This window comes from Corylus avellana, chromosome 11, assembly GCF_965113065.1.
Source record: "Corylus avellana chromosome 11, dhCorAvel1.hap1.2, whole genome shotgun sequence".
NCBI lineage: Eukaryota > Viridiplantae > Streptophyta > Magnoliopsida > Fagales > Betulaceae > Corylus > Corylus avellana.
In genome coordinates this window covers 19,986,739-20,058,827 of record NC_142500.1, presented here as the reverse complement: position 1 = coordinate 20,058,827, position 72,089 = coordinate 19,986,739, and the positions used below count along the sequence as shown (strand labels likewise).

The 72,089-nt window shown below is 34.1% G+C and overlaps 2 protein-coding genes and 3 pseudogenes across 2 annotated transcripts; 1 reads left to right on the top strand and 4 right to left on the bottom strand.

The window, feature by feature from the left end:
* Window positions 1–216: 216 nt before the first annotated feature.
* Window positions 217–1,295, bottom strand: LOC148583208 (uncharacterized). The gene is made up of 2 exons (XM_088511612.1): window positions 1,242–1,295; window positions 217–714 (listed from the first exon to the last, which is right to left on the bottom strand). The coding sequence occupies exons 1-2, from the start codon at window positions 1,293–1,295 to the stop codon at window positions 217–219; spliced, it is 552 nt and encodes a 183-aa protein (XP_088367738.1).
* Window positions 1,296–11,647: 10,352 nt separating this feature from the next.
* Window positions 11,648–13,248, bottom strand: LOC148583207 (cytochrome P450 94A2 pseudogene; annotated as a pseudogene).
* A 27,703-nt stretch (window positions 13,249–40,951) lies between these two features.
* Window positions 40,952–42,938, bottom strand: LOC132166248 (cytochrome P450 94A1 pseudogene; annotated as a pseudogene).
* LOC148583206 (cytochrome P450 94A2 pseudogene) lies at window positions 42,278–42,883 on the bottom strand (annotated as a pseudogene).
* Window positions 42,939–60,721: 17,783 nt separating the features above from the next.
* Window positions 60,722–63,406, top strand: LOC132166088 (basic helix-loop-helix (bHLH) DNA-binding superfamily protein). The gene is made up of 2 exons (XM_059576843.2): window positions 60,722–60,870; window positions 61,045–63,406. Exon 2 carries the CDS (start codon window positions 61,439–61,441, stop codon window positions 62,957–62,959), a length of 1,521 nt encoding a protein of 506 aa, XP_059432826.2. The 5' UTR covers window positions 60,722–60,870; window positions 61,045–61,438; the 3' UTR covers window positions 62,960–63,406.
* The last annotated feature ends 8,683 nt before the right edge of the window (window positions 63,407–72,089 follow it).

Below are 72,089 nucleotides of genomic sequence, written 5' to 3'. Positions count from 1 at the left end.
CATTAAGATCGAAGTGACTTTAAATGTCCTTTATCTGTACGTGTCTCGAGATCTCCTTTTATGATCCTTGCAAATATTCTTCTATTTGGATTCTATAGGAAAACCTTAATTAAGGAATCAATATATATATATATTTTAATTTTTTTTTGAGATAATTTGGTGAATTTTATTGATATAAAATCGTATGCGGAGAATAAGAAAACCTCCCACAAACAATCATCGAGATAGAGCTAATTGCTCCATCAAAATAATATCACTAATACAATTAGGAATGGTATCCCTCCAAATTCTATCACTGATATCAGTTGTAGCCACTTTTGCCAACCTATGAGCCGCCTCATTTGCTTCACGAGGAACGAAAACGCAATTCCATCTTGATAGAGTGAGTAGTATCCGTCTTGTGTCTTCTATTAGATGCCCAAATCGACTCCATGTGCCCGTTTCATGTTGGATAGCCTCCACAATTTGCTTAGCATCTCCCTCCAGAATTACATTTTGTACTCCCATCTCTTTGCATAAGCACACTGCATGATAGGCAACGCATGCTTCCCCCATAAATGGCTCTAATATACCCATCCTCATTCTACACTGAGCAGCAATCACTTGCCCCTTCTCGCCCCTGAGTACAACTCCGATCCCCACTCTGTCGTGTACTTTATCAATAGCCACATCCCAGTTTGCCTTATGCCAACCTTGCTTAGGTGCTCTCCATACCTTCAAACAATATTTTAAAGTGCAATCTTTGTAATCTCTCTCGCTTCTAACCTTAATTAATGATGCGAGATCTCATGGTGCTCTTGTTAAAACCCTAATTAAGGAATCAATCGTTTTAAGTGCAAGATTTGTAGTCCTTTCTTCTTCTTCAAATATTATCAACCCAACGTGAATTCATTAACGTGGCGGAGTAAAAAAAAATCATTATTATGGGGCCGAACTAAAAATATATAAAAATAATAATTTAAAATAGAAATGAAGTAATTTATTACACAATATGTGTATTACAAAAAAAAAAAAAAATCTATAAAGTTTATAAATATATGCAACAATTGATATATTAGTAACGTAATATGTCAATCGGCACAAATACAAAAAGTGTTTAAAACTGGAATCTAAGCTCTTTTACACACAGAATAAATGTGAACCTCCCATTAAAATAAAAAAGTGAAAACAAAACATGTGTAGAGGCTATTTAACGACCGGTATAAAATCTTCTTTATAAATTAAAATTGTTTAAACACTACTTTGTAAAGGCCATGACCCATAAAGGCCTCTATGGGGCTCGCCACTAGTCCCATACTACTCAAAAACTATCAAAACAACACTCCTATGCTCATACAAACACGATCACACTTCATAACTTCAAATATTCCCACAATCGTAATTCTTCAAAACTCCATTCTTTTAACACTCTTTTACTCCTAAACTATTTGTTTAGCAACTTATCATCTTGACAACCATGGCACCATATGCCCCATTGATCAACTCCATGCAAGCCCGTACAAACTCAATAATAATTTACAAATTAAGATTAATTAGTATTATCATTAATCTTGACAAAACCCTAGTTTTCTACAGACTTCCAACATTAATACTTCCACAACATCAACAAAGTATCAAACTCAACTCCACAATAACAAGCTAAAAAGAGGTAATTAACTTCGATCGACCAGGTGCAATGTATCTTCCAAGGTATGAGGCAGTAACTATTGAGACATTTGTAGGTAAAATAGCTGTTTTGAATTAAATTAATATATTATTTACTCTCCTAATTCTCATATGTTACATATTTATTATGTAACTCTCATAATTCTCATATGTTACATATTTATTATTATGTAACTTTCATGATTCTCATAAGTTACATATTGATTATGTAACTCTCCTAATTCTCATAGATTACATATTGGTCATGTAACTCTTCTAATTCTCATAGGTTACACATTGATTAAGTACTTATTGTATTCTTGGCCCCATTCAACTATAAATATGCCATTTTATTGTATAATTTCAATCAAGTGAAAGAAAGATGTAACCAAGAAAAGGTTTTGACGTGTGGATATAGGGTATAGGCCGAACCATCTTAATCTGTATCCTTTTTTCTTGCTTTTTCTCTTTATATTTTTATATACTTTAATATGGTATCAGAGCCTCAGGCAACGATTTTTCTAAACTCAATTTTTCCTCAACCATTTTTATTCATTTGCTCATTTTGCAATGGCTGAAACATCATCTAATGCGATTTCTTTCATTTGAGAGCAATGATTCGCATGGGTCACTCAATGATCCTCATTATGTTCATCACTCGGATAGTCCAAGAATGGTGCTTGTTGCAACTCTTATGTCGGCCAAAGAAGCCGATGTTCATGTTCTGGCCATAGTAGCCAATGCCGGTCAGAGTTGGCAAAGTTCAAGTTTCGATCATAACAGCTGATGTTCTAATATAGGCCATAGTAGCCATTTTTTAGCCCCTTTGATGTTCAAGACCAAACCTCAACGTATGTGATCTACCGTTGGGTTTGTGGGGCCGTATTGAGATTTTTGAAGGTAAAATAACTATTTTGAATTAAATTAATGTATTATTTACTCTCCTAATTTTTATATGTTACATATTTATTATGTAACTCTCATAATTCTCATATGTTATATATTTATTATTATATAACTCTCATGATTCTCATAAGTTACATATTGATTATGTAACTCTCATAATTCTTATAGGTTACATATTGGTCATGTAACTCATAACCACCTTAATCTGTATCTTTCTTCCTTACTTTTTCTCTTTATATTTTTATGTACTTTAACAGTAACTTCTACCTAACAAGCTCCACATTTTTCAATAGACTAAAAAATAGTTATAATATGCTTTCACAAATCCTGATCCGTTGCATCATTGTCTTCATGAGTAGATAATATTCACAATAACTTAATCGATGTGCTTGCCATTTTAGCATGCCCCATTCCATATAATTCCTCGCTAGTCGCAAATGCTTGACCACAAACATCTTTTAAAGTTAAAAGTATTGCTTGGCTTTCACCAACTTTAGATAGCTGCTCTTAATTCTAGTAAAGTAATGTGGATAATTATTGTAGCATATAAGGCCAATAATATTATGCGCATATATGCTGGCAAAGACAAGAAAAGGTGAATCCCCCACCTTAGTTCTTGTCCCATGCATAACATATATATTTTGTAATCTCGCACTAGCAAGTTATTGTCGCGCGCACATCAACTACACTTCTGCGGCTCTATCAGATCAGATCATTGATTTGAAATATAACTCATTTATGGACTTCCAACTTTGTGTTTAATAGTTCCATAATTCTTATGGTTGGCAAGGGTAATGACAACGCTTAATTATATGGTTTACTACTAATTTAAACTTATAGCCTAAGTTGCCATGTTCCTATATATATGTTGGTATTAATTAATTATATCAGATTCTTAAATAGGTTATGTAAGAAACAAATAATCTTTGACACTAGCTACTAGCTTCTAATGCAAGAATAATACTGCATTTCTGCCTGAGGTTTGATGGTACGTAATTACGAGACAGTAACTAAAATGGCTGACAAGCTAACAACAATGTTAAGAAATAAGAAATAAAGACAACTCCTTACACATGAAACCAAAAAAAAAGAAAAAAGAAAAAAGAAAAAAAGATTGTATCGATCGAGGAGGGTTCCTAGCTATTCGATTAAGAAAAGGAAGGATATAGAAAAATAAAATAAAATAAATTATATGGGATTAGTTTTTATTTTTTTATTTTTATTGCTTTCGTTGAATTATGTAAGGCAAATGCGCATGGCAATCACAAGAAAAGTGAATGGATTCCACATACATTTCATATATATATATATAGGGCCGTCGTCCCCACTCACTACCTAACATGAACATCTATATATACGAACTTGACTAGGAAAGAATACGTCTCCAACTTGTTATGCTGAAGGAATGATCCTAGATTGACTTGGAAAATACATTATGATAACTAATATCTTAATATTAGATTCGATCACTAGCTTTTCAGTTTTTATTTTTTATATACTATTTTAGTGTTTCTTGAATTCTCTGATATAATTTGCAGTTAATTGATAATAATTAGTGTACTTTTTTTCTTTCTCTTTTGTCCACCAAAATATTTTTATTGAAAAATGGAAATGAAATTACTTTTCTTAACTTTGGTGCTCTTAAAGCGACAAATAAAGCACGTTAAGTTCTACAGCACACGAAAAGGCTTCAAATTAATTAAAATAAAACGAACCATTTGCAAAGAACTAAAATAACACGATTATAATTGAATGGAACGTACGGTTTATGAGGGTGGACACATTATTTTTGTTGATAAAAGGTATACGGCTTTCCATACGGCTGGGAATTTTTTTTTTTTTTTGTATTGTTTTGAAATTAATGGTGTAGAATACTGTAAGAGCATTTTCATTGAACAAAAAGAGTCATTTAACAAGTTATCTACTTTATTTCAAATTTAGTTTTAATCAACAAGACTCTCCAAATACTAGGGGTGTCAACCCGGTCCGGTTTTCCGGTTTTTGGCCAAAACCGGGAACCGGAACCGGGGTACCCCGGTTCTCGGTTTTGAGAAACCAGAACCGGAACCGGGACCCCGGTTAGGGGTCCCGGTTACCGGCCGGTTCCAGTTTTACCCGATCCGGTAACCGGTTTTTGAAGAAACCCACGGTCACCTTCTCTGGCAACTTTCTTGCCGGACCCAGCCACAAAAACTCTGCATCTCAGTCCATGAACATCATCTTCTCCAAACAAGAGCAATCTTGTTTTTCCACTGTTACAAACACTCAAGAAAACATCCGAACCAAAACTCAAACTCTTCTATGAAATCAAATCAACAAATTAACAACCCAAAACTCCACCATTCGGCCATGGCAGAGAACACCCCAACAAAACCCATAAAATTAACAACCCAAAACTCATCTCCCTCAGCAAAACCCAGCAACACTCAGAAAACCCACAACCCAAAACTCCTCTCCCTCGGCAAAACCCAACAAAACTCCTCTCCCTCAACAAAATCAATGCCAATACATATATGTATTATGTATGGACAAAAAGAGAGAGAGAGAGAGAGAGAGAGAGTGGCGGCTGGAAGCCAAGAAGAAAGAAGAGAGGCGTGGCTGGAAGCTTGGAAGAAAGAAGAGAAGCGTGAAAAAAGAACCCTAAGTGGTAAATGGCTAAAAACAAAAAAATATATATTAAATTATTAATATAAAATATTAAAATATATTATTTTATATATATAATTATATATGCACCCGGTTCCGGTTTCCCCGGTTTTTACCGGGTGCCAAAAACCGGGACCGGAACCGGGGTCCCGGTTTTTTTTTTTTTTGCAACCGGAACCGGAACCGGGTCCCCAGTTTCCCGGTTCCCCGGTTTCCCAGTTCCGGTTCCGGTTTCCTGGTAAATTTTGACAGCCCTACCAAATACCAAGTGTCAAAAAGTGAAAGTTATTTAGTTTTTTAATCTTATATATTCATTTTCCTTCTCTCTCTCGTCTACCATAAACCAAAAAAAGAATTAAAAAAATAAGAAAATAATAATATATAACTAAAGTAAAGAAAAATATAGAGAGTTTGATATTTGGTTAATTGGTTCATTTTAAAAGTGACTCTTCAAATTTATTAAAAAAAAAAAAAGGAAAGAGTTTTTCTCTTCAAATTTAACTTTAATTTTAAGGGCTCAATATGGATGTTCTAAGATTAGAGAGAGTTTCAGTTATTATTATTATTATTTTAAACAATTTTCACCAATAAATTTTATATTAAAAAAATCTTCAATTTAAAAAAAAAAAAAAAAAGTTATTGAAAAAACTATAATGACCCAAACATTTCTGCTTACAAAAAAAAAAAAAAGAAACATTTTTATTTACAATGAACAAAAGAAATGCTGCCACGGGCACGAGCTGGAAACGTACGTGTTGAAATGTCCTCCACATGTTCGCACTTTTAATTAATTAATCTGTGCGCACATTGTAAGCAATTTCAGAGTAATTTCCGTTTATTTTATTCTCCAACTTTAAGCACTTAATTTACTAAATTTTATTTCGTTGGGAATTAAGTACGTACGATCCTGAATGAAACTAGCATTCCATGGGCCACCATGGTATATATATATATATAATTTCCAAAGAAAATTGTTCTCATAATTAAGGTACAAGTTGCATGAATGTGACATTCCCGCAGGCCTGGATCGGCACCGACTTTGTGCTTATCAGGTCCCTTCTTAGATTGTACGCACTTTGTGGTTTTGTTTATTCAAAAAGTTAATCTTCTGCGAGATCATGGAAGATGGAAGGAAACTGTAAGCTGGGCGGAATTCGTAACTGCAGAGAAAATTCCTTGGAGCAATATAGCTTGCAATAGATTATGCAAGTTGATCATGGAAAAAGGAACTTTACAACTTTTCATGACAATATATCATAAGGGCTAAAATTAATGGATCTAGCTTACATGCTGTTATTAGCATGTATGCTGTAGTGTAAGCAATAGTTAAGATTGAATCTTAAAATTGACTTACTTTGAGAAACTTTTAATAAGAAAGAGAAAACAAATAAAGATTTTTAGAGATTTAATCTTGGCCGTTGCTTAAACTACAACATACATGTTGTTATTAAAATAACAGCATATAAGCTGGATCTAAAATTAATTATTATCTTCCATGGGCCATGGCCTCCATCGAGCCATCTGAAAAAAAAAAAAAAGAAAAAGAAAAAGAATAGGTGGTTTTAAAGATCTTGTAGCCTTTTCAAATGACGTTTTTAATTTGCTTATTATTAATTATGGTTGATAATCAAAATCATATTACATGTGTGTATAAAGAATGCTTGAATAAAGCTTCAATTATTGTTAACCCCACATGCTATATGTGTCCAAACTTGTCAATTAATGCATATTTGATTGAATTTATCAATGACTTCAACAATTAAGAGCGCCTAATTAAGTCTGTCAAATATTACTGCATCTCATAATGTCAAAATAATGTACTAGCTTGACTTGTTGCACAATATATATAAAGCTCACAACTGGGGATGGCAAATTTTGACATTCTGAGATTTTTGTCAACTACGTACTCAGACTTGTTGAATTGAAGGAAATGTAAAAGTTTTCTTTATGATGCTCAAAGTTTAGCATACTCGATCTACTAGCATTATTAATGTAATTAACTCGAACCACACGGCCAAGAAGCAAATTCACAAAAAACACCTATACATTTTTTATATTTATAATTTTTATGTACAAAATTAAAAAGAAATTTTATGCTAGATATACATTAATTAAAGGAAGATTTTCTTCTCTAGCTAAGAGAGGGGGAGGAAGTCAATAATATATGTTAATTTAATTAATTAGATTGGTTTTCCTCTTTCTGTGAAAAACGTAGTGTTGGTCCAGACGTGAGGGACAAGCCATCATGCGCTCATACGATAATCAAAGAACATGCCAAGAACTTGCATGCATATACATATATACCGCGGCTGTAAGTGCGTATTTGCAGAAGACAATCTCACACCGTCACGCCAGTTGTGGTGTATTTAGTCTTCACATTGCTACACTACTTCTTTCCCTTTCCCTTGACATTGGCCGGAAATTAAGTTTGATTAATGTGAACATTGCAAATATCACATGCATGAATACTTTCCTTTTTATCAAAATTAATTTAAATCGTGTAATTTATGTAGTTGCACCACCGTTTCCTTGAATCTTCGCAACAATTTCATCTTCAGTATATATATATAATCGGCTCTATCTTCACCCATACTATCCCTCAGAAAAAAATCTTATCTTCACCCATTTCTTCAACAAACTATCCCTCAGAAAAAATCTTTCTTTCTCGAAAATGTCCGCTAGGAGGAAAGCTCAGAATTCCATTAATGCTGCAAATATTGCGCTGATCATCCTTGTGCTGATCTTGATTTTTAGCATTAAGGGTACTCTAGGGGCAGCCAGGCCTTTGGGTGACAAGAAGACGACACTTGGTGGAAAAAAGGTGTTATTTCCAGACGATCGAGGACCAGTGCCACCTTCTGGCCCTGATCCTTGCACTTATATTCCCAAACCAGGTAATGGGCATTGCAACAAGTGAAGAAAATGGAGATCTAGGCTGATCTAGTTGTGTAATTGTAAGAATATAACCTTTTTTTTTTTTTTTTTTAACGAAAAGAAAAGGAAAATTTCCTTACCTCTGTATCTAAAAATCTTTATTTTGTATTACACTTCATGTATAATAATGTTGATTTTTAACAAGAAAATGAGTTATTTAATTATTTTCAGTTTCCATAGTTTGTCTCCGTGTTTCGTACGTGAATTCTACCAAGAAATGTCATCGAACAAAACATGCATGTTGCGAGAAGAGGGAGACAATTTTCTACGTAAGTCGCTTTTGTCCCACACCCTTAATTTGCATGGGATGGATAGGATAAGATGGGAAATGCTACTAAGCAATATTCTCATAGTATTGCTACTAAGCAAAATCTCTATGCATCACAAAATTCAGATGTATATGCAATTTCACCAAAAATAAAAGTAAAATAAAATAAAACGCATAATATGGTAATAGGTATATATCTTGATTAGTTATATTAATTTTGAACTTTAATTGCAATGGTAATCGAGCCAAACTCTTTAATTAATTTCATTCCTCGATTATTAATGTCTTTTATGCCCCCACTTTTCTTTCTTCGTTTCTTCTTTTACTTGTTTTATAGTCTTTGGGAACCCGAAGCAAGACAATATTAACCCAAGAGGTGAAGAATAGACCACGAAATCCTCCAACACCAATCAAGCCCAAAATCCATTTTCATCAACTTAACCGAATTCCAAATGGCAGCCCCTAAACCAAGTATATATATGATACTTTGGGATCCTAATTGATGATTAATTGCTTTGATTGGGTTAAGTAGAATGTGCTTTGCGATTAATTTGATTAATCAAGTTTAATAAAATATCAGAAAATTAGTAAATTAGTGTTTTTGTGCATTCGGCCTTGTGTGTCGCTGGACTGACTTGTGGAGAAGGAAGGCCCAATTGTGTTTAAATTGGGTTTCATGTGTAATTAGAGCTTTACAATCCATTGCAACTCCTGATCCCAAGCCGAATTTAATAGGAGTTTAACAAGCCCGTTTTCCATTAACAACTCTTGTTGCAGTAGATAAATCATTTAAGTTCTCTTTCCTAATTTTCTTCAAAGTTTATGAGAAAAATTAAATTTAGTCCCTAAGTTTTATTTTAATCTTTACGTTTTTTTTTTTTTTTTTAATTTTTTAATTTTTTAAATTTTGATTATTAGGTCATTAGATTTTTTTTTTTTAATTTTAAATAATCCCCATCAATCTACCAACCAATTAATTAATGTTACATGGCTCTCATTTGGTATGTCATTTACACGTGCTACGTGGCCGGAAAAGTAGTTATTTTAAATTACTAATATACCCCAAATAAAAAATTAAAATATTAAAAAACACCAGTTTTAAATGGGGATGACAACTCCTAATTACAACATGACTTATCAAATGAGAATTATGTATCATTAATTGATTGCTCTCGCGTTAATATAGTTAATTAATTTGACAAGAAATGGATAGGGTAACCTATTTAAAACTAGACAAAAATATAAAAACCTAATTGTGAAAATTGAAAATCTTACAACTAAATTAAAATTACATTCAACCTACAGCCTAAATTTAATTTAATTTTTTTTTTCTAAATCTATTACTCTTTTAATTAGCACGTTGGTTGTTACTCAGGATAAACAGTCAAAGACCAAGATTTGAAGCGTTAAATATATATGTCAATTTGAGAATTGCCAATTGGCTTAGGCATATGCTACTGCTTGAATCAATCCAAAAATGTACGCTATGTTTTTTGGCGTTATGGAGGGGCCTCAATAATCAAGGCACGAGTTGCAAGCAGCAGTATGAATAATTATAACACGACAACAACTGAAAAGGGAATCTAAAGTTCAACGAGGCCATATATATCGAAGTTGCCACTCTTGCAACTTTAAGATTATTTAAATAAATAAAAGATGAAACCCGATTTTTTTTTTTGGTAAGATAAAATAAAACCCGATTTTAACTCCAAAGTAATATTTCAAATTTACACAAAGTCCCATCAGCTAAAATTAAAAAGCCATTATCCAAACCAAAAACAAGCCGTATCTAGATACATATCACCGATTCAGTGGTTCACGCATCCTTAGGGCTGTTAAGTGAGCGAAGCGTCTCGCGAGCAAGCTCGGGCTCGGCTCGCATAAGATCGACTCGTGCTCGACTCGAATATTATATGAAGCACTTCGTGAACACAAATCCTAGCTCGAATATTAAACGAAACAAGCTCGGTTCGACTCGGCTAACTCGTGAGCAGCTCGTGAGCTCGGCTCGTATAAGGCTCGCCTCGCTTATTAAGCTCGGCTCGTATATTTTTTATTAAGTAACAAATAACAATATATAATCAACATTACTCATTTACTCAATAATAACAAATATATTATATACCTTTGTTTTTTTTTTTTTGTTATTTATGTATATGTGTGTATATATATTATATATATAATATATGTATATATTAATATAAAAACATATAAGAAATATATATATATATATATATATATATATATATATATGATATTGTCATTAATCATTTTATCATATGATATAATCATATAGTACAACCGCATAAGTTATTGTGTCATTTAATACAAATATTATAATTAGATAGTTTATACTTTGGAAATTGGAATCGTATATATCACATAATCATTAATCATTATATAATCATATGGTATATCTGCATAAGTTATTGTGTTATTTAATCAATACATTATAATTATATACTTTATTCTTATAAAACATATATGATGTATCACATGATCTTAGATCTAAGATAATATTAATATTAATTGTGAGATAATATGATCATAAAATTTAAGTATGAGTATACGACCATTAGATCATATGAATTTATTACTTAGAGTTTGAGTATTTCGGTTTTCTTGCTTCTGTTTTGTAATAAGGCTTGGCCACTCGATCTGCCTACTTGGATGTGAACTGAAGTCCTGAACTTTGATCCAGATCTTTTAGGTCGTAGATGTGAATTTTAGTCCAAACCTTCGAGTTGTGGACATGAACTTCATCCTGGCTTTTGGGTTGAAGAGGAATTTGCGCTACCTATGCATTGGATTGCGTCTGTCTTATGTTTGTTTAATGCTCTTTAACATTTTAGTTGATTTTGTATGGATGATTGTGATGTTGGGATTAATCTATTATATTTGTTTAATGTTCTTTAGCATTTTAGTTGATTTTGTTAGTTTTAATTGTAAGGTTGGCATTAATCTGATATGTTTGTTTAATATTCTTTAGTATTTTAAGGTGCAAATTATTCTGGATGATTTTTATAATCTAATACATCTAAATTACAAAAAAAAAAACAAACAAAGTCGAGCTCGAGCTCGAGCTCGAGCCTGGCTCGAGATCGAGCAAAATAGTCGAGCTCGAGTAGGGTACATAGCCTGTCGAGCCGAGCTCGAGCAACATAGTCGGGCTCGAGTTCGAGCTCGAGCCTGACTCCAAAATAAACGAGCCGAGCCTGGACAGCCAAAGCTCGCCCAAGCTCGGCTCGTTTACAGCCCTACATCCCTCTCCATAATCCTTACCGGGAACCCACCTTTCATTTTGGACGTCATGACCTGAACAAACTCCGGCTCCACACCTTCCCCCACTGCCGGCACCACCTTGAACCGCCTGACAACCCCCGCCACTACCCTCTTCATCTGCAAGAACGCCATCTCCTTCCCCAAGCAAATCCTCGGCCCCGCCTGGAACACTGGGTACGTGTACACGTCCCTCCCCACGAACTTCCACTGCCTATTCTCCGCTTCCTCCCTCTCCAGCCACCGCTCCGGCTTGAACTCCGCCCAGTCGGCCCCCCACAGCGTCTCTAATCTCCCCATCGCGTACGGTATGTACGTCACTCTCGTCCCCTTCTTCACCACCGTACCATCTGGCAGAACGTCGTCGTTCGTGGCCTCCTTCGAGTCCGCCGCGACAGGCGGATACAACCGCATGCTTTCACACAGAGAAGCGTGAGTGTACACCATGTCTTTCACTTCGTCATAGACAGGCGCTTCGGATTTCTCATTGATTTCCTTTAGAACCTCGGATTCGACATGCGGGTTCTTGGAGAGTAGCCAAAAATACCATGTCAAAGCCGCGGAGGTTGTGTCACGCCCAGCAAGTATGAAGCTTATCACTATGTCGACCACGAAGTTCTCATCCGAGTGGCCGGAGCTCAAGAACCTCGACAAGAGGTCAACGGAATTGAGCGACGCCTTCTCTCTGAGCTCGTGCTTCTTTTCTCTTATTATGTTCTTTGCAAATTCTCGAACTTCTGAGATTGCGATTCTCAGCCGCTTTTCAGACCCAATATTCAACAGCTTCTTGATTTTCCAAACGATTGGGAATGGGATTACCGCATTAAACCTCTCGCTGCTGATCGTGACACTTTCTTCAAAAGCTTGAGCGAAATCGGTCTGTGGAAGAGAGGGCAAGAGGTAGGCGGGGTCGAATCCGAAAGCGATTTTGCATATGTTATCAAAGGCGAACCTTTGAAGAATGCCCTGGAAGTCTAGGACTGTTCCAGTTCCGGCGGCGGAGGAGAGGATCGGGATGAGGCAGTCGGAGAGCTCGGTGTCCACGACGATCTCGACGAACTTGCGCAGAGACTTGGTGTTGAACTCGTGGCTGGCAACTTGTCTTTGGAACTTCCAGGGCTCGCCGTCGACGTTGAAGATGCCTTGGCCGAGGAAGTCTTTAAAAGTTCGGTGGAAATTGGCTCCCTCGCCGTAGTTGTGGAAGTGGGTTTTGAGGATGTGCTGGACGACGGCTGGGTTGGCGGTTAGGACCTGGTGCGTGGCGAAGTTTCGGTGGAGGACGTAGGTGGCGGAGGGTGAGAGTTGGACGATGTCTGAAAGCCATTGAAGACGGCGGTTGCTGTTAGCAAGCACGGCGAAGAATGAACCGATTATAGGGTAGGATCTTGGGAGGCAGATGGGAGATGGTTGCCTTTTGGGTTTTGAAGCTTTTTGGGTGAGGAAGAGGATGGAAAGGAAGGGAAGAAGGAGAAGGAAAAATGAGGCTAGGACTCGGAGGAACTCCATGACTGTCAGTTAACCATCATCGTGTGGTTGCCGTAACTCCAGCTGATAAGCTGATAAGGGGGAAGAAAAGGCAACAAAAAGTAAAAAGTAATAATGAGAAAGAGACAAAAAATGACAGCCAAATTATAACGAGAAAGAGGATTAAAAAAAAAAAAAAAATCTTTCGGCACTTGGGGCCAGATTATTATTATTATTTTTATTAGATCAGAGTTTGGGCCACTCCCAAGGGCCATGGCCCACCTCATGGCTGGTCATTAGGGTGGCTCTTAAGCTAACTTTATCTAAAATGGGGTAGTCCGATCACTCCCTTTAGCTAAGATGGGGTGGCTAGTCACCCCCAAGGGCCATGGGCCACCCCATAGCCGGTTATTGGAGTGGCTCTCAAGCTAACCCCATCTAAAATGGGGTAATTCGGTTACCCCCTTTGGTCAAGATGAGATGGCTAGTCACCCCTTATTCTTTTATTAATTTAAAATATTTTTATTATTATTATTATTTTTTTCTAGTGGAATAGGTGTCCTATTTGTGGCATTCAAATTTCTAAAAACAAAATCTCAGCCATGAATTTAATATTCTGCTGTCATAAGAGAGGATCCTATTCCGGAAATTATAATGTTGGGCGATAATTTGAAAAAATTTGGGAAAATTTCACTTTGGCCTCCTAAACTTCCACTCGATTTTACAAACTCTCTGAACTTTCAAATCTCTCATTTTGGACTTCTAAACTTTCAATTACTTTTAATGTGAACTCTCCCTCAGATTTTAAACATTACATGACGTTTATACTCATGACTTTTATATAAAATTTCAACTTCCACAACATTTTTTTATTTTAAAAAAAATGAAAATTAAGGATATTTTGGTTTTTTTTTTTTTTTTTTTGTATTTTTAATGGCTAAAATTAACAGAAGGGTTCTAATTGAGAGTAATTGAAAGTTTAGAGGTTCAAAATAAGAAATTTAAAAATTGAAAAAGAGTTTATAAAATCGAATGAAAGTTTAGAGGGTCAAAGTGAAGTTTTCACAAAAGTATTTAAATAGCACAATTAAAGCGAGCCAGTGGTCTCTAGTGGCCCTCGTATTTTCTTTTATTTTTAAATAAGAGAATACTATTTGTAGAATAAAAAACACTTTTAATGTCTAAAATCTGGCCATGTCAACCAAATTAACGTCAACGTTAGCCTTTAGGCCCTTTACGGCTTCTCTGCTCCGACAACGGCATCTCTCCTTCTCTCTCGCTCGACTCTTCTCTTAGTCTTGCACGTTGAAGAAAAAAAACCAAAAATCTGGCCAAAAGTTCTCTTCATTTTCAATTTCATTTTCCACCAACTGGTACCATGCATCCCCATATCTCTCCATCGATCATTCAGTAAACAGTCATAGTCATGACACGTACACCTACACAAAAGACATATATGCATATATTGATAGAATTTGCAGTAAAAAACCAATTTTGTATTGTCAGAGACACTTACTTCTCCCCATATATCTCCTCACAACTTTAATTAGCGAAGAAAAATGCTATGCTCTACACGTGTGTAAACCTTGATTCAGAAACGTGGATTAATACATATTATCCCATGCACCTCGTGGATTTTATTACGTAATCCATGAAACTTAACTTGCTGTCTATCTCGTTACAATTTAAAGTTTATTCATTTGTATTATAAATTCTCTGTAAAGGATACTAAGCGAGAATGAATTTTGGGGGATAGTGGAGAAGAAAATAAAATAAGAAAAAGATAGGCACGAAACTTGAGCAGGGGAATATGACTAATCCAATAAGCTACATATATAGTGGTAGCTTTTACCTGTGTTATGTTAAAGGAAAGATCTCAATGATTACGACAACACTGGTTAATTTACTTTTGGTGATCACCTATGAGTGAAGTGTTAATTAATGGCCGGGTTAAGGTGGGAAAATAAAATATTGGTGATTATACAGATCACCAAATCACAAAAGAGCCAAGACTAGTATTTCTGCCAATCTGATCAATGTTTTCTTAGTTTGTAACAGTTGGATTTGAATTAGAGATCTTCTTCAATATAATCAGGAGTGGAACCAAATCCAAATTTACATATATACTTGGTCCTTTTATTTAGATATTAAGATTATAGGTAGGAAGATTACATGAAAAAGAGACAAACAAACATACTTACAAGTTCATTGCTTAATAAGTGAAGTCTGAGCCAAATCTAGCTGATCGAATCGAGATTAGGCTGTAAAGACTTGACGTCACAAGCATTATCAAGTGATCATTGAGATAGCAGAATTGAAAAAGTTGTGCTATTTTAATTTCCCGAAAATACTAATTTAATTAAGGTGAGTGGGTTTTTAAAAAAATAATCTGCGTTTTTAAACCAAATCGTAATTTTGGAGTGTTTGAGATTGCGATTTTAAAAATGCAAATTTTAAAATTGTGAAAAAATCTGCGATTTCTATAAGCTGACTAAGCTAGGGGGTGCTTATTTGAAAAAGTGCGAATTTAAACAAAAATCATGATTTCGCTTAAAATAATATTTGGTGCAAAATTTACCTATTTGGCTATGAAACCGCCATTATATGCTAATATTATCCAAACACTCAATTGATAAAAATAAGTACTTCTTAATATATTTTACCAAACATTTATGCGATTTTAAAAACGTAATTTTTAAAATCGTACTTATTAAAATCGCACTCTCAAACGGGCACTTAATTAATCCATTGACAGCATAACAACGCTTTCCTCGGAGTTTATGCTCTATTAAAAACGTGCGAAGAAATTACATGTTATTAGAATACATGTCCGTCTACTAAACTATATATATATATTAAGAAAAAAAGAAAAAAGAAAAAGAAAAACTCTAACTCAATTTAAACAAAATCTTTATGGAGAGATTCGAGAGGGTGCTAGGTCGAATATTCGAATTTAAGATGCGTGTTAATGTTTTGAAATCTAATTTAATACGTTTTAATTCCCTTTCCCACTAATTTAGGAAGAATATAAACCTAGCTTCACTGTAACTAACTAACTATAGAGAGAGAGAGAGAGAGAGGTCCTTTAGTGGGTTTGGAGATTTGCTTTGTTTAATTTGAAGATCTAGATTCTAGATCCCTCAGCCGCCAAGTGCATGCGCAATGACTATATATATATATATATATATATATATATATATATATATATATATATTGTAATGTCGATCACTTGACTTGCATATAGTCATGTACAATAAAATTTTACCCATTTAATCTTTCTTTTATTATTATTATTATTATAATTGTTATTGTCGGAGAAATGTGTATGTATAGATTGAGAAGTTCTTAATTAGTTGCTTAATTAGCCACCCCCCCCCCCCTTTTTTTCTTTTTTACTTATTTTTCATTTGTTACAGGCTCAAGCCCCACCGTGCTGGATGTGCTGTCTATCATTTTTGCCGTGTCTTTTTTTGGAGTGCTGGGGTTCTTGGATCGGACTTTTCAAAGCTCGATTTACGTCCTTCTGTCAGACCCACCTCTACACGCACCACTCCACCGCGCGCACCAGCCCCGCCCACTTCCAACAGCACCTGTCACTTCTGATTCCGGCAACCCCATGACGGATCGTGACTCGCACACGCCTGCGCTTGGTTTTTTCACTTTCTGGCTAGAATCATCCGGCAACCTTCCTCCGGTGGTGTTTTGTGGGCTTTTGTGCTTTTTATTTATTTATATTTTTTCCTGTTTTTCCATTTTTCCTGTATTTTGTGGTCCTGGCTTGTTGGGTTGATGATGTGAATAATTTTCTGGCTTGCGAGTCAAGGAGAATGAGTTTCGGCAGGAGGATATTGCTACCTATGTATCAGATTGAGTATGTTTGGAGTAGACATGTTGTTACAACTGAAGATTATTCATGGGTTAACGGATTTTGATGTTACAGATAGGTCTTAAATTTTAGATTATTATGTATGTATCTATGACTTGTAACCTTGTAGCTTCTGCTATGATTTTCTCAGAACTTTTGCTATGTGATGTAAGAGCTTTATACTCGTGATCCTTCGTCAATTAATGAGACTAGAATGATTTTTCCTTCAAAAAAAATAATCACGAATCTGAAAAACTTAATAAATTAAACCATGTATATATTTAGATACAATAAAATAAAATATTAAATATAAAATGAATCATCTCCATTTCAAGAATTCAATTTTGGATTGGGCTTATGTAGTTTTTTGAGGGTTCATATATATTGTATTTCACTTTCTCTCTCTTTCTCATGGAACACTTAAAATTCAATTTGAATCATTGAAAAAACAATAGCATAGGTGTTGTTGTTTTTTTTAGAGCACGACGTCGACCTAAGCCCTTTCCTTCTATTCCAATACTAAGGGGGGACCACTCATAATCTTTAGTTATTGCTTATAATTCTTGCAACTCTTGTAGATTCCAATAACACACATTTAGGGATGTAAATGATCATATTATATGGGCGGATAATACTCTTATTCCCCCATAACTGCACTTGTGTGGGTGAAATTTTTTGTAGGACAACTTGGTATTTTGGGCTTTTTTTAGGCTTTTTTTTTGAAAATTTTCAGCTTTATTGGTACGAACTTAATTAATTTATAAGCAGCCATCCGCCTGCATGTATATGTGCAGATAGTGAATATAGTATTTATCCGCCTTAAATTAGATGCTGAAAATCTATCCATATCCTATGTGGACAGGTGAATAGCGGATAAAGAGTAGATTAGGGTTCTTCAATTGATTATATTTATACTCATGGTCGCAATATCATCATTTTTAACTAGCTAGTGTGATCAAGAAAAAAAGTAGTTTATCATTGCCGAACAATCCAAATTCTATTAAAATAATTATTATGCAACAAGAGAAAGTGATATCATCATATTTTTATTATATCAAGTATCTTTTTTCTTCTTCTTTTTTTTTTTGAGTGTGGGGGGATGGAATCTATCTATAAAAACCCCTAGCCATTACAGCCGTATTCATCAATTGTGGGGAGTGATCTTTTGAGAATGGAAAAGGTTTAAGAAAGTAGCTAGAAACCATACTACCATCTCTTACATTAGCACCTAGCTATTTTCTTTCTTTCTACAACAATGGCGATCTGCAAAGAAAAAATGTATGAGTGTTGCAAAACTATAGTGTTAATCGTGTTAATTCTCACAATCCCTGTATCAGTTTGTAGGCCCTTAACAGGAGAGAAGGAAGGAGTGAGTAAGTACGGACTGTACGGTACCCAAGGTTTTCATCAGAGAGCTCCTGTCCCTCCATCTAGTCCTTCTGCTTGCACTTACATACCTGGGAATGGTCAAGGGGGTCATCGCTCCAAACACGTGTGAACTTCCTCGGTATGCTTTGGTGCAACTCTCAACTGTTGATCTGGATATTAACTAAAGAATAAGCCTTAATTAGATGTTATATGTTTGTGCATGCTTTTTCGTATATATGGAATAAAGATATCCATTTGTAAATAAAATATGATGCAAGAACGTACGTGTGTTTACTGTTTTATTAGATTAATGAATTAGTTTTTATATTTTATGATCGATCGATATGCTGTTCTGCCATTAAAACCTAAAATTTTACCACCAAAAAGGCCAAGGCGGCTGTAGATGATACTACGTACAACATTAAGCAGTGATCACTTTAACTGTCCTCGATCCATCGACCCGCTTGTCTCTCCTTTCTGATTCTTTCAGATATTCTTCTCTTTTGATTCAAGGAAAACCCTAATTAAAGATTAATAATCAATCTTTTAAAGTGCAAAGCTTTGTAATCTTTCTCGGTTCTAACGTTAATTATCTCTTCTTCTTCGACATATGGCAACCTTAAAAACAGAATCAATTCTTGCAGATCTGATTTTACAGGAAAACCTTAATTAAGAAATCAAGGTTTTAAAGTGCAAAGCTTTGTAATCTCCATCATGAGAATTATTCTTCTTTATATATTTTAGATTTTCATTATTATTATTATTATTATTATTATTATTATTTTTATTTTGTGTAGTTGGAAAATCTTGATCCATGTGGATGCCCATCATGATATATACGCTTTTAAAGTCCAAGCTTTGTTCTAACGTTAATTAAAGCTGCAAGATGATCTCGTGGTCCTCTTGGTAAATTCGCTAGCTTGTCTCCTGATACTCGAAGCTAAAAGGCAATGGAGTGCTGCGGCAAATATCGTTAATAAATGACTAGACCTTTATAATTACCATCTTGTTACAGGTTAATTCATTATCAGTTTGCGTTAAAATGGAAGAAAAATGGCACAACCACATGCGCTACAACTGAAGTGTTTACTTGATAGGTGGCTGGCTTAACACTGTCGATCAGTGTTAAAACCACCATTTTTGATTGGTTTAAGGGTGATCGAACCACCATCATAACCTATGAGAATAGTTCGGGCACCTTTAATATGGAATAGAATAAAGGGTTGATGAACCACCTCATAAGTCATGGAAGTGGTTCTGCCACCCTGTAATTGGTCAATGGGTGGTCGGAACCATTCCCTTTTAGTTGAGTGGTAGTTCAGTTGCCCCTTCAGGTTTTTTTTTATTGGTATTTTACTTTTACAACTTTTAGGGGCATTTTGGAAAGTCTAAGTAGTTGGTAATTAGTGGAATATGGTAGTTAAAGAGAATAAGTGTCCCATTTTAAAATTTAGTGGTCTATGCCAAATGATGGTAGCTAGTTTAGAAGTGCTAATCATATTTTTCCCTTAAATGTGGAATAAGATTGTAAGACAAAAAAAAGCTATTCCCATAAATTGAAAAATAACTATTCTTCCTTTAAAGGCTCAGGCATACATATATCCCCAAGAATTGAATAGCTCTAAAAAAACATCTTAAAAAAACTATGAGAGTGATCTCTCTGGGAGTGGCCAACCACACCCAACTTATAAAGGCATGCCATCTGATGGCCGCGACTATCCAATATGGTGGTCCAACCACCCCCACATAGTGGTTAAGGGTGGCACTGACTGGAATGATCAAGAGGTTAATGTTCTTATGTTATTTTCATAAGTAAAAGTACTTTAGAAAGTTTGTTTGAAATCTCATTCCATTTAAGTTAGAAAATTTAGTTATTCTTGTGTACGTTGCCGCTAAATTAATCAATATGAATAATAATTTCATTTCAACTTCTTGTATTATATATACACATTCCTATTCCCAGATAATCAAATATTCCATTGTTACTTGTATTTTGTAGATCGAATTGCATATAACAAAGATAGATACGATATATTACAATTCCCTTCGCTATAATATATCAGTGAACCCCTTCTTTGTTACTTTAAGTAAATCATATTCTAGTCAATTATTGTTTATTTGCTAATTACTTACGTATTTTATATTAAGAGAAGGTTCATGGACTGTTCCGCGTCCACACGTGTCAGGAATATGTATTATCCTCCAAATTATGAATAGGTATAACTTGGACCTAATAAACAAGCTCCACATATAGTTTTGAAGAGAATTAAAAATTAATGGTTGTAATATGTATCTGTCACATGATCACTCACATCATTGTCTTGATGAGTAGATAATTATATATTGCCATTTTAGCATGCCATCTTGCACATTACTCGCAAATGGATTCATCATTTTAAAGTTAAAAATTGCTTGGCTTTCACCAACTTTAACATTAATCTGGATATATAATTGTACCGTGGAAGACAAGAACAAGTGAATCCCACCTTTATCCTCGCTCATCAACTACACTTTTGTTGCCCTATCATATCATTGATTTCAAAGAACTCATTTGTGCAGGCCGGATTTCCGACTTTGTGTTTAATAGTCCCATGATTCTTAGGGGTGGCTACTGCCAATAGGGTAACGACAATACTACTAAACTGCTAGCCTAAGTTGCCATGTTCATATGTCGGTAGGTATTACTTGATAAATAAATTGTCTCAGATTAATTCTTAGTTAAGTGATCATATTAGAACCTAGCTAGCTTCTAATGCAGGCTGAGGTTTGCAGAGTGGACCAAATGGAAAATTAAGAAGGAAATTCTGTAAGATTGTAATTTCAAGACAGTAACTAAAATATAGCTGACAAGCTAACAACAATATTTAAAAGAAAAAAAAAAACCAAAAAAAGACAGATTGTATCGAGGATGGTTCCTAGGCTCCTAGCTATTCGATTAAGAAAAGGAAAAAGAATATAGGAATATATAAATGGGGTGAATCATATAAGGCAAATGGGCAGGGCAATCACAAGAAAAGCGAATCCCACTGAACATCTGACGACTTGACTAGGAAAGGATACGTCTTCAAATTGTTGTGCTAAAAAAAATTGTTATCCAAGGGAATGATTCATAGATTGACTTGAAAAATACATTATGATTACTAATATTTTAAACTAAGATTCCTTTTTTTTTTTTTTGGTTATTTTTTATATATATTATTGTTAATTTCTTCTATGGATATAATTTACAGTAAATTGATAATGATTAGTGCATGTACTTATTTCTTTTTCTCTTTTGTAGGCCACCAAAATATTTTACTATAAAGAGGATCGACATTACTTTTCCTAACTTTGGTGCTCTGAAATGCTGAAAGCGACAAATAATTGCATGTAAAGCAGACCAAAAAGGCACGGCTTATGAGGGTGGACCATTATTTTTATACATAAAAGGTATACTCCTTTTCCACAAAGGCCCACTACAAAAAAAAAAAAATAATTTTTTTGACATGGTAAACGGTATTCATTTTTTCCCATGTCAATAAATGTTGACATGCCACACGTCAACAAATCTTTTTTTGACGTGCCAAAAGTGGCACGTCAACATTTACTGACGTGTCAAAGTTAGACACGTCAGTAAATATAATGTTTATATATATTATATTTATATATATAATACAAAATAAACATGATATAATAAAAATAAAAATAAAAAAATAATAAAAGAAATTCTGGTGTGCCACATAATTTCTTTTAAATATTTTTTTGTTTTGTTTTTTTTTTTTTTTATATCATTTTTATTTTATATTATATACATTTCATCTAACTTTTATTTTTTATTAGGAAGGATTTTAAATGAAAATGACACTCAAAATCTTTCCAAATCTTTATTAAATAACTCTATTGTTGCTCTTGGCCTTCCGATCCGGATTTCTTTGATTTATTATTCTCCATTCACTTAGTATAGAAATTAAAAAAATTAAAATATGTTTTCTGCTCTATGTCTTCTTTATTTTTTGCATGAAAAAACACTATTTATTTGCAGATAAAACAAAGAAAGATGAAATGAAACTGTTGTTGCATCTACTAGGTTTTCTTCTTCGTGAATTCTTTCTTCCTCGTCTTCTTCTTCTTTTCTTGTCAATCAATCAGACCATTTTACAAAGCTGTTTTAGTGTATAACAAACAGTTATACATAATACGGGCACGAATACAATTTGATATTTTCCTATATATATATAATATATGTGTGTGTGTGTGTGTGTGTGTGTGTGTGTGTGTGTCAAAACTTCAATATGAATAATATTAATTTAATTATTTTAATCAGATTCCAAATGAACGAGGAAAATGTTATATAGCCTTTAGGTTTGAACCATGCATGTTAATAAATTTTTATTTAGTATTAGATCAGTGTGGGTTAACCACATCTTACTTATTGAGTGAATTAATATTTTCATTCATCTTATTTATTCTTGTTAATAATTTTCATCATTACCTTATTATTTAGTTTGAATTTGCCAAAAAATTATTTTTTTAAAAAAAAATTAGTTAATAGAAATTCTGACATGCCAAAGATGGCACGTCAGAAATTCCTGACGTGCCACATAATTGACACGTCAGAATTTATTTTATATATATATATATATATATATATATATATATATATATATATATATATATATATATATATATATAAATAAATTCTTGACGTGCCTATGTGGCACGTCAGGAATGTGCCTTAGGAAGGCCAGCAGGCCCATCGCCCATGCCTTCTAATTTTTTTTTTTTTATCAGGTATATCTATATATATATGTTTCTGACGTGCTAATTTGGCACGTCAGAATTTTCTGATGTGTCAAAACTAGCACGTCAGGAAAAAAAATAGCGGGACATTCAACTTAATTTTCCCTCTTCTTTTCCTCTTTTATTATTTATTCTTTGCCCAGATCTACTTTTCTTATTTGATTCCAAATCTTCTTTCCATCTCTCAATCTCCCTCTTCTCTCTCAATCTCTCTGCACGGCAGCAGAGCTAGAAGAAAAGTAGATCAAGAAGAAGAAAAACAAAAGGAGAAGAGAAGATCGAAGAAGAGAGTAGAAGAAAAAAAAAAAAAAAAAAGGAGAAGAGAAGAAGATCGAAGAAGAGAGATTTTTTATTTGAAGAAGCTATGCTTTGGTTTATTTTTATTTGATTTGTGAGATTTTTTATTTTTTATTTGAAGAGAAGAAGATCGAAGAAAGATAAGGTTTATTTCTTGATTTGGATTTTTGATTTTTTGAAGATTTTTTGAGTTTGGGTTTTTGAAAATGGAGGAAAGAAGAGAGAGAGAGAGAGTGAAAATGGAGGAAGGAAGAGATTAGGGAGAGAGCTGGGGGGAGAAGAAACGTACGGTATTCCAGAATTAAAAAAATATTTTTAATTGAAAAAAAAAAATCCAGAAAAATTTTTAAAAAAGAAAATTATTTTTTTTTAATAATTTTAAATTTCTTGACGTGTAAAATTTTTTTTTTTTGGATTTTTTTTTTCAATTAAAAACATTTACTGACATGTCAAAATTTGACATGTCAGAAATTTTTTTTTTGACGTGTCAGAAAGTGACACGTCAAAAAAGACGTGCCAATTTTGACACATCAGAAATTTTTTGTTTTTGACATCCATAATTTTAACGACTGAGACATGTCAAAACCGACTCGTCAGGAGGATTTTCTGATGTGTCAGACCACCTAACACGTCAGAAAATGTAAGTCAGCAAACACTTTGTTTTTTGTAGTGCCCGGATGTTTCTTTATTTTTCTGAATTTGGCTTTAAAAAAAAAAAAAATTTTATTATTATAATTGTTTTTTTCTTTCAAATTATTGGTAGTGAAGATTGTAAGATCGAGGAGAACTCCAGTTATTTTTTGAGTTCCACAATGAGTACGTTGTCAGCAAATTTTTATACCTTAAAGAGTTTATTGCAAATCAATATAATTAATAGGGTGTCCATGTGGATGAGGATGCGGTTAATATTCGCATTAGCATCATGTTTTTACTAACAGCATACGTATCGTTATTGTGTTTATTATTTGTTATCCGCATTTTAAGTAATAGGCCTATTGTAGTTTCCTTGACATTCTTTTGGTCTTTATTACGACTTATTTTAAATTATTTTGAAAATAATTTTGGCTGATTTTAGAGTTTTGGATTTGTTTACTTTAATTTTTTTAAGCCCTAATATAATGTTTTGAAAATATATTGATCTCACATTACTTTTGCCTTTTTGCCCAAGTGAATGAGTGAATTGTGATAAAAAAAAAAAAAAAACACAAAAACAAAAACAAAAACAAAAAAACCTAAAACAATGTAAGCATAACATATATATACCTAATTCAAAACAACATCGTTTTGGTAAATTTATTAAATATAATATAAAAAAAAATCTAAAAATTTGTTATAATTTATTTCAAAAAATTAAACTAATAAAAAAAATTAATTATTTAATTTATATTCTAACGCTCTTTTGCTGCTCATTCCAACTAATATATATACAATTGTTTCAAAACTGTACGTCTCGAAATATGCTTTTAGACGAGGAGTTGTATTATCGGCATCCCTTCCATGACATAAAAAGAACATCTTATTGTATTTCTTTTGGGCTTTAATTAAGTAATTAAAAATATTCAGTTGGGCCTTTTTCACCTAGCCATAAGGGTTTCGCTCTAAGAATAAGGTAATTTTTAAAATTATAATTTGATCAAAATTTAATAATAATCTATCACAAGGTCAAGATGATTTGGGGGGAACTACCCATGGGCTTGGGGGGTCCCAGCCCCCAAACCAGGGGTTGTCGCCCACAATTTTTTTTTTTTTTTAAAAAAAAAAAACTAACTTTTGCCCCCTGGCTTTTTTTTAAAAAAAAATTTATCCCCCAAATTAAATATTCTAATTTTGCTCCTGGCCACAACATTCTTAGAGTGACGTACATAAGAATAACTTCTAGTATTATTCCATCAATACGCCCTATAAAATACTTTGAGCATAAGTAGAGTACCATTTGCAAAACACCTATACCTATACGTAGGTGCATAGTTGCAGCAAGCAGAAAATCCCACACGATCACGCCAATGACCAATTGTTGTGATATTACTTGGGTTTTCTTTTACTTTTGGGGATATTAATTTATTTTTGAAAGTGAGTCCCTGATACTAGAAAAAAGTAAGATCGATTATAATGGCCAGATAATTTTCACACAGAGCCGACATTAATTTACATATATAAGCTTGACTTGTTTCAATTCCCTAGCTAGATATATGGGATTAGTGGTGGCAACACCAGATCATACAAAGTAAATTAAGTTAGATTAAAATGATGGCAATCATATGAATATTTTTTATTTTTAGAGAATTAATTTAAATAATATATTTCTGTACGTAGTTGCACCCCCGTTTCCTTGAATCTTCGCATGTATATATTCTCCGCTCTTTCTTTCTTTCTCCTGCATGTCCATTCAGAGGAAAACTCATTCCAACGCTGCAAATGCAGTGATTATGCTTTTGCTGCTCTTGATTTTTAGCACCAAGGCTACTCTTGGGGCTGCAAGGCCTTTGGGTGAGGGTGATACGAAGACGACACTTGGCAGTTTAGGGGGAAAAAAAACAATTTGTTTGATTTAAAATTCAAATTTTTTTTACACGTAGGAGATAAGTTGGCCATAAGTTGAGTTTGTGTTATGTTCGTATCAAACCTCTCAATCTTCTCTTGATGTCAGCGTGGTGCCTCCCATTGAAATCTTTTCGTTCAAACAGCCCGCTGATCTTGAAGAAACCGAATAATATTCCTTGTGCTTTTTTGATACCATAAGTTCGGTTTATGTCATATTTTGGCCGTTTTCTCTTATACTAAGTGATTATTGCTTGCTTTAATTTCTTCATCCAAAATAAACAATTGCTCACTTTTATGTCTCCGGACGTCTAGGGCAGAAAACATCCTTGTTTCTATATGGAGGCTTCACCATGGGTGGAGCAGGGGCGAAAGACAGTCACCTTGACCTGCGGAAAGCTCTAATAAGATTCCTCTGTATCACAATGGGGGCGGCCGGGTGTATTCCACGCAGCGGTGTGTATATATATATATATATATATATATATATATATATATATATACACATTCTTGTTTTCTCCCGAGCAATAGAGGTTTACTGGTGGGAGGGGAAAGAACAAGTAGAATAAAAGACTGAAATGAAGAACATATTTAGGAAAAAGGATCCTAATTATCCTATTAGTTATATTGGATATGTATTTTTGTCTTTTTACTTTTTGAAATGACAAAAATATCTCTCCAATGTAACTAACTGGATATTATTTAGTTCAAATAAACTAGAGAGAGTCCTAATTCAACTTTTTAGCATTTCTCCAGTAACACCCCCTATATATAAAATAGTTTGAGCATAAGTAGTGCACCAATATTTGCAAAACACCTATTCCTATACGTAGGTGCGTAGTTGCAGCTAGCAAACAATCCCCCACGATCACGCCAATAACCAATTGTGGCGTTATTACTTAGTTTTTCTTTTTCACTTTTTGGGATATTAATTTATTTTTGGAAGTGAGTCCCTGATCGATACTAGAAAAAAGTAAGATCGATTATAATGGCCAGATAATTTTCACACAGTGCCGACATTAATTTACATATATAAGCTTGACTTGTTTCAATTCCCTAGCTAGATATATGGGATTAGTGGTGGCAACACCAGATCATATAAAGTAAATTAAGTTAGATTAAAATGATTGCCATCATATGAATATTTTTATTTTTAGAGAATTAATTTAAATAATATATTTCTGTACGTAGTTGCACCCCCGTTTCCTTGAATCTTCGCAACAATTTCACTTCTTCAGTATATATACTCCGCTCTATCTGCACCCATTTCTTCTTCAACAAAGCTTTAGACCCCGATCGACTATATATCGTTGAGAAAAAGCTCTTTCTTTCTCCAACATGTCCATTCAGAGGAAAACTCATTCCAACGCTGCAAATGCAGTGATCATGCTTTTGCTCTTGATTTTTAGCACCAAGGCTACTCTTGGGGCTGCAAGGCCGTGAGGGTGATACGAAGACAACACTTGGTGCAAAAGGTGTCATTTCCAGAAAATCGAGGACGAGTACCACCTTCTGCCCCTAATCCTTGCACTTACATCCCCAAACCTGGTAATATTGGACATTGCAACAAGTGATCTAGAAAATGGAGCTTTATCTTGTAAGAATTAATTAATATAACTATTTTGCGAAATAAAAGGCAAAATACCTCTGTGTTTCAAATCTTTATTTTGTGTTACGTACTATATATCCATATGCATGTTGACTTTAACAAGCAAATGAGTTATTTATGATTACTCAGTTTTCATAGTTGTTTCTCCCCTCCATGTTCTATACGTGAATTAATTATTTATGACATGAAGTCAACACCAGCTGGTGCGAAGTTGTCAATTAATCCACCTTCTAGCCCTAATCCTTGCACTCCAAACATCCCCAACCCTGCTAATGGCCACTGCAACAAATAAACAAAATCGTGCTTTTTAGCTCTGCTTAATTTGGTGGCTGGAGGCCTAATTAAGTCACAAACGTCTGTTGTTTGTTTCTTGGAACTTTGTAAGATCGGAATAATAAGCAAAATAACTTTGTGTGTGCCAAATGTTTATTTTATGTTATCGCTTCAAATTGTGTTAATCTTGATTACAAATATTAGCAAGATTTTACGTGAAAAAGACAGTACGTGCGTACGTATACGTACATGCAATTTCACGTTAAAAATCCATGCAAAGATGCATCTCGATCGATTTGTTAATAATTCGCAGTTACGAACAAGGCGCTTTGTGGACCATGGAATCAAATTCTTCTAATGGAAAAATAAATTGGAGGGAGGTTAATTCTGATTTAAATTTTGGAGAAATTAAAATGATGATCGATCCAGCCATCTTTATTCCTCAATTATTCTCATCTATTAATCCATCACTCTTTCTTTCTGTTTACCTTTTGTTATTTTGGAATTTTTTCAACTTTTTATTTTAATGGAACTTCACTTAATCACTTTGAATTTTTATTTCTTTTGTAATTGCTCTTTAAAGTTCAAAAACTTTTAATTTTGTTTATCCAACTTTAAAAAGTTTATAATCTCCCCACTCGATCCCTTAAGATTTTTTATTAAATCCAAACATAGGCCTTATAAATTTTGAAGATACCCCCTTTTTTTTCCCAAAAATAAAAAAATAAAAATAATTAGGATAATTTTGTAATTCTATATATTTTACGGAAGTATAAAAGGTCATGTATCCCCCTTGCCATCTAATTTAACCCCAAACCCTAACAGGATGGGTTATATCGCAAAATATTTAAAGTTTGATATACTAAATTGATAATGTTTTTAACTTTAGGGGGATTGCAAAAACAATAAAAGTTTATGGGAGATTAAGTGAAATTTTTTGTTTTCTTTTTTGTACAAGCCAGAAAGAGTACTCCAATACATGTTCCTACTAGTACATAATACGTCTTGCTTAATGTTTTTAGCTTTATCTTTTTAAGCTTAATTAAGAAGGAATTGTATTGTTCAGAATATAAAAGAGAAATAGTAAGGGTTAATAAGTTTCTTATATGTGGCCTATATTCTTTTACAAATTTAATAGATCAATCATTAGATTTGTAGGGTCCACATATGTTCACAAATCTAATGGTTAATTGTAAGATGAGATGGGCGAAATATGAGAAAAATATTGACCCGTAGCATTTATCAAATTTATAAGAGAAATGTTAGAATTTAATAAAAACTTCACATTTTGCCCGTAAAAATTCAAGTGGCAAGATGCCACATCATATTTTTAGTAGAGGAAATAGACAAAATAAAAAGAAGATGATGTGACATCTTGTCACATGAATTTTTATGAGCAAAATATGAAGTTTTTATTAGATTCTATCATATCTCGAATTATAATGGACAAGATGACATGGCCATGCCGGGAATCCTTTATTAAAGGAACAGAATCTATGGTCACAAATTAGGTAACAAGATATATATAGTGGCTTGATATTCTATCGATAGAGAAACAGAGAAACAGAGAAAGAGAGGCCAAAAGCAAGATGCTAATTAATTAATTATGTATTACTTTCAACAATCTAACCGGCAAATCAACCTTAGATTGAATGATGATGATGCATGTCAGCTCTCCAATTATGGAATTAAAAAAGATTGAATAATTCACATATTAAGCTTGAGAAGGAATTGTATTATTCCAACTAGTACAGAATTTTAAGCTTAAAATCAAATATCTTGACCCACCCAACCAAGAATAAATAACATGTCAAAAAGGTCTATATAACATAAGATAATCAGCAAAAACAAGAAAAGAAATTAAAACCCCATTATCCATATAATTTGTCGAATTTTTAGCTTTAAAAAATGATTTTAGTCCCAATGGATAAAAAAAAAAAGTACATTTTAGATTTATCATTTTAAAAAGACAGCAAGCAATTCAGTAATTTTTTGAGCAAATATGGATGAAAGATTATCCTGTTTTTATTCATGATATTATAATTGAGAGTGTTGCATTATTATGATTTTAATGAAAGCTTGAAAGTCTTTTTTTTTTTTTTTTTTTTTTTTAAAAAAAAAGGAACTGTATTATTATCCCATTCATGACCGTCTTAATGGACTACATTTTGTATTACTTTGGGCTTCACGTAAACAGAATGGACTGCATATTGGGTTGGGCTTCTCTTGCCATAGTTCACCCAATCCGAGAAGGTATCCATTTGGGCTTCTGTTTCGGACTGGGCTAGGCTTCGTTTCAGATTAATTAAGGCCCAGTTTTGATGGCTGCTGGATTCAAGTAATTTGTCACAGCCTGTCACAATACAACTATTCAACTTAAAAATGTGTGATTAAGGTCTGAGACTACCACAAGTTTAAAGAACATGAAATTTGACAGCCTTTGATATATACTCACTTAAAAATGTTTGGGTATTTCTTTGTTATAACTAAAAATGAAAAAAAGTTCATTAAAAATTTAAACAACAGGTAATGAATCAGCCAAGAACCAATAAAGCACCCATAAACCAAAAGTGACTATGCAGGCCCATAAGGACATGGCCCATCTAGCCAGCTGTCCGTAGATCACTGGCCACGTACTGCAATGTGCAGTTATAAGTCCAAGCCAGTATTAACTCCAACTCCCCCATGATGCCCGCGATCCACAATCAAATGGCAGTTGTGCAGAACTCCTCGTGGGTGCCGAGAATTCAGGAATGACATATGGTGAAAACCGTCGTCTAGGTCTATAAAAAGAAAGCTCCTATTAGGTATCCAGGTTGATTTTTGAAGAGGGAAATTATACTAAATCTCCATAAAACTCAATTACCCACCAGCACACATGGCACTCTTATCCTATCTTCTTCTCTTTTCGCAAATATTACTCCTCTAGGACTATCTAGGAAACGGTTCCTACAAATCTGATTATTAAGTAGATGATTTTACACTATTCTCGATCAGATTGTCATGAAAATTTGTGTGGCTATTATAATAATAATAATAATAATAATGTTCCAAACATTGTCTTAGAAGAATATGCGATAGAAAAGCAGGTATTAGACCTAATTAGTGCTGTTTAAATAAATTAAAGAGATCCAAATAATTAACAAGCTATGCTCCATTAAAATAAGCCAATCGCCATTGCCGTGCATGCACGAGGCAGGTTAGCATTCGCTAATGAAAAAAAAAAAAAAAAACACATAACTTTAATTTAATGGATTGAATCACGGGAACACCAATCACAGAAGATTTCTACTATAAGCTTGACTGGGAAAGGAAAGGGAAAGATTTGCCCATTTGCTGATTTGCTAAGGGAAAATCTCAATGATTAGTACACCCTGGTTTACTTGGATCCGGATCCACTCCAATTGGGGGAGAAATTGAAGATTCTCCAATTGTTAATCGTGATCCTTCATTTTAAATTAAATGGTCTATAAAATCATTTAAACCTCGGTAAAACAAAAGCCAACATTTAATGCATCGGTTATACAAAAACAACTGACATTTTATAAATCATTGGATTTAAAATGAAGGGTCATGATTAATAATTGGAGAATCTCCAATTTCTCTTCAATTGGAGGAGATCTCAATTTGGTTTAGTTTGGTTTATCCCAAAGGATAAACCCCCTTCCACCCCATTGATAGGGGGTTAATTAAGATCTTTGTCTCCCTCTCATAATGAGTAAATATTTTTCCAAATTGTCAGCTTGCACATGGAAGACTTGTCCCCTTCTGGTAACTTTTTATTCTTTTGCTTTCTTTAATATTTTCACTGAATCGGTAAGGAATTTAGAAGCCAAAAGCAAATGCCCTAGTCCCTACGTTTTGAGACCTGCATGCAAAACTGAAGCCATCCCCTTCAAAGGGAACCCAGGTTCCGTGATAAAGGGTAGTTTTTTTCTTTCTTTTTTTAGTTGTAATTAAGGTGACTTAAAATGTGAAAATAACTTTAAATATTTTGTGTTCTGAGTTGTTTGTTAATATTTTTACAAAATTATCCTGAAATGAGTAGCCAAACGAGCCTTGACAAGCATGCCTCTTGATTTTCCAATTTTCTTCTATGCATCATGAGTTTGTGCATCAGGCTGGGATTGTATGGCATGCATGCACAAGTAAACTATGGTGGTCACACAACTTGTTGGGTTTGATTCAGGTCACCAAAACAACAAAAGAGTTCTGAAGTATTTCTGCCAATTTGATCCTTTTTTTCGTAGTTTGTAACCGTTGGATTTGATGGATCTAGCTAATCCAAATTTACATACTTGGGTCCTTTTATTTAGATATTTGATTATGTTAAAATATTTAGTTCCCCTCTTGACAAGATACATTAAAATTTTACGTACGAAGAATATTAGATTACGATTCCAATAATACGATTCCAATAAAATTATAATATATATATATATATACTGCTGAAAGAGACAAACTTACATTCCTTGCGTTGCAACTTACATTCCTTTAAAGAGTGGACGCCACAAGCATTATCGAGTGACTAATTTAAATAATCCCAATGGGCATGGGGAACAAAAGTTTCATTCAAAAGATGTGTGAATGTTTTGAAATCTAATTTAATACGTTTTTATTTCCTTTCCCCTACTTTAGGATCGAGTATATCAACCAGGATTCACTATAACTAGACCATTGTCATACGAGAAAGAGACAGAGGTCCTTTAGTGGGTCTGGAGATTTGCTTTGTTTTATTTGAAAAGATCCCTCGGCCGTCTAGACATCCTTCTCTGCATGCGTGTGCAAGGACTCTCTCTCTCTCTCTCTCTCTCTCTATATATATATATCTTTTGTAGTGTCACATATACACAATTTTTTACCCATTTGTTTGTTTTTTGTTTTTAATTGTTGGAGAAATGCGTATAGCTGGAAAAGTTTTTAATTACTCACTTAATACAATTGTTGGTAAATCATCAAAAGTCTCAAAAGTTTAAGCTCATAAAAAATTATGAATTTAATTGTTTTGATAAATATGTAAACATTTTTCTCATTTGTAGTGTATACTATTAAATACAATAAAATAAAATCTTAACAGTAAGATCTAGAGAATCGTACGTGTTCCAATATTCATGGGCACAAACATATTAATCTTTAGGAGCTGCGCGCTTAGAATTCTTGCAATTCTATAAGGTTGTAGCTTCGTCTAGCTTCCAGTAACAAACAATATATAATGAGGCTATGTCGTCTCTCCACTTTGAGTAGATTAGGGTTCTTCACTCGATTATACTTATTTTCAACTAATGTGATCAATAAAAGAGTAATTTATCACCGTCAAGCAATCCAAATTCTATTAAAGTTATTCTGTGACAAAAGAGAAAGTGATGCCATCATTTTTTATTATATCAATTACTTTTTTTTTTTTCTTTTTTTGTTTGGTTTGGGGGGATAGAATCCATCTATAAAAATGGAGAGGTTTGAGAAACCATACTCGCAATATCTTTTACATTAGCACCTATTTTCTTTCGTTATACAACATTAATATTTATGAAGATCATCCGCAAAGAAAAAATGTATGAGTGTTGCAAAACTATAGTCTTCATCTTGTTAATTCTCACAATCCCTGTATCAGTTTGTAGGCCCTTAACAGGAGAAGAGAAGGTAGGAGTGAGTAAGTATGGTACCAAAGGTTTTCCTCATAGAGCTCCTGTCCCGCCATCTGGTCCTTCTCCATGCACTTACATACCTGCGAGTCAAGGGGGTCATTGCTCCAAACACGTGTGAAATTCCTCAGTATGCTTTGGTGCAACTCTCAGCTGTGCACGTGATATAGCTCAGGCATGCATAAACAAGATCGATCGAGTTGCGGTTCTGGATATTAAGTAAAGAATAAGATCACTTAGATGTTATATATGTTTGTGCATATATGGTTTATCGTATGGAATAAAGATATCCATTGTATATATAATTTGATGCAAGAACGTGTGTTTTAATGTATTAATGAGTTAGTTTTCTACTTTCTATAAGAGAGTAAATGAAATATGATATATATTATGATGATATGTTGTTCTGCCACTAAAACCTAAAATTTTACAACCAAAAAAGCCAACATTAAGCAGTGACTTTACATGTCCTTTCTCTATACATGTCTCTCCTTTTCTGGTTCTTGCAGATATTCTTCTCTTTGGATTTTACAGGAAAACCCTAATTAAGGAATCAATCTTTTCGAGTGCAAGCTTTGTAATCTCTCTCGTTTCTAACGTTAATTAATGGTGTGAGATCTCGAGCTCGTGGTGCTCTTGTTAAAACCCTAATTAAGGAATCAATCGTTTTAAGTGCAACCTTTGTAATCTTTTCTTCTTCTTCAAATATTATCAACCCAACGTGAATTTCTTAAGTGGTGGATTCAAAAAATTATTATTGTGGGGCCAAACTATATATATATATATCGAAGTTTATAAATATTTGTAAAAATTTGGTACATGTACAAAAAATGTTTAAAATTGTAATCTGCATTTCTTTACATAGAGAGAATAAATGTGACTACGAGAATCTCTCTTTAAAAGTGCAAATAAAACGTATGTAGATATCTTTTAAGATCAGTCTAAAATCTTCCTTATACATTAAAATTGTTTAAACAATTTGTAAAGGGCATGGCCCATATATAAAGGCCTCCATGCGGCTCCGCCACTAGTCCATTAACTACTCAAACAGTATCAAAACAACATTCCACCATCACACTTCATAACTTCAAATATTCCCACAATCCTAATTCTTCAAAACTCCCTTGTTTTAACACTCTTTTACTCCTAAACTCGTTGTTTAGCAACTTATCATCTTGACAATAACCACATACCCCATTCAACTCCATGCAAGCCCGTACAAACTCAATATTTACAAAGCTTAGTATTATCAATCTTGACAAAATCCCCCTTGTTTTCTACAAGCTTCCAACAACACTTCCACAACATCAAACTGAAGTACTCCACAATAACAAGCTATAAAGAGGTAACTTCGACCGGCTGCAATTAATGTATCTACAAAGGTATGAGGATGTAACTTCTACCTAACAAGCTCCACATTTTTCAATAGACTAATAATATGCTATCACAAATCCTGATCTGTCACATCATTGTCTTCATGAGTAGATATATATTCACAATAATTTAATCGATGTGCTTGCCATTTTAGCATGCCACATTCCATATAATTCCTCGCAAGTCGCAAATGCTTGACCACAATCATCTTTTAAAGTTAAAAGTATTGCTTGGCTTTCACCAACTTTAGATAGCTGCTCTTAATTCTAGTAAACTAATGTGGATAAATATTGTAGCATATAATGCCAATAATATTATGCGCATGCATGATGGCAAAGACAAGAAAAGGTGAATCCCCCCCACCTTTAGTTCTTGTCCCATAACATATATATTTTGTAATCTCGCACTAGCAAGTTATTGTCGCCCGCACATCAACTACAGTACTTTTGCGGCAACTACAGAACTCTTCCCGCTCTATCAGATCATTGATTTGAAATAACTCATTTATGGACTTCCAACTTTGTGTTTAATAGTTCCATGATTCTTATGGGTGGCTAGGGTAATGACAACGCTTAATTATATGGTTTACCACTAATTAAACTTATAGCCTAAGTTGCCATGTTCCTATATATGTCGGTATTAATTAATTATATCAGATTCTTAATTAGGTTATGTAAGAAACAAATAACCTTTGACACTACTAGCTTTTAATGCAAGAATAATACTGCATTTCTGCCTGAGGTTTGATGGTACGTAATTACGAGACAGTAACTAAAATAGCTGACAAGCTAACAACAATGTTAAGAAATAAGAAATAAGAAATAAAGACAACTCCTTACACATGAAACCCAAAAAAAAAAAAAAAAAAGATTGTATCGAGGAGGGTTCCTAGCTATTCGATTAAGAAAAGGAAGGATATAGAAAAATAAAATAAATTATATGGGATTAGTTTTTTTTTTATTGCTTTCGTTGAATCATGTAAGGCAAATGGGCATGGCAATCACAAGAAAAGTGAATGGATTCCACATACATTTCATATATATATATATATGGCCGTCGTCCCCACTCACTACCTGACATGAACATCTACGAACTTGACTAGGAAAGGATACGTCTTCAACTTGTTATGCTAAAGGAATGATCCTAGATTGACTTGGAAAATACATTATGATAACTAATATCTTAATATTAGATTCGATCACTAGCTTCTCTGTTTTTATTTTTTTATATACTATTTTAGTGTTTCTTCAATTCTCTGGATATAATTTACAGTTAATTGATAATAATTAGTGTACTTTTTTTCTTTCTCTTTTGTCCACCAAAATATTTTATTGAAAAATGGAAATGAAATTACTTTTCTTAACTTTGGTGCTCTTAAAGCGACAAATAAAGCACGAAAAGGCTTCAAATTAAAATAAAACGAACCATTTGCAAAGAACTAAAATAACACGATTATAATTGAATAGAACGTACGGTTTATGAGGGCCGGGTGAACACATTATTTTTGTTGATAAAAGGTATATGCCTTTCCATACGGCCAGATTTTTTTTTTTTTTTTTTTTTTTTTGTATTGAAATTAATGGTGTAGAATACTGTAAGAACATCTTCATTGAACAAAAAGAGTCATTTAACAAGCTCTCTACTTGATTTCAAATTTAGCTTTGATCAATAAGACCGATCTCCAAATACCAAGTGTCAAAAAGTAAAAGTTATTTAGTTTTAGTGAAAGTTATTTAGTTTTATATATATATATATATATATATATATATATATATATATATATATTTTCCTTCTCTCTCTCATCTACAATAAACAAAAAAAAAATAAGAAAATAATAATATTTAACTAAAGTAGAGAAAAATATAGAGAATTTGATATTTGGTTAATTCGTTCATTTTAGAAGTGACTCTTCAATTTTTTTTTTTTTTTTTTTTTTTTAAAAAAAAATGTTTTTCTCTTCAAATTTAACTTTAATTTTAAGAGCTCAATATGGATGTTCTAAGATTAGAGAGAGCTCTAGTTATTATTATTATTATTTTAATTGAAGACAATTTTCACCATTAAATTTTTTATTAAAAAAATCTTCAATTTTTTTTTTTTTTTTTTTTTAAAAAAGAAGTTATTGAAAAAACTATAATGACCCAAACATTTCTACTTACAAAAAAAAAAAAAAACATTTTTATTTACAATGACCAAAAGAAATGCTGCCACGGGCACGGGCTAGAAACGTACGTGTTGAAATGTCCTCCACATGTTCGCACTTTTAATTAATTAATCTGTGCGCACATTGTAAGCAATTTCAAAGTAATTTCCTTTTATTTTATTCTCCAACTTTAAGCACTTAATTTACTAAATTTTATTTCGTTGGGAATTAAGTACGTACGATCCTAAATGAATCTAGCATTCCGTGGGCCACCATGGTATATATATATAATTTCAAAAGAAAATTGTTCTCATAAGGTACAAGTTGCATGAATGTGACATTCCCGCAGGCCTGGATCAGCACCGACTTTGTGCTTTTCAGGTCCCTTCTTAGAATGTACGGACTTTGTGGTTTTGTTTATTAAAAAAGTTAATCTTCTGCGAGATCATGGAAGATGGAAGGAAACTGTAAGCTGGGCGGAATTCCTAACTGCAGAGAAGATTCCTTTGGAGCAATATAGCTTGCAATAGATTATGCAAGTTGATCATGGAAAAAGGAACTTTACAACTTTTCATGACAATATATCATAAGGGCTAAAATTAATTAATGGATCTAACTTACATACTGTTATTAGCATGTATGTTGTAGTGTAAGCAACGGTTAAAATTGAATCTCAAAATTGACTTACTTTGAGAAGCTTTTAATATGAAAGAGAAAACAAAGAAATATTTTTAGAGATTTAATATTAGTCATGGCTTAAACTACAGCATACATGTTGTTATTAAAATAACAACATATAAGCCGGATCTAAAATTAATTATTATCTTCCATGGGCCATGGCCTCCATCGAGTCATCTGAAAAAAATAAATAAATAAATAAAAAAAAAAAAAAAAATAGGTGGTTTTAAAGATCTTGTAGCCTTTTCAAATGATGTTTTTAATTTGCTTATTATTAATTATGGTTGATAATCAAAATGATATTACATGTGTGAATAAAGCTTCAATTATTGTTAACCCCACATGCTATATGTGTCCAAACTTGTCAATTAATGCATATTGATTGAATTTATCAATGACTTCAACAATTAAGAGCGCCTAAGTCTGTCAAATATTACTGCATCTCATAATGTCAAAATAATGTACTAGCTTGACTTGTTGCACAATATATATAAAGCTAACAACTGGGGATGGAAAATTGACATTCTGAGATTTTTGTCAACTACGTAGTCAGACTTGTTGAAGGAAATGTAAAAGTTTTCTTTATGATGCTCAAAGTTTAGCAGCATACTCGATCTACTAGCATTATTAATGTAATTAACTTGAACCACACGGCCAAGAAGCAAATGCACAAAAAATACCTATACATTTTTTATATTTATAATTTTTATGTACAAAATTAAAAGGAAATTTTATGCTAGATATACATAATTAATTAAAGGAAGATTTTCTTCTCTAGCTAAGAGAGGGGGAGGAAGTCAATAATATATGTTAATTTAATTAATTAGATTGGTTTTCCTCTTTCTGTGAAAAACGTAGTGTTGGTCCAGACGTGAGGGACAAGCCATCATGCGCTCATACGATAATCAAAGAACATGCCAAGAACTTGCATGCATATACATATATACCGCGGCTGTCTGCGTATTTGCAGAAGACAATCTCACACCGTCACGCCAGTTGTGGTGTATTTAGTCTTCACATTGCTACACTACTTCTTTCCCTTTCCTTTGACATTGGCCGGAAATTAAGTTTGATTAATGTGAACATTGCAAATATCACATGCATGAATACTTTCCTTTTTATCAAAATTAACTTAAATCGTGTAATTTCTGTAGTTGCACCACCGTTTCCTTGAATCTTCGCAACAATTTCATCTTCAGTATATATATATAATCGGCTCTATCTTCACCCATACTATCCCTCAGAAAAAAATCTTATCTTCACCCATTTCTTCAACAAACTATCCCTCAGAAAAAAATCTTTCTTTCTCGAAAATGTCCGCTCGGAGGAAAGCTCATAATTCCATTAATACTGCAAATATTGCGGTGATCATCCTTATGCTGATCTTGATTTTTAGCATTAAGGGTACTCTAGGGTCAGCCAGGCCTTTGGGTGACAAGAAGACGACACTTGGTGGAAAAAAGGTGTTATTTCCAGACGATCGAGGACCAGTGCCACCTTCTGCCCCTGATCCTTGCACTTATATTCCCAAACCAGGTAATGGGCATTGCAACAAGTGAAGAAGATGGGAGCTCTAGGCTGATCTAGTTGTGTAATTGTAAGAATATAACCTTTTTTTATTTTTAACTAAAAGAAAAGGAAAATTTCCTTACCTCTGTATCTAAAAATCTTTATGTTCTATTACTCTTCATGTATAATATTGTTGATTTTTAACAAGAAAATGAGTTATTTAATTATTTTCAGTTTCCATAGTTTGTCTCCGTGTTTCGTTCGTGAATTCTACCAAGAAATGTCATCGAACAAAACATGCATGTTGCGAGGAAGAGGTAGACAATTTTCTGCGTAAGTCGCTTTTGTCCCACACCCTTAATTTGCATGGGATGGATAGGATAACATGGGAAATGCTACTAAGCAATATTCTCATAGGATTGCTACTAAGCAAAATCTCAATGCATCACAAAATTCAGATGTATATGCAATTTCACCAAAAATAAAAAATAAAAAATAAAATAAAACGCATAATATGGTAGTAGGTATATATATATCTTGATTAGTATTAATTTTGAACTTTAATTGCAATGGTAATCGAGCCAAACTCTTGTTAATGTCTTTTATGCCCCCACTTTACTTGTTTTATAGTCTTTGGGAACCCGAAGCCAGACAATATTAACCCAAGAGGTGAAGAATAGACCACGAAATCCTCCAACACCAATCAAGCCCAAAATCCATTTCCATCAACCGAACTCCAAATGGCAGCCCCTAAACCAAATATATATATATATATATATATATATATATATATATATATATATGATACTTTGGGATCCTAATTGATGATTAATTGCTTTGATTGGGTTAAGTAGAAGGTGCTTTGCGATTAATTTGATTAATCAAGTTTTATAAAATATCAGAAAATTAGTAAAATCGTGTTTTTGTGCATTCGGCCTTGTGTTTGGCTGGACTGACTTGTGGAGAAGGAAGGCCCAATTGTGTTTAACTTGGGTTTCATGTGTAATTGGAGCTTTACAATCCATTGCAACTCCTGATCCCAAGCCGAATTTAATAGGAGTTTAACAATCCCGTTTTCCATTAACAACTCTTGCTGCAGTAGATAAATCATTTAAGTTCTCTTTCCTAATTTTCTTCAAAGTTTATGGGAAAAATTAAATTTACTCCCTAAGTTTTTACTCTATTTTATTTTAATCTTTACGTTTTTTTTTTTTTTTTTTTTTTTCTTTTAATTTTGATTATTAGGTCATTAAATTTTTTTTTTTTTTTTTTTAATTTTAAATAACCCCTATCAATCTACCAACCAATTAATTAATGTTACATAGCTCTTGTTTGGTATGTCATTTATACGTGCTACGTGGCCCGAAATAATTATTTTAAATTACTAATATACCCTAAATAAAAAATTAAAATATTAAAAAACAACAGTTTTAAAGAGGGGGTGGCAACCCCTAATTACTACATGAGAAATATGTATCATTCATTAATTGATTGCTCTCGCGTTACACATAGTTAATTAATTTGACAAGAAATTGATAGGGTAACCTACTGAAAACTAGACAAAAATCTAAAAACCTAATTGTGAAAATTGAAAATCTAAGAACTAAATTAAAATTACATTCAACCTACAGACTAAATTTAATTTAATTTTTGTTCTAAATCTATTACTCTTTTCGCACGTTGGTTATTACTCAGGATAAAGAGTCAAAGGCCAAGATTTGAAGCGTTAGATATATATGTCAATTTGAGAATTGCCAATTGGCTTAGGCATATGCAACTGCTGGAATCAATCCAAAAATGTACGCTATTTTTTGGCGTTATGGAGTGGCCTCAATAGTCAAGGCACGACTCACGAGTTACAGGCAGCAGTACGAATAATTATAACACGACAACAACTGAAAAGGAAATCTAATGTTCAACGAGGCCATATATATCGAAGTTGCCACTCTTGCAACTTCAAGATTATTTAAATAAATAAAAGATGAAACCCCATTTTTTTTTGTTTTTTTTGGTAAGATAAAATAAAACCCGATTTTAACTCCAAAGTAATATTACACAAAGTCTCATCAGCTAAAATTAAAAAGCCATTATCCAAACCAAGAAAAAGCCTTATCTACGTATCACCGATTCAGTGGTTCACGTGATCCCTCTCCATAATCCTTACCGGGAACCCACCTTTCATTTTGGACGTCATCACCTGAACAAACTCCGGCTCCACACCTTCCCCCACTGCTGGCACCACCTTGAACCGCCTGACAACCCCCGCCACTACCCTCTTCATCTGCAAGAACGCCATCTCCTTCCCCAAGCAAATCCTCGGTCCCGCCTGGAACACCGGGTACGTGTACACGTCCCTTCCCACGAACTTCCACTGCCTATTCTCCGCTTCCTCCCTCTCCAGCCACCGCTCCGGCTTGAACTCCGCCCAGTCGGCCCCCCACAGCGTCTCTAATCTCCCCATCGCGTACGGTATGTACGTCACTTTCGTCCCCTTCTTCACCACCGTCCCATCCGGCAGAACGTCGTCGTTCGTGGCCTCCTTCGAGTCCGCCGCGACAGGCGGATACAACCGCATGCTTTCACACAGAGAAGCGTGAGTGTACACCATGTCTTTCACTTCGTCATAGACAGGCGCTTCGGATTTCTCATTGATTTCCTTTAGAACCTCGGATTCGACATGCGGGTTCTTGGAGAGTAGCCAAAAATACCATGTCAAAGCCGCGGAGGTTGTGTCACGCCCAGCAAGTATGAAGCTTATCACTATGTCGGCCACGAAGTTCTCATCCGAGTGGCCGGAGCTCAAGAACCTCGACAAGAGGTCAACGGAATCGAGCGACGGCTTCTCTCTGAGCTCGTGCTTCTTTTCTCTTATTATGTTCTTTGCAAATTCTCGAACTTCTAAGATTGCGATTCTCAGCCGCTTTTCAGACCCAATATTCAACAGCTTCTTGATTTTCCAAACGATTGGGAATGGGATTGCCGCATTGAACCTCTCGCTGCTGATCGTGACACTTTCTTCAAAAGCTTGAGCGAAATCGGTCTGTGGAAGAGAGGGCAAGAGCTAGGCGGGGTCGAATCCGAAAGCGATTTTGCATATGTTATCAAAGGCGAACCTTTGAAGAATGTCCTGGAAGTCTAGGACTGTTCCAGTTCCGGCGGCGGAGGAGAGGATCGGGATGAGGCGGTCGGAGAGCTCGGTGTCCACGACGATCTCGACAAACTTGCGCAGAGACTTGGTGTTGAACTCGTGGCTGGCAACTTGTCTTTGGAACTTCCAGGGCTCGCCGTCGACGTTGAAGATGCCTTGGCCGAGGAAGTCTTTAAAAGTTCGGTGGAAATTGACTCCCTTGCCGTAGTTGTGGAAGTGGGTCTTGAGGATGTGCTGGACGACGGCTGGGTTGGCGGTTAGGACCTGGCGCGTGGCGAAGTTTCGGTGGAGGAGGTAGGTGGCGGAGGGTGAGAGTTGGACGATGTCTGAAAGCCATTGAAGACGGCGGTTGCTGTTAGCAAGCACGGCAAAGAATGAACCGATTATAGGGTAGGATCTTGGGAGGCAGATGGGAGATGGTTACCTTTTGGGTTTTGAAGCTTTTTGGGTGAGGAAGAGGATGGAAAGGAAGGGAAGAAGGAGAAGGAAAAATGAGGCTAGGACTCGGAGGAACTCCATGACTGTCAGTTAACCATCATCGTGTGGTTGCTGTAACTCCAGCTGATAAGGAGGAAGAAATCAACAAAAAGTAATAATGAGAAAGAGGAAAAAAATGACAAATAACACTATAACAGCCAAGGAAAGAATATCCTGCAAAAACAAGTGTCGTGGCATGCACTCAATGGATGGATACTTTGGTGTTCTTTTGGATGGGAAATTATAATGTTGGGCGATAATTTGTAAAAATTTAAAGAGAGCAATTGAAGCTGGCCAGTGGTCCCTAGTACACTTTTAATGTCTAAAATCTGTCCTATTTTCTTTTATTTTTACATAAGAGAATACTATTTGTAGAATAAAAAACACTTTTAATGTCTAAAATCTGGCCATGTCAACCAAATTAACGTCAACGTTAGCTAGCCTTAACGGCTTCTCTGCTCCGACAAGCGACAACGGCATCTCTCCTTCTCTCTCGCTGGACTCTTCTCTTACTCTTGCACGTTGAAGAAAAAAAACCAAAAATCTGGCCAACTCGAAAGCTACGTTCTCTTTCATTTTCATTTTCCACCAACTGGTACCATCCCCGTATCTCTCCATCGATCATTCAGTAAACAGTCATAGTCATGACACGTAGACCTACACAAAAGACATATATGCATATATTGATAGAATTTGCAGTAAAAAACCAATTTTGTATTGTCAGAGACACTTACTTCTCCCCATATATCTCCTCACAACTTTAATTAGCGAAGAAAAATGCTATGCTCTACACGTGTGTAAACCTTGATTCAGAAACGTGGATTAATACATATTATCCCATGCACCTCGTGGATTTTATTACGTTATCCACGAAAGTTAACTTGCTGTCTATCTCGTTACAATTTATAGTTTATTCTTTTGTATTAAAAATTCTCTGTAAAGGATACTAAGCGAGAATGAATTTTTGGGGATAGTGGAGAAGAAAATAAAATAAGAAAAAGATAGGCACGAAAATTGAGCAGGGAATATGACTAATCCAATAAGCTACATATATGGTAGCTTTTACCTGTGTTATGTTAAAGGAAAGATCTCAATGATTACGACAACACCGGTTAATTTACTTTTGGTGATCACCTATGAGTGCAGTGTTAATTAATGGCCGGGTTAAGGTGGGGAAAATAAAATATTGGTGATTATACAGATCACCAAATCACAAAAGAGCCAAGACTAGTATTTCTGCCAATCTGATCAATTTTTTCTTAGTTTGTAACAGTTGGATTTGAACTAGAGATCTTCTTCAATATAATCAGGAGTGGAACCAAATCCAAATTTACATATATACTTGGTCCTTTTATTTAGATATTAAGATTATAGGTAGGAAGATTACATGAAAAAGAGACAAACAAACATACTTACAAGTTCATTGCTTAATAAGTGAAGTTTGAGCCAAATCTAGCTGATCAAATCGAGATTAGGCTTTAAAGACTTGACGTCACAAGCATTATCAAGTGATCATTGAGATAGCAGAATTGAAAAAGTTCAACTATTTTAATTTCCCGAAAATACTAATTTAATTAGGGTATGTTTGGGAGTGTGTATTTAAAAAAATAATCTGGGTTTTTAAACCAAATCGTAATTTTGGAGTATTTGGAATTGCGATTTTAAAAACGCAAATTTTAAAATCGTGGAAAAATCTGCGATTTCTATAAGCTGACTAGAGAGTGCTTATTTGAAAAAGTGCGAATTTAAACAAAAATTACGATTTCGCTTAAAACAATATTTGGCGCAATATTTACCTATTTGGCCATGAAACCGCAATTATATGTTAATGTTATCCAAACACTCAATTGATAAAAAAAAATACTTCTTAATATGTTTTACCAAACGCCTATGCAATTTTAAAAAGTAGCGATTTTAAAAACCCAATTTTTAAAATCCCAATTATTAAAATCGTACTCCCAAACGGGCACTTAATTAATCCATTGGCAGCATAACAACGTTTTCCTCTAAGTTAATTTATGCTCTATTAAAAATGTACGAAAAAAATTACATGAAATTACATGTTATTAGAATACATGTCCGTCTATATATATATATATATATATATATATATATATTTTTAAGAAAAAAAAAAAAAGAAAGAAAGAAAAACTCTAAGTCAATTTAAACAAAATCTTTATGGAGAGATTCGAGACGGTGCTAGGTCGAATATTCGAATTTAAGATGCGTGTTAATGTTTTGAAATCTAATTTAATTCGTTTTAATTCCCTTTCCCACTAATTTAGGAAAGAATATAAACCTAGACTCACTGTAACTAGATAGAGAGAGAGACAGGTCCTTTAGTGGGTTTGGAGATTTGCTTTGTTTAATTTGAAGATCTAGATTCTAGATCCCTCAGCCGCCAAGTGCATGCGCAATGACTATATTTTGTTGCTACATATACAATAAAATTTTACCCATTTAATCTCTTTTATTATTATTATTATTTTTATAATTGTTATTGTCGGAGAAATGTGCAGATTGAGAAGTTCTTAATTAGTTGCTTAGCAATTTTTGCCCATGATAAACGGATAAAAAGGATAAATTTAATCATTAATTAAATCAATATTTTCACATTCATCTCACTTCCATGAGTAGACAACAAATATACTATTTTAATTGAAATATTAGATAAATTGTAAAATCAAGGGTCAAACACAATACATTGACTCTGACTCTGATACTATATCTCCCTCGGGCCTTCTCCCCTTCCCTTCCCTGACTCCCCCCACCCCCTTCCCCCCTCCCCCGTATTTCTTTTTGCTTATTTTTCATTTGTTACGGGCTCAAGCCCCACCACGTTGGATGTGCCGTTCATCATTTTTGCCGTGTCTTTTTTTGGGGTTGCTGGGGTTCTTGGATCGGACTTTTCAAAGCTCGATTTACATCCTTTTGTCAGACCCACCTCGACATGCACCACTCCACCGCGCGCACCAGCTCCGCCCACTTCCAACAGCACATGTTGCTTCTGATTCCGGCAACCCCACGACGAATCGTGACTCGCACACGCCTGCGCTTGGTTTTTTCACTTTCTGGCTAGAATCATCTGGCAGTCTTCCTTCGATGGTGTTTTGTGGGCTTTTGTGCTTTTTATTTATTTATTTTTCCCGTTTTTTTGTTTTCCCTGTATTTTGTGGTCCTAGCTTGTTGGATTGATGATGTGAATAATTTTCTGGCTTGCAAGTCAAGGAGGATGAGTTTCGGCAGGAGGATGTTGCTACCTATGTATCAGATTGAGTATGTCTATAGCAAACCTGTTGTTACAACCGAAGATTATTCATGGGTTAACGGATTTTGATGTTATAGATAGGTCTTGAATGTCAAATTATTATGTATGTATCTATGACTTGTAACCTTGTAGCTTCGGCTATGATTTTCTCAGATCTTTTGCTCTATGATGTAAGATCTTTATACTCGTGATCATTCGTTAATTAATGAGACTAGAATGATTTCCCCTTGAAAAAAAATCATCATGAATCAGAAAAATTTAATAAATTAAACCATGTATATATTTAGATACAATAAAATAAAATATTAAATATAAAATGAATCATCTCCATTTCAAGAATTCAATTTTGGATTGGGCTTATGTAGTTTTTTAAGGTTTCATATTGTATTTCACTCTCTCTTTCTCATGGAACACTTAAAATTCAATTTGAACCATTGAAAAAACAATAGCATAGGTGTTGTAGTTTTTTTAGAGCACCACGTCGACCTAAGCCCTTTCCTTCTATTCCAATACTACGGGGGGACCACTCATAATCTTTAGTTATATGCTTATAATTCTTGCAACTCTTGTAGATTCCAATAACACACATTTAGGGATGTAAATCGTATTATATGGGTGGATAATACTCTTATTCCCCCATAACTGCACGTGTGTGGGTGGAATTTTTTGTACTAACCACTAGGACAACTAGGTATTTTGGGCTTTTTTCAGGCTTCTTTTAAAAATTTTCATCTGTTTTGGCACGAACTTAATTAATTTATAAGCAGCTATCCGCCCGCATATGTGCAGATAGTGAATATTGTATTCAGTATTTGTCCGCCTTAAACTAGATGCTGAAAATCTATCCATAGCCTATGTGGACAGGTGAATAGCGGATACAGAGTAGATTAGGGTTCTTCAATCGATTATATTTACTCATGGTCGCAATATCATCATTTTTAACTAGCCAGCGTGATCAAGAAAAAAAGTAGTTTATCATTGCCGAACAATCCAAATTCTATTAAAATAATTATTCTGCGACAAGAGAAAGTGATATCATCATTTTTTTATTATATCAAGTATCGTTTTTCTTCTTCTTTTTATTTTTTTATTTTTTTTTTGGGTGTGGGGGGATGGAATATAATCCATCTATAAAAACCCCTAGCCATTACAGCCGTATTCATCAATTGTGGGGAGTGATCTTTTGAGAATGGAAAAGGTTTAAGAAAGTAGCTAGAAACCATACTACCATCTCTTACATTGGCACCTAGCTATTTTCTTTCTTTCTACAACAATGGCGATCCGCAAAGAAAAAATGTATGAGCGTTGCAAAACTATAGTGTTAATCGTGTTAATTCTCACAATCCCTGTATCAGTTTGTAGGCCCTTAACAGGAGAGAAGGAAGGAGTGAGTAAGTACGGTACACAAGGTTTTCCTCAGAGAGCTCCTGTCCCGCCATCTAGTCCTTCTGCTTGCATACCTGCGAATGGTCTAGGGGGTCATTGCTCCAACCACGTGTGAACTTCCTCGGTATGCTTTGGTGCAACTCTCAGCTGTTGATCTGGATATTAACTAAAGAATAAGCCTTAATTAGATGTTATATGTTTATGCATGCTTTTTCGTATATATGGAATAAAGATATCCATTTGTAAATAAAATATGATGCAAGAACAACGTACGTATGTTTACTGTTTTATTGGATTAATGAATTAGTTTTCTACAATAAATATATTTTATGATCGATCGATATGCTGTTCTGCCATTAAAACCTAAAAATTTACAACCAAAAAGGCCAAGGCGGCTGTAGAAGATACTACGTACAACATTAAGCAGTGATCACTTTACCTGTCCTCGATCCATCGACCCGCTTGTCTCTCCTCTCTGATTCTTACAGATATTCTTCTCTTTTGATTCAAGGAAAACCCTAATTAAAGATTAATCAATCTTTTAACTTGCAAAGCTTTGTAATCTCTCTCGGTTCTAACGTTAATTATCTCTTCTTCATCTTCTTCTTCGACATATGGCAACCTTAAAAACAGAATCAATTCTTGCGGATCTGATTTTACAGGAAAACCTTAATTAAGGAATCAAAGTTTTAAAGTGCAAAGCTTTGAAATCTCCATCATGAGAATTATTCTTCTTTATTTATTTTAGATTTTCATTATTATTATTATTATTATTATTCTTGGTAGTTGGAAAATCTTGATCCATGTGGATGCCCATCATGATACGCTTTTAAAGTGCAAGCTTTGTTCTAACGTTAATTAAAGCTGCAAGATGATCTCGTGGTCCTCTTGGTAAATTCGCTTGTCTCCTGAAACTCGAAGCTAAAGGGCAATGGAGTGCCGCGGCAAATATCGTTAATAAATGACTAGACCTTTATAATTACCATCTCGTTACAGGTTAATTCATTATCATTTTGCGTTAAAATGGAAGAAAAATGGCACAACCACATGCGCAACAACTGAATTGTGTACTTGATAGGTGGCTGGCTCAACACCATGTCGGTCGGTGGTAAAACCACCATTTTTGATTGGTTTTAGGATGGTCAAACCACCATCATAATCTATGAGAATAGTTCGGGCACCCTTAATATGAAAGAGAATAAAGGGCGGATGAACCACCTCATAAGTCATGGGAGTGGTTTTGCCACCTTGTAATTGACCAATGGGTGGTCGGAATCATTCCCTTTTAGTTGAGTGGTAGTTCAGTCACCCCTTCAGGTTTTTTTTGTTGGTATTTTACTTTTACAATTTTTAGAGGCATTTTGGAAAGTTCAAGTAATTGGTAACTAGTAGAATATGGTAGTTAAAGAGAATAAGTGTCCCATTTTAAAATTTAGTAGTCTATGCCAAATGATGGTAGTTTAGAAGTGCTAATCATATTTTTCCCTTAAATGTGGAATAAGACAAAAAAAAAAAAAAGAAGCTATTCCCATAAATTGAAAAATAACTATTCTTCCTTTAAAGGCTCAGAATACATATATCCCCAAGAATTGAATAGCTCTAAAAAATTATCTAAAAAAAACTATGAGAGTGATCTCTCCGGAAGTGGCCAACCACCCCCAACTTATAAAGGCATGCCATCTGGTGGCCGCGACTACCCGATACGGTGGTCCAACCACCCCTACATAGTGGTTAAGGGTGGCACCAACCGGAAGGATCAAGAGGTTAATGTTCTTATGTTACTTTCATAAGTAAGAGTATTTTAGAAAATTAATTTGTTTGAAATCTATTCCATTTAAGTTAGAAAATTTAGTTATTCTTTGTGTACGTTGTCACTAAATTAATCAATATGAATAATAATTTCATTCCAACTAGCTTCTTCTACTATACACATTCCTATTCCCAGATAATCAAATATTCCATTGTTACTTGTATTTTGTAGATCGAATTGCATATAATAAAGATAGGATATATTACAATATTTCCCTTTGCTATAAAATATCAGTGAACCCCTTCTTTGTTACTTTAAGTAAATCATATTCTAGTCAATTATTGTTTTTTTGCTAATTGCTTACGTATTTTATATTAAGAGAAGCTTCATGGACTATTCCGCATCAACACGTGTCAGGAATATGTATCTGTCACATGATCACTCACATCATTGTCTTGATGAGTAGATAATATATTGCCATTTTAGCATGCCATCTTCCACATTACTCGCAATTAATGGATTCATCATTTTAAAGTTAAAAATTGCTTGGCTTTCACCAAACTTTAACATTAATCTGGATATATAATTGTACCGTGGAAGACAAGAACAAGTGAATCCTACCTTTATTCTCGCTCATCAACTACACTTTTGCTGCCCTATCAGATCATTGATTTCAAAGAACTCATTCGTGCAGGCCGGACTTCCGACTTTGTGTTTAATAGTCCCATGATTCTTAGGGGTACTGCCAATAGGGTAACGACAATACTACTAAACTGATAGCCTAAGTTGCCATGTTCATATGTCGGTAGGTATTACTTAATAAATAAATTGTCTCAGATTAATTCTTAGTTAAGTGATCATATTAGAACCTAGCTAGCTTCTAATGCAGGCTGAGGTTTGCAGAGTGGACCAAATGGAAAATTAAGAAGGGAAATCTGTAAGATAGTAATTTCAAGACAGTAACTAAAATATAGCTGACAAGCTAACAACAATATTTAAAAAAAAAAAAAAAAAAACCAAAAAAAGATAGGTTGTATCGAGGATGGTTCCTAGGCTCCTAGCTATTCGATTAAGAAAAGGAAAAAGGATATAGGAATATATAAATGGGATGAATCATATAAGGCAAATGGGCAGGGCAATCACAAGAAAAGCGAATCCCACTAAACATCTGAAGACTTGACTAGGAAAGGATCCGTCTTCAAATTGTTGTGCTAAAAAAAATTGTTATGCTAGGGAATGATTCATAGATTGACTTGAAAAATACATTATAATTACTAATATTTTAAACTAAGATTCCTTTTTCTTTTTTTTTTGGTTATTTTTATATATATTATTGTCAATTTCTTCTATGGATATAATTTACAGTAAATTGATAATGACTAGTGTACTAATTTCTTTTTCTCTTTTGTAGGCCACCAAAATATTTTACTATAAAGAGGATCGACATTACTTTTCTTAACTTTGGTGCTCTAAAATGCTGAAAGCGACAAATAATTGCATGTAAAGCAGACCAAAAAGGCACGGTTTATGAGGGTGGACCATTATTTTTATACATAAAAGGTATACTCCTTTTCCACAAGGGCCCGGATGTTTCTTTATTTTTCTGAATTTGGCTTATCATAAGTAAAAAAAATAAATTATTATTTTTTTTTTTTCAAATTATTAATGGTGAAGATTGTAAGTTCGAGGAGAACTCCAATTATTTTTTGAGTTCCACAATGAGTACGTTGTCAGCAAATTTTTATACCCTAAAGAGTTTATTGCAAATCAATATAATTAATAGGGTGTACATGTGGATGAGGATGCGGTTAATATTCGCATTAGTATCATGTTTTTACTAACCGCATCGGTATCATTATTGTGTATATTATTTGTTATCCGCATTTTAGGTAATAGGCCTATTGCAGTTTTTTTGACCTTCTTTTGGTCTTTATTACCACTTATTTTAAATTATTTTGAAAATAATTTAGGCTGATTTTTAGAGTTTTGGATTTGTTTTATTTTAATTTTTTTAAGCCCTAATATAATGTTTTGAAAATATATTGATCTCACATTACTTTTGCCTTTTTGCCCAAGTGAATGAGTGAATTGTGAAAAAAAAAAAAAAAAAAAAACCCCTAAAACAATGTAAGCATAACATATATGTACCTAATCCAAAACAATATGGTTTTGGTAAATTTATTAAATATAATATATAAAAAAAAATATAAAAATTTGTCATAATTTACTCCAAAAAATTAAACTAATAAAAAAATTAATTATTTAATTTATATTCTAACGCTTCTCATACCAAGTTCCAACTAATATGTATACCATTGTTTCAAAACTGTACATCTCGAAATATGCTTTTAGACGAGTACTTGTATTATCGTCATCCCTTCCATGACATAAAATGAACATCTTATTGTATTTCTTTTGGGCTTTGATTAATTCATTAAAAATATTCAGTTGGGCCTTTTTCACCTATTCATAAGGGCGTCACTCTAAGAATGAGGTACCTTTTAAAATTACAATTTGATCAAAATTCAATAATAATCAATTACAAAGTCAATGGTGATTTTAAAAGCCACATCCAGGGGCGAAACTACCTCTGGTCTTGGGGGGTCCTCAGCCCCTAAACCAGGGGTTGTCACCCCCAATTTTTTTTTTTTTTTTTTTTTAAAAAAAATTAACTTTTGATCCCCCCCTCCCGGCTTTTTTTTTAAAAAAACTTTACTCTCCAAACTAAATATTCTAGTTTCGCCCCTGATCACCACTTCATTCTTAGGGTGACACAAGAATAACTTATAGCATTATTCTATCAATACGCCTTATAAAATACTTTGAGCATAAGTAGTGCACCATTTGCAAAACACCTATAGGTCCTATACCGCCTATACGTAGGTGCGTAGTTGCAGCTAGCAGAAAATCCCACACGATCACGCCAATAACCAATTAATTGTGGTGTTATTGCTTGGGTTTTCTTTTACTTGTGGGGATATTAATTTATTTTTGAAAGTGAGTCCCTGATACTAGAAAAAAGTAAGATCGATTATAATGGCCAGGTAATTTTCACACAGTGCCGACATTAATTTACATATATAAGCTTGACTTGTTTCAATTCCCTAGCTAGATATATATATATATATATGGGATTAGTGGCGGCAACACCAGATCATATATATAAAGTAAATTAAGTTAGATTAAAATGATTGCAATCATATGAATATTTTTTATTTTTAGAGAATTAAATTAAATAATATATTTTCTGTACGTAGTTGCACCCCCGTTTCCTTGAATCTTCGCAACAATTTCGCTTCTTAAGAGACGAGCTTTGACGGTTTCAGTAAAAAATTTAAATGGGAGTTGGCTGCAGAGACGTACGAGTGCCTTTTTTTTTTGCTTACTATAGTGAGTTGTCAGCAAATTTTTATAATATTTTAAAGAGCGTATTGCAAATCGCTTAAGTACGTAGACTGATTTTGCAATTTTTCCCATTTATTTATGTAAGTTTTGGGTTGTGTATATGAGAGAGAGAACTTTCCATCTCAGTCTGATCATCAACTCCACTTGGATTGAGTTTAATTAATTCATAAACTTTGCTAATCTACAGTGCTGTGGGAGGCAGAAAGAACCAGTTCTAGGCGATCGAAGGCCTTCCAATTATTATAAGCAGCCAGCTTTGTAGACTTGCAATCAAGTGAAAAATAAGGAATAGATCTTCTGTATTTCAAGCAAAGTGGAAAGTCCATTTCATCGTCATTTCATTTAACAAATGTAATAGTTTATATGTTATCGTATCGTGTTATTTTTAAATGATGTGACAAAATGCATATACCATTATATGTAATAAAATAAATTTGTGCCATAAAATGGGTCTTTAAAAAAAAATAAAAATAAAAAAAAACCTATATATGGTTTAAATTTTGAACTTATTGCAATGGTAATCGAGCCAAACTCTTCAATTTCATTCCTCGATTATTAATGTCTCTTATGTCACAACAATTTCTTTATTTGTGTCTACTTTAGACAAGGAGTTGTATTATTGTCATCCCTTCCATGACCCCAAAAGAACATCTTATTGTATTTCTCTTGGGCTTGAATTAATTAAAAGCTGGACTGCATGTTCAGTTGGCCCCTTTTCACCTAACCAAAAAAGGTATCCAATAGGTCCGATTTCATAGTGGGCTGGGCTGCATTTGATACTAGTTTTATCCAGATTTGACATTTGCAGATTCAACAAATTCTTCACAAGCCCGCTAGCCTGGCCCAAAACATATACTATCCATTTTGTTTATGTGTTATTGTCAATTAGCCACATAAGCAAAGTGGAATAAAAGTGTGGTGTATAATATATTTTTTGTTTTTTTGGCATGTTCACATAAGAGTGGGAAATGAGGATTCAAACTAGTGACCTCTGTTTTATGAAGCATGGTCTCCAGCTGATTGAGATACCATTTGAGGATGTGTGGTGTGTAATATTACTCACTATCTTAAATCATTGTGGCAATTTACTTCAAGAGTATTGTTAGGAGTATTACAATTTTTTACGATAAAATTTCTTACAAACTTATGTGCCAATTCATAATTAGTGAAAATAATTAATCAACAAAAACAGTCAACTTGCTAATTTAATTAGTTAGTAATTGACTTGTCAATTATACACTCTTAATCATATCATCAATTATGAATTACCACGTCAATTCAGAAGAAAATAAAAGTAAAAATTGCAATATTATCCGAATAATTTTCCTTTCTTCAAAGCGTAATTGTATAATAACAGTTGCTTATGGCCGGCTAGCTTTGAGCTGTTAGGCTGTGATTCCGAATTCGGAGGTTGAAAGCATATATAGGAATGTTGACCGGATGGAAGAGAAAAAGGCAATTGTATTGCGATTGAACAAACATCTTATCCATTATTAATTTATTTGTAGCTTAAAACCTCTAACATTCTTTTAAGTCTTATAGTATATCCTTATGGAATAAGGATGCTTATATATCAATTGAAGCATTTAAACCATAGCCGTCCAATGATGCCAAGCAAGGAATCTCAAATATAATCTTTAAAGAGAAGAAAGCCCTGATATTCATATATTACAAGTAAAAAACAAGTTTTAAGAGAAAAATGTAGTCACAAGATCGTAAATGATTGAAATAACCAAACCCTATATATATACTTAAACCTTTAAGCTACATATACCTCCCAATCCCATAGAATTAATTCTATTGTTGGTCAAGACTAAAAAGCAAAAAAGAACCATGCCTTTCCTCGGATAAATTAATTAAACTGCGCTGCTAGAAGATTTGGCCACTGCTATCGATCGCGGCTTCCTTTTTCCTTTGGAGAGAGAGATCTTATTCCTATAAGTATGGAGGCCCGAGAGTATTTTATTTGCTCATTTGAAATCAGTCCCCTTCGTAGAGAAACATATTAAGAATCCATCGTTTCCCCATATATATATATACAACCATGAAAGTTTGCAGGAAGAATTTTGGAGCCACTGGGAGAAATATGATGTTTATTTTGCTGATTGTGATCATCACCACTGTGGCGACAACTCTTGCAGCTGCAAGGCCGTTGGATGGGTGGAATCCTAGGGTTGGTGATAATCCTGTTTCGAAAACTCTCTTTCCACTAAAAAGAGGCCCTGTCGCGCCTTCCGCTCCTTCTGCTTGTACTGATATGGCAAACAGCAAACACTGCCCCAAGGCCTTCCACCATGGATAAAACTTGCTAGCGTATGATTTGGTGCAACAGATCTCTGCTCAATGGTTTTGATAGAAATCAGAAATATATATAATATTATATATGGATCGGATAAGATATGCATGCATGTACGTTTAACTAGAATATGCATATATGCAGATAATTAAAGATGATATGTATATATATATAGTGTATGTTCTTTTGTGAAGTGCTTTTCTTTTCCTTTAATTTTCCTGTCTAGTTTCACTGCATCTGGAGGTGAAAAATCATGATTCTTCAAACATTAGGATGAGATGTTTTGCTTTATTAAGATGTTATGCATATTCTTAGCAACTAATTAAACAGGTACGTTGAAGGCCTTAAAATTATTTTTTAGTTGTTAATTAACGAGCTCCAATCACATGATCAAATGTGTTAATAAGTTGAAAAAGAATTATAAACCCGTTATAGGCGTAGCATTAATACTCATATTAGCAAGATTTTTTTTTTTTAAAAAAAAAATACTCATATTAGCATATCATAGTACCCTTTTCGCCCCTTAATTCTCATAGGCATTAGGTAAAGTTCTACCGTTGTGTTTGGATGATTATAACAATTCTAATTATTATTATTTTTTTTTTCAAATTTTGCTTCCTTTAAATTGATGAGAAGTTCAATTTAATCGATCTAAATTTCATTCTTTGAATGAGTATATTTAAAGATCAACATATTAAAATTAATTATATATGATGGTGGAAAAAATGATGAGAATATATATCTTGATAATTAACGGTGATGATATGATGCCTTGAAATTGGCGACAAAGACGATAATGTACAGGAATTATAATATTGGTACGTAGAACTTCCATAAAAATATCTTTCTCGTGAAATTAAAATTTAGAATTTCAATATATATTTAAAAAAAAAAAAAAAAAAAAAAATCTGTTAACTCGAACAAGGAAATTAAGTAATTAACAATACGAATCTCTAAACTATAACTTTAATTAATTGTAAACTCTCACCTTAAAATCCCTATCCAAGCGCATCAGGTGACTTTCTTGATTTATCACTGCAATACTGCAAACATCGAGTGATCCTTCATGATCAATTTTCTATCATTAATTATTTGTGAAAGTTTTATAATTACGGTTTTATCAAAAACTCTAATAATTTAAAATAGCCTTAATTACCATCTTCAATTCTCTATCTTCTCTCAATTTTCCCTGTATTCTTGGATAAATCACAAGAAATTAAAGAGTAAAATTCACGTATAAAATAAGGAGAAAAATTCCTTATATCAAAGGATATTGAGGCTTAAACTTGGCTTGTTGAATATATATATATATATATATATATATATATATATATATATATATATATATACATGTGTGTGTGTGTGTGTGTGGGCGCGCGCGCGTGGGCCTGCTTGCGATTGCGTTTAAAAGGCTTAAAAGTGTTTTTAACACTCAAAAAACCAGTTTAAAGAAAAAAAATACTCATTTGGTAAAAAAAATTAAAAGCGTTTTTAAATGTTCAAAAAACTTAAAAATCACCAAAACGCACTTTTGATAAAAACTTAAAAATGAGGCTTTTATCCGAAAGTTCTTTTTAATTTAAAAACTCTATTTTTCAAACACAATTTCAAACAAGCTCTAAATGTAGGAAGAGGTATTACCGGAACACCAAAACTGGGTTGACACTTGTAGAATTTCTACATTAACTTCCCATATTGTCAGTACGCAATATTCTTCGCAAGTCCTTTTTTTGATTTTATTCCTGATATAATTAATCAGTTGAGAGCCAAAACTACACCTCAACAGAAAAAAGAACAAAAAAAAAAAAACATATTATTAATTTCCTCATACGTTAATTACCTCTCAATGTTATCCAGGTCACAGTGCAAATTGCATATGATTTTCATGGAAGCTATCTGAGATGAGTCTGGGAGTCCAGCGCGTTTGTCAACCTCGCTCGTATGTCGTATCTCCCAAGAACTTGCTGGGTAGACATTTAGCTTTTGACATTGGCGTGCAAACTAAAATGTCAACTAGACATTGAACCCCAAAGTCCACGCAAGGCCGCTTTTGGCTTTTGCAATCTATACTTTCCTAACATGTTTGATTGGACAAACACATTTTTAATTTCTTCTTCCTCCTATATGACTAACATCCGCTTGTTCTAACACGTCTTCACACATGTGAAAGTTAGAGTTCGAACTTATAATCTTTACTCTAATACTATGTTTAATGAGTAATGTTAAAATTACTCTTGTGTCATTTTAAGAATAATGTGACTCTTAAAATTACTGTTGAGTTTGTAATTAATTATTATTGAATTTTGATCAAATGATAATTTTAAAAGCTACCTTATTTTATAAGTGATATAAAAAAGACTTCTAGAATTACTCATGTTTAATATTTTTTTCTTAAAAATTTTATGTTGGTAATAAGTGTTGAATTTAATAATTCTAACGAACAGTGGATAAATGTGTTCGTCATGGTACTGCGCGGCCGGGAATGTTTTTTGCTATTTATATTAGGAAACTGTTGTAGTAATTTCCATTATTGGATAGTTTTTTCCATGAAAACAATTGAAATCACAATGTGAAATGAAGACTTGGTGGTGTTAGCCGCCCAGCATGGGCAATGGATTTAGATCGAGGGAGACACCGGCCTAAAAGCATAAGAACCTTAATTTCCGGAAAATTTCTCTGATAGCGATTGTCTTTCGATCAATATGTTTCCCAAGTCCCTCTTCCCAGAAATAACGCAAAGATTTTCAAGTGTTTGTATATATATATATATACATGAAGCTTGATATATACTTCTCCACCAAATTTTGATCAAGTAAGTTGCTGTTACAAAATTATAACAATACAACCATTCCTTCTTCGTTAAAAAGAGAAAAACCAAGAAAAAAAATGTACGTTTGGAGGAGAAACGTTTTCATAACTGCTACAATCGTGATGTTTCTGTTCTTGATCATTTTCATGGCCAAGCCTCTTGAGGCCACGAGGCCACTGGTGGGCACAAAGCCAAAATATGGGGCAAAAATGACTTCATTTTCCGGTAATCATCATACTCCGGTGCCACCATCAGCGCCTAATCCTTGCACGTACATCCCAACGCCAGGTAAAGGGCATTGCAACTAGTAATCAAAGACCCAGATCCTCTCCATTTCCTTTGAAATGGAGAGGAGCCGGTCCCTTATTTTACAAGGGTAGAATAGTCATTTCACTTTGAAAGCTGGTCCTTTTTTTTTTTGGGATCATTCTACCCTTGTAAAAATGAAGACTGACTTCTTCCCATTTCCTTCGAAATGAAAAGGATCCTTCTCCGCATTCAACACACTGCTCACATTAATTAGTTGGTGATCATCCTAGGCTTATATCATGATCACAACATTAATTTATTGTAGTTGCAAGAAAAATAACTGGGCACATAAATAATGTTAACATTATTTATAGTTTTATGTTGTCTCTTGATTTGTAGTTTTCATTTTCAAGCCTGATTGTACCATTGTCAGATCGGTGTAAAGCTATATGTTAATTAGCTATAATTAATGTCATTATTTCAATTTTTTGTTATTCTTTGGAAAATTATTACGGAAATGGTTGATTTAATCGCTTAATTAATATTTTAATGTTTTATTTCATGTATAGGCTTATACTCCTATTTAACAAGTTAAACTTAGCACGTGAAATATTTTAATTGAAATGAGAAATAGGACAAAGGCAAAAGTCAAATTTAAGTCTGTTATTTTTAAGTTAAGTCATAATTTATAACAAAAATTTATTAAACCAATGGAAAACGGTTGATGTTGATATGCATATATATACCTAATCACCAAAAAATAAAGACGATTTTGTTCTTAAGAAATAGTTCAATCGATTGAAATCACACTTAATAAAATAGAAATCACTAGTTCGAATTTTATTTCATTTTCTATGTGAACATATTAAAAAAAAAAAAAAAAAAAAAAAAATTTCCATTCGTGGGAAGAGACAATTTTCGTGAAAATTAATATGGCTCACTGTGTTGTCACGTTTTGAAATGGAGTGTCAGGTGGCGACTTGGCCTTGGGTGATAATGAAGTTGTGGCAACTGGCAAGACACATGCACCTTGTCGTGCTTTGTATCATTACCACGAAAAGAAAGGGAAATGATTCAAGCTGTCAAATTGATGCAACAAGGGCCAATATATATATATATAGATCCCACATGACTTTTTCCATGAAAATCAAATTTATTTCAATGAAACCAATGGTCTCTTTGGTTGGCATAGGAAAAAGGCTAATCTAGGGAAAGTGCATTGATTATGTATGGTGTATGTTAGATTATCTCAAAAGTTTAAATTAATACAAAAAATATGATAAATTTAATCAGTAAATTATGTTTTGAACAGAATGCAATACTTATAAAAAATAAATAAATAAAATAAAATAAAAAAAGAAAAGAGGTCCTAGAGATAAAACATATAACATGTTATTCGTCCGAAAAAAAGAACATGTAACATGAAGATATACCATGCTTTAGCAAAAAGAGAGGATTCCAATGGTCTGTACTAACCCCTAATTAAGTTTTAGATTCCATTATTCTCTCATCCTACAACTCGATCTGTTAAAATTTGCAGTAAACATATACAAATATATCAAAGAAGACGCATAAAAGCAAGAATCAAGGTACAAAAATAAAATTTAACGTAGTTTGGCAAAATTGTTTATGTTTAATTCACGGGCAACAATAAAATGTTTCTTCTTAATTAGTACCAAAGGAAAAATATAATGAGTACCTTTCCCGTTTCTCTTAATTTATAAAACCTCAAATGATCTCTAAAATACTATGTAAAATACATATTATAATATGACACATAAGGATACACAATCTTTCCAAAATTTTAAGAAAACATGTTAGATTATGTGGAGTTTGGGTTATACTCGACCTGGTTCGACATTGGAAGCGTTACAGTTTAAATGAGATTTTATAGGATTTTGTATGAATGTACATATGTGATTGACGGTTTAAATGAGATTGTATAGGATTTTGTACGAATGTACATATGTGATTGACGTCTCCTCTATTGTTTCTTAAGAAATAGAGAAACATCCTTGAAAATTCTATAAATGTACCCCTCGATGGTGAATCACATAAATCCCTCTATTTTGTTATTTCTTTTCTTTCTATTTTTCACATCTTATTGATTATGAAAAATATGATAGATTTTCTAACAAAATAGACATTAGAAAGTAAAATTCTAACACAATCCAAGTATCAAATCTTTGATTTTGTTGCAAAAGAGTATGGCAAAGATTGTTTGCTTTACCATTTTAAGGTTAGGGTTAGGAATGGTAATCATACCTTTTTTTGGGTAATAATCCCGTCAAACCCAAAGAGAGATTGAGTAAAAAAATAGTTATTGATTTGTACAAGATAATCTTTACATAATGAGAACTTTGTCATCTTCCAACAGTTAAATTTCTTTCGTGTCCTTGTTCGAATTTCTTGTACGATGAGAAGAGATCTTAAGGAAAGGACAAAACTTTACTTTAAATTGGTTGAAAAGAAAGAATTTTCTCGAACCCAATTTATAAAATTATTATGGTACCTTAAACATGTATGCTTTTTTAATATAACTTAAAAAGTGGAGGAAAATTTGAAGTTCATTATTTAAGTTTTTTTTTTAAAAAAAAATATGTCAACATTAACTTCAAGTTAAGTTGTTAAACCTTTAAATGATTTCACATCTGGCAAATTCCAGAAAAATAGAAGAAAAAGTAAAAATTAAAATAAAATAAAATAAAAACGAAAGAAACGGAAAGACATGTGGGACTAGAATACTCACTCAGATCTGAGGCTGAAACCGAGCTCCTTTGTCTGCTGTGTTCGTGGTCGTCAGGTGAACCGGAGGATCTTGAAGCTTAACATCGGCAACAGGGAAAAACCCGGTGCTAATTTCCAGGTATAGTCTACTTCTCCAAGTTTGAACCTTTCTGAGTCTTGTAAACTATTTCTGCTACTCCTAAAACTTTAGTTTTGAAACGTACTGGAAGTTTTTTTTTTTTTTTTATTTGGGATATTTTCAAAGATCTGCTAAAAGGGTATGCGTGAATTCCTGAAATTTGTTGGCTTTCAGGGAAATATCTGTGAATCAAGTGAGAACTGAGCTTCAGAGGGAACTAATTAGTTTCTTTAATAGATAGTTTCAAAGATCTGCTAAATGGGTAGAGAGAAGTTTCTGAAATCTGCTTACTTTCAGTGTGGTGTTGTGATTTGAGAAGCTTTTAAGCTTCAGAAGTAACCGATAATTTTGTTCGACAGATGTGGGGGCAAAGATCTTCCATCTGGATATACTCGACTTTTGGGTATTTCTTTGATCTCAGTGAAGTGTTTGTGAAATTGAACATATAGATTTCTATTTTGGATGCCTTCGTGTATTTATTCAATTGGGTGCAATTGAATTCTGTAAAGTTCGTTTATTTAGTTTGAGAATTTTGGCGTTTGCGGAAGATAATTGTGGAAGGGGTAAGATGGGTGAGAAATTTTGGGTGAATGAAGATGATAGAGCCATGGTGGAGTCAGTACTGGGTACAGAAGCGTGTGAGTTCTTGATCTCATCGGCTTCTGAGAATGTGTTGTCGGATGTAGTTACCCCGCGAAGTGAATTGGGTGTGCAGCAGGGCTTGTGCCAGCTTGTTGAAGGGTCCAATTGGAATTACGCAGTTTTCTGGCGGGTTGTGAACTTGAAATCTGGTAGGTCTGCCTTGATTTGGGGTGACGGACACTGCCGAGGCCCAAAAGGCGGGGTAGCTGGAGTCATGAATAGAACTGGGGATGGCAGTTTGGAGGGAATTGAGAAGAAAGAGGAGGTGAAGAAGCAGGTGCTCCAGAAGCTTCACACGTCTTTCGGTCGGTCGGATGATGATAATTTTGCAGCAAGGCTAGATGGGGTCTTGGATGTTGAGATGTTTTACCTCACCTCAATGTACTTTTCCTTTCAGTGTGATTCATCAGGTGGCCTTGGGGAGTCATATACGTCAGGTAAATCAATTTGGGCTTCAGATATGCCTAGTTGCTTACATCATTACAAACAGAGGTCATTCCTTGCTCGGCCAGCCGGGTTCCAAACTGTGGTGTTCGTTCCTGTGAAATCTGGAGTTGTTGAGTTTGGTTCTATCAAATCAATTCCTGAAGAACAGAATATTTTGGATATGGTTAAAACTATGTTTGGGGAATCGAATTCTGTACAGTCAAAGGTGTTTCCAAGGATTTTTGGACGCGAACTTAGTCTAGGCGGTACAAAATCCTGCTCAGTCAATATCAACTTTTCCCCTAAGGTGGAAGATGATTCAGCTTTTACTTCAGATTCTTTTGAAGCACAAGCAATAGGTACCAGTCATGTTTATGGAAATTCTTCTAATGGATGTCGAAGTGATGATAATGAAGCAAAACTGTTTCCGCAATTAAACCAAATCGTTGTTGGGGGTTTTAATGCACAATCTAGAGTTTCTAGTTTGGAGCTGGCTAAGGATGAATCATCACCTCAGCTTGATGAGCGGAAACCAAGAAAGAGAGGGAGAAAGCCTGCCAATGGGAGAGAAGAGCCGCTGAATCATGTGGAAGCAGAGCGGCAGAGGCGTGAGAAGCTTAACCAGAGGTTCTATGCATTAAGAGCTGTTGTCCCCAATATATCCAAAATGGACAAGGCCTCTCTGCTTGGTGATGCCATTACCTATATCACTGATCTCCAGATGAAGATCAGGGTTTTGGAAACTGAAAAGGAGCTGGACAAAACCAATCATAAGCAGTTCTCACCACCAGAGATTGATTTTCAGGCAAGACACGAGGATTCAGTTGTGAGAATGAGCTGCCCAGTGGATGCTCACCCTGTTTCTGGAGTCATCAAAGCGTTTAGAGAACACCAAATTGTAGCTCAAGAGGCTGATGTTTCAATGGACAATGACAAAGTTATTCATACGTTTTCCATTCGAACTCAAGGCGGCGCGGCAGAGCAGTTGAAGGAGGAGCTGGAAGCTGCCCTCTCGAAGTGATCCGACTCTCAAGTCTTGAGTACAAGTTTAGGTGACCCGTGCATCTCCTTTAAGAAAAATGGAATTTGTTATTGTTCACCGACTTATGAATGTCTTCCTCTGCCATGAACTTCCACATAGTTGAATGATCTTGCTTTGTAAAATTCATGGAGACTGATTCATGATCTGATCTTTGTGCATGAAGACCATGAATCAGGTGGAATGTCTTCCTCTGCCATTAACTTTGAATAGCTGAATCATCTTGTTTTGTAAAATTCATGGAGACTGATTCATGGTTTGATCTTTGTGCATGAAGACCATGAATCAGGTGGGTTGGGGATTTAGGCAACAAACAGTGTACTATTAAATAGTAAATGTGAACTTTGTACGGCTCAACTAAGGATAGCAGCCATAAAAAAAATGGGCCCTAAAGCATTCTCTTGTAGCAATTTGATATTTGGCCAATCATTTATTTTTCTTCCCCCTCGGTTTCCTACAATTGGTTGTCCGAATTACTTTTCCCTTCATGCATTTTGGGTTTATTTGGTATTTCTCAACAGTTTCAGGATATAGACACAGTAAGACCTCTCTGTTTCATGATTAACAATTGCAATAGAAATTGCATGATATCGAGTCCAAAATTGAAAATTTCGTTTCTTATTGCTTTAAGCTTTTCAGTAATTAATCAACACTGAAAATCAACCAACTAGTACTTGCTCAGCAGTGATTTCTATCTCAATGCATATTTTGCAGGGAATATCCAACCATATTTATGGATGAGAATTGTGCACTATGAATTTCTCTGTTTCAAGTTACCCTTCCACAGTTCCATGTACATCTCCTTTTAAGGGATGATAAAACTAGATTGATCATTTTTATACACAAATTTAATATAAAATTAGTAGGTTAAGATTTAGAGGTTTAACCCATTTAAATAAATGGGTTGGATTAGGGTTGCTTGATATAGTCTTATACCAATGCCTCAACATAACTCAAACTTCGACACGCAACATAAAGCCAACAATTTTTAATACAATTTGTGATCCCAACATGAAATTAGTGGGTTGAAATTACGGGGTGTGACTCTTTTAATTCCATAAGTCAGGTTAAGACTAATTGATAAAATCCCGTTTACTTCACAAAAATAAACATAGCTTGATGTACAAGTCAAGAATGCTGTGATGAATGTTTGAATGGAATGCTTCATCATTTAAATAATATTAATGTTTTGTGTTGTGTAGCATGTTGTCAAAATCAGACACAACATTTGACCCCGTAAATTATGTTCTCATCATGGCTTTCGTTGCTATTGTTACGGGCTTGGTCATAATTTAACCAATGTACGCTTTGTATACTTTTGTTTTCGTTGACATACTTATTCTCAATGACATAATTTTCAATGTTTTTGACTGCCCGGATCATAAACCAGATGAATGCGCGCGTAATATAACGATAGCGTTTTTCTTTAAATTGGGTTGGTGGCTCCAACTCAATTTATGAAAAATGTCATGTTTTCGGTATGAGAAAAATACTTTTAGTTTTTTTGATATCATAAACAAAGTTAGAAATATTTGTATTAAAAAATCACGTGTTTTTCACTTTTTAATAAAAAAAAAATTTAATTTTGCCTATACTATTAAAAGAATATGTATTTTTCACATATTCAAGCGATACAACATTTTTATATATTAGGTCAGAAGAAGTTTGCAAACTCTTTGTGTAATATTATAAACACATATAGCTAGTCCACGTTTATCACCACAATATATGACTGCTTGGCGTTGAAGCAACTGAATTTGATCCATTCCAGCTCGGTTCAACCTTCAAACCATGGATAAGTCAAGCTCCAAAATAATAGTAAACCCTTGTAGGCACTAGTCAAAGTTTCTACCCAGATAAAACGAGTACGCATGCCCTATATAAGCAGCTCTCCTCCACCTTCATTAAACCATCTCAAAAACTGATTTCCTTCCAAACTAAATTACCTCAAAACTCACTGAAAAAAAGAAAGAAAGAGAGAATATAAACAACATTTCCTTTCATATCTTTACAAAGATGAGTTTCTCTGATCACATGAAAAGTGTCCTCACAGTTCTGCTTATTTTTACCATTTTGTTTGCTTCTCCAAAAATTGGAGCAGCGAGGCCATTGGAAGGAGAGCAATGGTTGATCAGGAAGACTAGCCTCGAGATTATTCAGTCCCTCCAACGGGGTCCGGTCACTCCGTCCGGTGCCAATCCATGCACTTACATCTCGGGCCGGAGCACGGGCACTTGCACCTAGCTAGCCGCCCGGCCATGTAGGGCATGCACATACCTCCATTAATTTCATGACTCATCTGTTATGTGGGTGTTGCTGTGGCTTCCTTCTCAGGACCAAGATCATGAAGAATATTTGATCAGGACAATGAGAGACGATTGTTAATTTAACTTTTATTTCTCATGGCCTTTGCTTCAATTTATATATGTATATTTTTCTTTTTCTTGCTTGGGAACAACCATATAAGTAAGTTGGTTGTCAACCTTGTAATTGATGTTAATTAGAAATATATATTTTGAAATTCGTTGATTCAATTTTCTGTAAGTTGTTTCCAATATTTTGTGCTCCATTAATAAACTTGGAGGCTGTTTATTCAAAATCTCTGTGTCTCCCAAACGTTTACTTATCGAAAGAGAATAATCGATTCATTAAGTTGAAAACAGAGAAAATAATGAATGAAATGCGGCTTGTATTATCCTCTACTATTGTCAAACCTTTTAACCCATAATATATTTTTCTAATTAGTTCATCTACTACTTTCTTTCAAAGAAAACTCATTCTTCATATTTATTTTGCAGTAACTGATCATTATTTATTGGAATAATGATAGAACTCACATTTCTTATTATTATGATAACAAAAATTTAGGATATACTAGCATCCAACCCATTTTCTTCTTTCTTTAACGTACAAATTTTCCTTTAAGCCAGGATGGAAGAATCTCAGTTATACAAACTTTGTTCTTCTTGCAGGAAAACTGCATGCATTCATTCAGTTTTTTTTTTTTTTTTTTTTTTTTTTTTTCAGCTTTTAAATTTTCTCAGTCAAATTTCAAGTACGTACGATCATAGTAACTGTAAAAGATAAAGACTCTCGCAAGAGAATCTCCAATCTTATCTCAACAGACTTAAGATAACAAGCTGCAATTGAAACACTTTAGATTAGGCTAATTACATATTTGAAATTATATAGATAGATTACATTATCTCAAAAGAATTTGTATATTTGAATTTGAATTGTAACTCTTCATATTATATATATCATCAGCCTATACTAGATTATAGCAAGATGGAAAATATTAAATTCTCTGAGTTTACATGGTATCAGAGCTACCAAAAGACTAACGTCAAAATCTCCTTCCACATAATTTTTTTTCTTACATTTATTTATTTTCTTCTTTCTTTCCCTCACGTCATTCACCTGCTGCTCATCAATGGCAGCCGAACCCACTCCTCCTCAACTTGTTACCTTCTCCAACTTCAACCTCAACAAACTCACTCAAGACAATTACCCTACATGGTTGCCCCAAGTCATTCCACATCTCAAAGGAGGTAATCTTTTTAGGTATGTTGATAGATCTATTCCATGCCCACCGCCCTCTATCACCACCGTGAAGGAGCACATCTCCTCCACTACGAAGAATCCAGCCTATCTCCACTGGGAGATGCAAGATCAAATCATCATTGGCTTCCTCACCTCCGCCATATCAGAAAGGATGATATCTCATGTTGCAAACTGCAAAACGTCCCACAAAGCTTGGACTAAATTAGAGACCCTCTTTGCGTCTCAATCGAAAGCACGTATTTTAAACGTGCATTTTCAGTTGGCCACTTTGAAGAAAGCCAACCTATCCATTGTTGATTATTTCCACAAGTTTCAGACTCTCATCGATACCCTTGCAGCCGTCAATAAACCTCTTAGTGACCTTGAGAAACAATCGTTTCTCCTTGCGGGGCTTGATTTAGAATACACCCCTTTTGTCACCTCTCTTACAATAAGAATTGACACCCTCTCCATTGAAGAAATTTATGGTCACCTATTGGCCCATGAGCTGCGTCTTGAACAAACTCAACTAGCCATGGACGTCTCAGATATAGCAGTGCATCTTGCCTCCCGAAATACACCTCATCGTGGTGGTCGTAGCAATCGTGGGGGCTACTACAACAACTCCGGCCGTGGCTCCTCCTTCAACCGTGGAGGCTACCGTAGTCGTGGCCGTGGCTCCTTCCCAACTGAAACACAAGATGTACCCTTATACTCAAACACACCCATGTCACTCATTACTTTATCTCCTACCCATCAATCCTCATCTCTCACGCCACACTCTCACATGCTGCCACCTACACAAGCCAACAATCAAGCCTCCTCTAGTCATATTGTCCAGACCGTCAGAAATCCCACGCCCGAAGTACCCGTGCCCACACACATCTCCATTGTCTTCTCCAATAGCCAAAGCTCACCCACAACCTCAATCTGAAAATTTCTAGATTTCTTCTCCTTCATCTGAATCACTCATACCCATCAATACTCACCCCATGCTCACACGAGCAAAAAATAATATCACCAAACCAAAGCTTTTTCCTGATGGATCCACAAAATACCTCTCTCCACATGCTCTCATGGTTGACAGTGCTCTCAATATTATAGAACCCACATGCTACACTCAGACATCTATGGACCCTTATTGGAGAACATCTATGAATTCTGAGTTTGATGCACTCTTACAAAATAATACTTGGTGTTTAGTTCCTATTTCTACAACCAAGAATTTAGTTGGATGCAAATGGGTATTTCGCATAAAAAGGAAGGCATATGGCTCAGTTGATCGCTACAAGGCCCGATTAGTGGCGAAGGGATTCCGCCAACAAGCTGGAATCGACTACTCAGAGACCTACAGCCTAGTAATTAAACCAACAATGGTATGTTTTGTATTGTCTATTGCAATTTCATCTGGTTGGTCACTTAGGTAAATTGATATTCAAAATGTCGTTTTACATAGTAATTTATCTAAGGAAGTTTACATGTCACAACCCCCTGGCTATGCTCACCCTCAGTTTCCCAACCATGTTTGTTGTCTTAAGAAAGCCGTCTATGGTCTCAAACAGGCACCAAGGACCTGGTTCTCTAGACTGAGCAATAAATTACTAGAGTTTGGATTTAGAGCTTCAAATTCAGACGCCTCTTTGTTCATATATAAATCTGCTGCTTGTACTATATATGTTCTTATATATGTTGACGACATAATTATTACTAGCTCAATTACTTCAGAAATTGATAATTTACTTCATAGTATGACATCTGAGTTTGTAGTCAAGGATTTGGGTGAGTTAAATTTTTTTTTTTGGGCATAGAAGTGGCAAGGCTACATGATGGTATTCATCTTTCTCAACATCGTTATATGCTAGACATTTTACGGAGAACAAAAATGTCTAGCATATTAAATCGGATCCCACACTATACCGAAGTACAATCGGTGCTCTACAATATCTGTCTATTACCTGATCCGACATAGCCTTTACAGTGAACAGATTGTCACAGTTCATGCACAAACCCTTACTACCTCATTGGCAGGCTACCAAAAGGCTATTAAGATATCTAAAAGAAACTATTTATCTTGGTTTAAAAATCCAGCAGTCCACATCCAATAGACTGCAAGCATTCACTGATGCCGACTGGGCTGGGTGTCAAGACGATCGTCGGTCTACAGGAGGGTACTGTGTCTTTCTTGGGAAGAATCTAATTTCATGGAGTCGTAAAAAGCAAGTAACAGTAGCTCGATCAAGTACGGAAGCTGAATACAAGGCACTAGCAAACACAGCAGCAGAATTATCGTGGCTATAATCCCTTTTATGCGAACTGGGGATCACTATCTCACATCCTCCAATCTTTTAGTGTGACAACATAGGCGCCAAGTATCTCTCATCTAATCCGGTCTTTCATGCTCGAACCAAACACCTGGAAATTGACTTTTATTTTGTTAGGAATATAGTAGCTTCAAAATCTCTAAACGTTCGGTTTATCTCATCCAAAGATCAAGTTGCAGATATCTTCACCAAGCCTTTATCCTCAATCCGGTTTTCAAATCTACGTGACAAGCTCATAATTGTTATACCCCCACTGAGCTTGAGGGTGAATGTAAAAGATAAAGTCTCTCACAAGATAATCTACAGTCTTATCTCAACAGACTCAAAATAACAAACTGCAATTGAAACACTTTAGATTAGGATAATTACATATTTGAAATTGTATAGATAGATTACATTATCTCAAAAGAATTTGTATATTTGAATTTGAATTGTAACTTTTCATATTATATATATCATCAACCTATGCTAGATTATAGCAAGGTGAAAAATATTAAATTATCTGAGTTTACATTAACCAATTCATGGTTCTGGTTTCGTACCAAGAACTTGTCGTTCATGTTCTAGCAAAATGGTTTGCCATTCATTTGTAGCCACAAAAACTCGTTTGTCCTATCCTTTTGATTGCTGTGTAAAAGTAGAAGTGGTTGTTTTGACAACTAAGATTTTTATTCAGAAGCCTTATCTTGTTGGGCAAGTAAAGATTACATAAAACCGATAAGGGGTGGATAGAGCACATTAAAGTATTTATCTATATGACCTTAATATATATATATATATATAGTAAAGGGAAATGCAAGATGCAAAGAATTTAGCTGACTCATTATAATCTGATTATATATAAGATGCATCACTTTTCTCATAACCAAATTTAATTATCGATTAAAAGGCATTGTCGAACTAATTATTAACCCTTTTTTCCACGTAAAATACATTCTCTCAACAAAATCTAGAGAGCCGTCGTCGTTTAGGGCCAGCAGGGACTCTGGCTGGAGGAGCAACTGCGTGAGCAGACAAGCTTGTTTGGTCGATTGCTGAAGTGGGGCGGCCGGCCTGGGATGTAAGTGGCCGCATTTGGTGCAGATGGAGGGACATAACCCCTCAGCGAACCTACCAAAGGAGCTGAGCCAAGCCCAGCCAAGCCCTTTTGGTTTATTCTTGAAGCGAGGCCGGGGATGTCGGTTTCCGGCTTCACCGGGGGCGCCGGAGGTACATGGGCGTGCATGCTCATGATCATAAGGCCGAGGAGCTCCGCCACGAAAATCTGAACCTTATTTGGTTGCCTTCTCATCTTGTTCTATTACCAAAGAGAGCCATAAACAATTTGCTCTGGTCACAGGGTTTGTTTTGATACCGAAAGTTTCTGAAAAGGGCATAGGCTTCGGTGAAACAGAAAAAGAACAGTACTCCCATTAGACGACAAGAAAATGTTTTATTATTAAGATTTATTTAACACGACATTTAACATTACATCATCTAAAAATTTTAAATGGGGATCTAAAATCTAATTTGAATCTTTTAATCTATTTTATGAGACGTGATTTTTTGCAAAATAATGTATAAACTTACGTAAAACATAAAATAAAAATAATAATAATAAAAGAAAGACAGGAAAAAGAATACAAGATTTAGAGTAGTTCAACTTTAAAGGCCTAAAACCACTATTGATAAGTGCCCCTAAGGTTACAGTTTTATTGTATTGAATCGTGTTAGAACACTAGTAACAGTTTTCTTTATATTTTTATTTCCAAATTTAAATAAGTGTTTTATATTATTAAAAAAAATAAAAGTATTACCTTAAATTTAGGGCATAACTTTTGCTTTCTTTTGAAACGCCAAATAAGTTTGTTTTCTGTGAATTTTTTAAAGAAATTCTTATATCGAAGGAAAGAAATGAGATTCGATAGTATTTTTATAGAGTAATGATATAAGGAGGACTAGAATCATTTTAGAGTCCTCTTAAATGTGATGTGGCATTTAAAATTACTAATAGATTAAAATTTAATAATAATTATCTCAAATTTACTAGCAATTTTAAAAGTCACGTTATATTTGAGATGACTCTAGTTCTCTTTATATTGGTAATGCTTGGCAAACAACACCAAACACCACCACACTATTTATCTCATTTTTCCAACCAAAAAAAAAAATCAATATTAAAACATTCTCACTTTTTATATCACATAATTACTTTTTACTACTATTTAAATAAAAAAAATCACTACGGCCGTGTTTGGCAATGGAATGGAAAAAGGGAGTTGAATAGTACTGTAGCAGATTTGATTGATATGAGAGAAAAAAATAAGAATGTTTTGTATAAAAAGTGAAAAAGTTTATTTTGTAGTGATTTTTTTTTAAAAAAATAATAATAAAAAGTGATTGATGTGATGTAAAAAGTAAGAATGTTATAGTTGATTTTGAGAAGAATTTTTTGAGTTTTTGGGTCAGGTCCGGTCCGGCCCTTTGCCAAACACAGCCTACAAAACAAAATTTTTCATTTTTCAATACCACTTTTTTAACTTTTCTATACAAATCATTTTTTTTTAAAAAAAAAAATAATAATAATAATAATAATATCAACAGTGTTAAATCACGAATTATCCCAAAAGCTTAAGCGGATAGGAAGAGGTAAATTTAATCACTTAATCATTAGTTTAACACTCTTCCTCACCTGTGAGCTCAAACTCTCTTTTAATAGATGAGGTCACGTGTAGGCTCAAACTCTTTTTTAATAGATGAGGCTCAACATGTAAAATATTTAATTTAAATGGGATGAATTGACGGAATCAAGGTTCGATCCAAGGACCTTTAGCTTTGATATCATATTAAATTATCAGTTATCTCAAAATCTTAAACTAATAAAAAAAAAATTAATTAATTAATTAATCATTAGTTTAACACACAGTAACATGAAAAAAGAAAAAGCCTCGTTTAACATCCACGCGCTACCCTAAAATGCTAAAATGCAGCACCCCCACTGATAAATATCTACAACAAGCATTGACTACATTTATGTGATGATGCTTCGACCTACGTCGGGATCCGTGGCCCACGCGTCCAGATGAGGTGAACGAGCAAAGATAAGTCTGATGGATAATGGGCCATTTCTCCGACCGATCGAATATTAAGCCAACTAAGGACGCCTTTTCAATCTCCTTTACGAGAAAAAAAAAAGGGGTCCCCAGCGGCCGATAAATATGATTCCTGTACCTCAAAAGAGAACAATCTTAAAACGACGTAGTTCAATG

Excerpts from the sequence above, each read along its gene's own strand:
- LOC148583208 (XM_088511612.1), bottom strand. The coding sequence starts at position 1,295 with ATGGGACTAGTGGCGAGCCCCATAGAGGCCTTTATGGGTCATGGCCTT. Across the intron at positions 715-1,241 it reads TGGGTCATGGCCTTTACAAA|GTATGGAGAGCACCTAAGCA; the intron begins GTAGTGTTTAAA and ends TATTGTTTGAAG.
- LOC132166088 (XM_059576843.2), top strand. The coding sequence starts at position 61,439 with ATGGGTGAGAAATTTTGGGTGAATGAAGATGATAGAGCCATGGTGGAG.